Source organism: Carya illinoinensis, chromosome 4, assembly GCF_018687715.1.
Source record: "Carya illinoinensis cultivar Pawnee chromosome 4, C.illinoinensisPawnee_v1, whole genome shotgun sequence".
Taxonomy (NCBI): domain Eukaryota; kingdom Viridiplantae; phylum Streptophyta; class Magnoliopsida; order Fagales; family Juglandaceae; genus Carya; species Carya illinoinensis.
The window spans coordinates 8,557,872-8,618,819 of NC_056755.1; the positions used below are offsets into that span (position 1 = coordinate 8,557,872).

The 60,948-nt window shown below is 36.2% G+C and overlaps 5 protein-coding genes across 7 annotated transcripts; 4 read left to right on the forward strand and 1 right to left on the reverse strand.

Moving 5' to 3' along the window:
* Nucleotides 1-7,293: 7,293 nt before the first annotated feature.
* Nucleotides 7,294-14,030, forward strand: LOC122307263 (beta-galactosidase 6-like). The gene is made up of 18 exons (XM_043120028.1): nucleotides 7,294-7,627; nucleotides 8,720-8,815; nucleotides 8,902-9,014; nucleotides 9,603-9,669; nucleotides 9,934-10,026; nucleotides 10,127-10,270; nucleotides 10,442-10,536; nucleotides 10,923-11,028; nucleotides 11,112-11,196; nucleotides 11,443-11,561; nucleotides 11,694-11,855; nucleotides 12,222-12,406; nucleotides 12,530-12,621; nucleotides 12,734-12,843; nucleotides 12,951-13,058; nucleotides 13,154-13,264; nucleotides 13,469-13,617; nucleotides 13,765-14,030. Exons 1-18 carry the CDS (start codon nucleotides 7,460-7,462, stop codon nucleotides 13,931-13,933), a joined length of 2,172 nt encoding a protein of 723 aa, XP_042975962.1. The 5' UTR covers nucleotides 7,294-7,459; the 3' UTR covers nucleotides 13,934-14,030.
* Nucleotides 14,031-17,159: 3,129 nt separating this feature from the next.
* Nucleotides 17,160-25,793, forward strand: LOC122306700. 2 transcript variants are annotated; one of them, XM_043119176.1, is made up of 10 exons: nucleotides 17,160-17,751; nucleotides 18,262-18,359; nucleotides 18,688-18,733; nucleotides 21,693-21,775; nucleotides 21,882-21,946; nucleotides 22,101-22,162; nucleotides 23,714-23,773; nucleotides 24,446-24,478; nucleotides 25,316-25,381; nucleotides 25,472-25,793. In XM_043119176.1, exons 1-10 carry the CDS (start codon nucleotides 17,296-17,298, stop codon nucleotides 25,517-25,519), a joined length of 1,017 nt encoding a protein of 338 aa, XP_042975110.1. In that variant the 5' UTR covers nucleotides 17,160-17,295; the 3' UTR covers nucleotides 25,520-25,793. The 2 variants fall into 2 exon arrangements, with proteins under 2 accessions (XP_042975110.1, XP_042975111.1); XM_043119177.1 differs by lacking the exons at nucleotides 18,262-18,359; nucleotides 18,688-18,733.
* An 889-nt stretch (nucleotides 25,794-26,682) lies between these two features.
* On the forward strand, nucleotides 26,683-32,369 carry LOC122307266 (probable glucan 1,3-alpha-glucosidase). Its single transcript, XM_043120032.1, has 6 exons — nucleotides 26,683-28,381; nucleotides 29,515-29,788; nucleotides 29,922-30,057; nucleotides 30,969-31,179; nucleotides 31,290-31,496; nucleotides 31,786-32,369. Exons 1-6 carry the CDS (start codon nucleotides 26,795-26,797, stop codon nucleotides 32,152-32,154), a joined length of 2,784 nt encoding a protein of 927 aa, XP_042975966.1. The 5' UTR covers nucleotides 26,683-26,794; the 3' UTR covers nucleotides 32,155-32,369.
* A 5,014-nt stretch (nucleotides 32,370-37,383) lies between these two features.
* On the forward strand, nucleotides 37,384-40,219 carry LOC122307121 (amino acid permease 3-like). The gene is made up of 6 exons (XM_043119778.1): nucleotides 37,384-37,840; nucleotides 37,928-38,161; nucleotides 38,268-38,361; nucleotides 38,522-38,736; nucleotides 38,885-39,024; nucleotides 39,115-40,219. Exons 1-6 carry the CDS (start codon nucleotides 37,732-37,734, stop codon nucleotides 39,748-39,750), a joined length of 1,428 nt encoding a protein of 475 aa, XP_042975712.1. The 5' UTR covers nucleotides 37,384-37,731; the 3' UTR covers nucleotides 39,751-40,219.
* A 978-nt stretch (nucleotides 40,220-41,197) lies between these two features.
* LOC122307120 (auxilin-related protein 2-like) lies at nucleotides 41,198-58,642 on the reverse strand. 2 transcript variants are annotated; one of them, XM_043119776.1, is made up of 8 exons: nucleotides 57,702-58,642; nucleotides 54,612-56,316; nucleotides 54,401-54,533; nucleotides 54,187-54,284; nucleotides 53,936-54,001; nucleotides 46,257-46,346; nucleotides 42,205-42,381; nucleotides 41,198-41,698 (listed from the first exon to the last, which is right to left on the reverse strand). In XM_043119776.1, the coding sequence occupies exons 1-8, from the start codon at nucleotides 58,289-58,291 to the stop codon at nucleotides 41,660-41,662; spliced, it is 2,898 nt and encodes a 965-aa protein (XP_042975710.1). In that variant the 5' UTR covers nucleotides 58,292-58,642; the 3' UTR covers nucleotides 41,198-41,659. The 2 variants fall into 2 exon arrangements, with proteins under 2 accessions (XP_042975710.1, XP_042975709.1); XM_043119775.1 differs by having other exon boundaries at nucleotides 54,187-54,287.
* Nucleotides 58,643-60,948: the final 2,306 nt, after the last annotated feature.

Genomic DNA, 60,948 nt, shown 5'->3' on the forward strand with positions numbered 1-60,948 from the left:
GCCTTCATTTGGGTCACAAGGATCAGATACTCTCACGTTATTCAGGACATCATTAAAGACATCAGTTTTGTCCACTCCCTCCTAAATATATTGAGAAATATATTTTATATATTCTAAATATATAAATTTTTATTAAAAAAATAGATTTTATGTAAAAGAAATAATAAAAAAAAATATTTTTTATTAGTGAAAATTATTTTTTTTTATAAAAAGGCTTATATGAGGTCAGTTTATTTTACTTACAGTTTTTTATAAAGTTTTAAATTAAATTAAAATTTTTATAAAACTTGCATAAACATATTTTTTTTATAATAAAATATCATATCTTAAATATACGGTAGGGTCATTGAAGTTGTTGGGTATGAATATCGCAAGCCATATATTCTAAGCCCAGCCCATGAATATATTTGTAGCCGACGGCAAATATGGAGATAAGAGATGAAAATAAAAGCCCGTCAATTGATAAAACAAAGGATTTTTTTATTTAAATAATTTAAAAAAATTAATATAAAATTTAGATTGTTTAAGTGATGCTTATCTTTAAATATATTTTTTAGTTTAGTTGAGATTTAAAAAGTATTTTAATATGTAATACTTAAATAATCTTTTTTTTTTTTATTAAATAGCTTTTAAAACTATTTAACGATTTTTTAAAGATTTCTACCGTAATCTCAAACAGACCCTTAGACTAAAGGGAAGAACAAGCAGTTAGCAAATGAGAGATACGTAAGTTACGAATAGGACTTCCTTCGAGCTTCCAAGGGCACCATTTTGTTCTCCAACCTTTCCTCTACCCTTCTAAGCATTGTAACAAAGGGCACAAGAGAAGAGTTTGTACCATCATCATTCATGGTGAATTCTCAAAAAATTTATGAATGTAAGCTTTAGTATTGAATCGTGTATATTTCAATGTTTTTATCTTTTTATATCTTTTGCATTCATTTATTATAGAGTCCTACTACGGACACACAGGAATTTCACAAACTGACGTGGTAAATGCCACGTCAGTTTTTTTTAAACTCATTTGGGTGAGTTTTCTTATCTCATCCTTTTCCCGCTTCAGTCCCCCAAATCCAACCCAGTCTGTTGTTTGAGTATCATCTTCCCATTCCTAGTATTTTCCATTCAAAACTGTCATCAACAGTGATACTAGAGTCTTGGAGAGAAAGTTTCGTCTCTATCGAAACTTTCATCTAGAGCCTGATAAAAAATCATGCAAATAAATAAACTTGCTTCTGTTTTCTAGGACATGTGTGTGTGTGTGTGTGTGTGTGTGTGTGTGTGTGTGTGTGTGTGTGAGAGAGAGAGAGAGAGAGAGAGAGAGAGAGAGAGAGAGAGAGAGAGAGAGATAGTTGTTGGAGTAGAGGCATTTGACAGTGACTATCTGGTTGCAATTGAAGATTTGAAGGAACCCAGTCATGCAACCCATTTGTTTCTCAATATGTTTTTGGTCATGCGCCATACGCATCATAATTTTCCTAGGAAACACTACAATATATGTTTCCCAATGCAAACAGTTCCTAAAACTAATCACTACCCAAAGGCTTAAGCCTTTACATTCCCGTCATCATTTACTCTCTGCATTTTTTTACTTTGAGTGAGTGTGTGTATTATTAGACTTTAACTACATACTTCCACTTTTGAGGTCTTTTTAAAGTGAAAACAATTGGGAAAGTATTTGGGGGCATTGTGTAATTTTAGAGAGAGAGAGAGAGAGAGGTTGGGCTACAGGGTTGTGTTGAGGAGTTGGGGAGGGGTAGGTTACTGAATCACTCTCTAGGGATTTAGGGAGTGTGTATTTAACCAAGTTAAGAGGAATGAGTTGTTTTTTTACAATGAAAGTAGGCCATGTTGGATGGGAGGAAGAAGTTGGTGAGAGCTATATTGAATGGGACACATTTTGAGACAAACAAGTTTTCTTGCCTGTTAATGGAGTTTTGTAGTTGTGGAGATTTTCTATATCTCTATTTGGGGCTTTGGAAGGTAAGTGAAAGGAAAGGGGGAGAGAGGTGTATACGGGTGTTTAGGAATAAATCTTACATTTCCTGTGGACAAGTTCTTGGATAAGTTTATAAACAATGAGCAATTCTCTCTTATTGATCCTGTTTTATGAAATGAGTTAAGCCCATGAATTTCATCATGGTATCGAAGCTTTGGTTTGCATTACCCAGAAATCCAATTGATCGAAATATATTTTGACCACACCAGAGGGCTCCTCTCATCAGGACAAACATTTTGCCACAAATGGCATCGAAAAAGGATGCTGGACCAAATGTGTCCTTAGAAGGGCAGAGCATGTATCCAACTCGCCCCACGCACACACATAGGTTCTAGAGGTACAAGACACAAGACGAACACACACTCATGTGCCCTCACGCACCCTATAAGCATCCAGCGTGTTAACATCACGCCCTCACGCACCTTCCACACGCCATAGCTATGGAAGATGAGTGAAGACCACGCGCTCACGCACCCCCACATACCTTAGAGTTAATGTGTGCATGAAAAACATGTGCTCACACTCTTCCCACATGCTCCTACACACCATAGAAGCAACTGGCACATTACTATCACGCTCTCACGTGCCTTCCATATGATCTCACGCACCACCACAAGCACAAGAGTTTTTTAGCCCATTGTTTACATGCGTTATCATCTCGCCCACATGCCCCCAAGCGCCGAGAAGGGTTGAGTGCGTGAACAACACGCTCTCACGCATTCCCATGCACTTAGATGTATTCAATGCATGGTGAACACATGCTCACGCTCACCCCACACGCCCTAGAGATAACGGAGTGTGACTTACACTTGCTCACGCGCCCTAATCCAGTACTTGTAATACACGCGCATCCGTAGGGTTGGAATTTTTGAAATTCCTCTCAAAATCTTAGATCTATTTTGAATTTGATCTAAGCCATTCAGAGTCTAATTTTGACGATTGTTTTAGATCATTTCGAACTCATCCGTAAGGGTGAAATTTTGATATTAAATCTATGAAAATATTGATGGTCCATATAGAAGAATTTTCAAGATAAGAAGATTGGGATTGTGAAGTTTGACGAGCAGACTTCAAGTCATTGGACAATGCTGATTAACCTATTATATCGATAGGTTTTGGGAGTCATACGACTCATTCTGTTTAGATAAGTGGAGCAAAATGTTATTAACAAGGGAATCGTCGTGGATCTCATTGAAGTTTTCTTTGAAAAGCCGATTATGAATAACAAAGTACTGATGAAGAAACTATTTAACTTCAAGATGGCAGAAGGTACGTTTGTTGTCTAATAGTATTTAGCATTGTTGCCAAAAGTTGGGAGGCTATGAAAATGGCTATGAGTAATTCTGTAGAGAAGTCGAAATTGAAGTTTGGTAATGTACAAGATCTTATTATCCCAGCTGAGGAGGTGAGCATAATAGATTCTGATAAGATCTCAGATTTGTTGGCCCTGATCGTTGATAATCAGAGCAGAAGACTGGATTAGTCAGAGTCCAAGAATAAGGATAAGAGTAAGTCAAGATCTGGATAGCAGATGACTTGTTAGGAATTGTGACAAGACATGCCATAAGAAACTACTAAAATCAGGAGAAAATTGAGAATGATACTAAAAATATAGTGACTGAATAAATACATGATGTCATATTTCTTGAATTGCACATTGTTGTTAAAGACTGGAGACAACTTGATGAAAACAATTATTTAGAGGTGTTTTCTAAAAAAGCATGGAAGGTTATGAAGGATTTATTGGTCTTGGCCTGTGGTAAAAGTTAGCCTAATCGCGCGAATTAGATAAGAAAGTAAAAGTGAGTCAGTTTTACATTTACTCATATAAGTCTAAGGAAATCTCTCAAGACCATGATGTGAAGCAAAGGTGTGAGAGATGGGAACATAGTGTCAGATGTTCTAGGAAAGTCTACACCTAAAGTTGATGATCACAGGACTGGAAGATGACCAGACCTCCATGGTGATTACTACCTTGAACTATATCTTACTTAATGGAGGTGGTGAACTACAATACGAAGGAAAAATCTTACAAGAGGGGAGATTATGCAAGTAGAAGTTGGCTGAGACAAAGCTAACTGGACTCCATAAAGGGAGCAAAGACTTCACAAGAGATGAACACATTGGCTGAAAACATAATAGGTTAGCAATAGAATGAGGGGTTAGTCGTCTAGATCAGAGATAGAGACTTCAGCAACAGGTTCTCTAATGTGTGCTAGGGTCAGTGCGAAACCATATATTCCCAGTGCAGTAGGAGTTGTGTGTTTCCCTATAGATATGTTGATTAAGGGCACAATACGTGATAAACTAAAGTTATGCATGACTTTAGTTGGTCTTCTGGCTTGAATACAGGAGCTATGAAATTGTAGAAATGATAGGAATCATGCTAGAAATAGATGCTAGCATGTGGAGAACCAGTTTCCAAATGAGAGATTGACGATTGTTGGATTATGTGTGGAGCCTGATTTGAGAGCTGGAAAGGCACTGGGCATATTGTTCAGTTAACTGTGGCTCGAGCGAAGCTCAGTTCGCTCAATGTGCATGACTATGAACTCGAGCGAAGGAAAACCCTAGAGTGAGAGTTGAGATTGTGTAGGTGGACATAGGAAAATTGTCGAATTACTCATTTCATAAAACCAGTTCGACAAGGACTAGAAAAAATACCGGTCTGCGTGTGAGAAAGGGTGTTGAACAATAAATCTCACATTGCCTGTGCATAAGGTCTTGGATATGTTTATAAGCAATAAATAACATTCTTTTTTTGACCTGGTTTTATGAGAGAAGTTAAGTCCATGAATTTCTTAGAACATTTCAAGCAAAGCACTACTCTCCAAGCTCCTAATCAAAAAATGCACCAACATAGAAGTAACACATCTATATTTCTCTATCTTTAATGTAAGAAAGGGGCACCCATAGGCACCCATAGTGGGCACCCATTTCCCTTCTCATGAGGGGGTTATGAAGTGGCTTAAGAGGCACTTCACTTCATGAGACTTGATGGCTAGCCAAATAGCCAGGGGGTTACATTAGATGGACTATTTACACTAGAGGGGCTATGAAATGGCTGACCATTAATGACCAGCCAGGGGGTTACACTAAAAGGGCTATTTACATAGCCCCTCGCTCATTTGGATACTTGAATTGGATGAACAAGCTCTCTTTCTCAAAATGGGTCTCTCTAGTCTCTACATCTAAGTTGTGGAATATGTAGGTATTGTTCTGGTATATTACCATATAGCATACTCCACTATTGATACGTGAAGATTTTGAATGATCGACGACGCCGAAAAATCCGTAGAACAATTATACTAGATTTAAGATATTTTCGACGAGGTAATATCGTTTCTACTGTGTATTCTGATATAGTTTTTCTAACATTCAGCAAAACATGAAAGTGATTCGTGGCCAGGATATATATTTACGTAAAAGTACAGCTTATAATCAAAGAAATATGGATGCCATGGGCTCCTCTAGTTTGGCGAAAGGAAATGGATGAACGAACGGGACCGATTGAGGTAAACAAAAGAGTAGTGGGCCCTAGCCTTGAGGTCGCTCGCATGCTTGTTGCGGCGGAGGAAAAAAAAGAAAAGTGGGCGCGTTGCGAGGTCGACCTCAAACTTTTGATGAAACTTGGAACCCCAGGCAAGCCAACATGCCGTAGCCTTGCAAAATAATTTTAATTTGGGATGTATATATGTAGCTCGCTGCCTATGGGTGAAGTGAAAAGTGGCGGCTCAAATTACAATTTTAATATTAAAACATTAAATAAAATATGCTTTTTTCTTTTTAAATTTATAATTTTAATTATGAAATATCATGTGACGGCCCGTTAGGTTGAATTTTTACTTTGGATATATGTTTGCACCCACCATTTCCATCCGATTTCGTATAATTTTTTTTTAAATTTTAGTTAGAAATCATATTTTTTATAATTTTTTTATTTAAATTTTATTTATCTTTAAAAAACTTTTTAGATCTCAATCACCATAATTTATCTATTCTATTAAAATAATGTTTATATATTCTTTCTTTATTATTATTTCTACATCTTTAATTATTCCATATAAAAAATATATATATATATATATAAAGTGATTGAGAGGATGAATAATAGCTTTCTAAATATAGGAAACTACTATTCACATCCTAAACATTTATCTTAAAATAGGAAACAAGACGAAGTGCTTGCTCTGTCAAAAAGTTAAGTTGATTTCTTAAAATTTAGAGATTTTGAAAATACAAGGAACTGGATGTGAATGCTCTAAGAGATTTCGTGAGTTTTCTTGTGATTTTATTCATGTTGTATAATTGAAATCTTCATCCAAATAATAAATTAAGAGGTGGATAATTAAATACACTCTTCTTTCTCTCATTCTACTAAAATGTTTTAGTCACAAAAATTTCTATAAAAATAAACTTATAACTTGACGTGAGTTAATGTAATACATTATATTATAAATTTATTTTTATTATAAAATAAATTAAACGTACCATATAAATCTATGTCAGTTTGAGAGTTTGTTTTTATAAAACTTTTTTGTAGTTATAGCATTTCTCTTATAAAATTGTACCCTAGATTAAAATTCAATGGTTAGAATTATGACTCGTCACCTAATTCATTTATCTTAACGATTAGAATTACTCGAAAGACATTTTTATTTTTCCTTTCACAGGGGAGGGGTATATAAATATATCTATATAAATAAATAAATAAATAAATAAATATATATATATATATAAAATCCCATTTTCTACATAAACTGCATACGATCGAGAAGTGACTGAAAAAACAATTGAAACGACACAAAACGACGATGGAAGAACCGCTAATTTTAAATATAATTAGCAGATAGCTGATCATGTTCTGTAATCTTTTTAATTGGAGAGAGAGAAGATGAGAGATTTTGATGATTATATATTTTTTTATTTTTTTAGATATTTTTTAATATATAGCATGTGTTTCTATTTATAGAAAAATGATATTAGAGAAATAATGTAAATACGATCGATACTAATTGATACTCATTGATTTACATAATAAATAAAATATAATACAAAATAAAAAGTAAATCTACTCATTATCTTGTTATTATTTCATGATATGATATTACATAATTAGAAATTATTTATTATATTTTATTTATAAATCTATTATATAATATTATATAATAATAAAAAAATTTATCATAAATAATTTTTTTTTCAAAATAAACCATATTACCGTACATGCTAAAATGGTAAGAATATATATTTTCTTTTCAATATGGTAATAAAATATTCTAAGAAGCCCGAACCCGACTCACCTCATGATGTCCGTTCTCACCTACTCTCCATGTCACTCATTTTTCTCCTCCTAGCTGTTGATCTCCATCCTCACAACATCTTAAAATACCCGCCCAAACCAACCTATAGTACTTGCTCTGCGACAGAGAGAGAGAGAGCTGGGACGTTCGAGTTGAGATGGGGTGGTGGTGGTGGTGTTGGCTATTTGCGGTGGTGATAATGGTAGAAGGTGGCCATTCTGATGATGGAGGAGGAGTCACATACGATGGAAGATCTCTCATTATTGAGGGGCAGAGAAAACTTCTATTTTCTGGTTCGATTCACTATCCTCGTAGCACTCCTGAGGTAAAGTACGGCATTCATCAAGAATCTTTTTTTTTTTTTTTTTTTCTTTTTTGATGATAGGTGATGATCAGCCATTAAAATCTCTTTCAAAAAGAAAGAAACGTGGCTTTAATTAGCCCAGTCGATGTTCATATGCTGCAAGACAGTGATTATATTCCAGTAGTAGTTGTGTTCAATACAATGCCTGAGCTAGCTGATGAAAAAATGGTTGTATTTCTCGATGGTATTGCCAATTAAAATCCCAACTTAATTATTCATTTCCCTGATCTTTACTCATAGTACTGTTCTTCTTTTTGACAAACCAATCTGGTTGGCAACCAGTTTCTCTGAAAAGACAAGAAAAGTCGGCCTGTTTTTTGGCAGGAAAAAAAAATAATAATAAAGTGAAGAAGAAGCTGAACTTCTACTGTCAGTACTGTGCATGCATGAAACATAGCTTACCCGCAAGCAGCAGATCATTTTGTTTGTCTAGTTCATCACGGGTGGCAGGAACTTTGTCCAACCTTTGGCTGTCTTTTTGTTTCCTTGCCACATGTTCATCTTATTCATTTGAAATGCCTTGATATGAGGAGACTCTGCTTTTTCTTTAATTTATGCTGGTTTTGACTAAAAAAGAGCAACACTGTAGGGAATGTGCACTCTGGTGTTAAGTTAAATCTGGCGAATCTATGGAACATTCATGTGACTGCAATTTAATGCTATCCATACTTAAACATATCGAAGTTGCGAATAAATTTGATGCTTCTAATGAAAGATAAAAACTGATCTAATAATTTATGAATGATATCAAGTCAATACGATATGATGAGAAAGTGGATAAAAGTATAGTATACAGTACAATCACAAATGCTATACATACATGAGAAATGTTATGGCGATTAAGATATTCCACATAAATAAATTCATAAACTGAGACGAACTTCTATAATATATTATATTTACTTTACAATAAAAATAGTTTTACAATCAAAACGTATTCTATCAAATCACGTCAATTTGTATTTTATTTTATTTTTATAAAATCTCTTTAAAGCATTTATCTACATATATACATACATATGATGAAAGAAAGGAAAATTGAGTTTGTTGTAGATGTGGCCATCTTTGATAGCCAAAGGCAAGGAAGGAGGACTGGACGTGATTCAAACCTATGTGTTTTGGAACCTTCACGAGCCCCAACCTGGTCAGGTAATTACTTAAAATCTCTCTCTCTCTCTCTCTCTCTCTCTCTCTCTCTCTCGCTGTGATATTTGGGGGCATTTGCTGTTGAACAGTACGAGTTCAGTGGAAGAAATGATTTGGTGCGATTCATGAAGGAAATCCATGCACAAGGGCTATATGCTTGTCTTAGGATCGGTCCTTTCATTGAGAGTGAATGGACTTATGGGTACGTACGTACGTATATTATATGCACCTATATTTATTTATTATTCTCATGAAGTAGATGATATTTAATTAATTAATTATAGCATTTTGAAGATTTTTTATTAGTGTTTTTTTTTTTTAAATTTAAGAAGACGATAATTTAAAGATTTTTTTTTCTTAATTTGCAGTATTGAAGTACGCAAGTGTAGCGTAATCATTTAAAAAAATGAGTAAATACGAGATTTATATAAAAAAATTAAATTTTTAATAATGGATTCCATTTTTTTCAAAGCGATTATGTGATTTTTACACATTTTACGACTATACGTAGCATTACTCCTATTATATATAATGTGAATGTCAGACTTGGCTAATTATTGGCAATATTGGAAAATTATGGGTAACGCTTTACATTTTTGCTTGAAAAATGATCGACAGAGTAGGCTCTTTTTATGAGTCCGGTCACCTAAAAATTAAAATTAATACCAAATTGTATTCTAGTAAGAGGTGATCACAAATTGCCAATTAAGTAAATATTAATATCTTTTAAAAAATAAAAAGAAACATTTGAAATTATTAAAATTGACACTCCACACCTTTTCTGGAACAGGGGATTTCCATTTTGGTTGCATGACATCCCTGGCATTATTTTTCGATCCGACAATGAGCCTTTCAAGGTAACCATCTCTCCCTCTCTCTCTACACGTTGGTCTCTGTTGTATTTCATTTTAAATTTTCATAATTTATATATCAATTTTTTAATAGTTTTCAATTTAAGTGATAGAGTTGTGAATCTGCTCGCAAGAGGTGACATCAGTCAATGTAATTTGGAAGATACAACCCAAAATAAAGAGCAGCATTAGTATGCTATATTACTTGTGCTTGCCAAATTAAAAAAAAAAAAAAATTGACTATTTTTGGGTGATTCCCTATCTGTGTAGTTTTACATGCAAAACTTCACCACAAAAATAGTGGACTTGATGAAGTCAGAAGGTTTATATGCTTCCCAAGGAGGTCCAATAATACTGTCACAGGTACTACATTCATATATATATATGCATACACACAACTTACCTATCTTGTGAGTTTCAACAAACCCTTTAGTTTCTGAGTCAAAAGGTTATGCTGGTATAGATTGAGAATGAATATGGAAACATTGAAGCAGCATTCAAGGAAAAGGGACCCTCTTATGTTCGTTGGGCAGCTAAAATGGCAGTTGGGCTCCAAACTGGTGTGCCATGGATTATGTGCAAGCAAAATGATGCTCCTGATCCTGTTGTTAGTCCTCTTGATACAAAGACTTCTGCTTTTACTACTCTGTCTTACATTGCAGCATTGCAGCCTACATATATATATATATATATATATAATTGCTTTCAATCTAGATTGCATATTCATATACCCTAGACCTTGTTGATCTGCAAGTTAATTTGACAAAAAAAATTGCAGATTAATACATGCAACGGGATGAGATGTGGAGAGACTTTTGGTGGACCCAACTCACCAAATAAGCCGTCATTATGGACAGAGAATTGGACATCTTTGTACGCTTTCATCAAAATCATTACACTAATTGCCTGTTTCATATAATTTGTTTATATACAGATATCTGTATCAATTCTCATATTTCATCCAGTGATTCATACACATAATTATAAAGAATCTCAATCTCTTGCATATGCATGTGTAAGGGGGAGAAAGATCCCCTCATCAAGTTCTGATCCAAACTTAAACGTATCAAGTGAGAGAAATAGACACATAAAGTATGCTCTATATATAATATTTGACGGTTTTCAAACATCTATTCTTTAACACGATATTCTAAACCTAGTTAAATGAGTTATTGAGGGTTGCTAAATTGGTGGTGGTGTAGCTTTCACAATTATTTTACAACTCTACTGATCACTGATGCTTTTCTTCGATTTCGAAGCTATCAGGTATATGGTGAGAAGCCATACATTAGGTCTGCCGAAGACATTGCATTTCATGTTGTACTTTTTATTGCAAAAAATGGAAGCTATATAAATTACTACATGGTATGGTATTTTCAGTACTTATTCTGCATACATTACAGAAACCCTTTTAGCTGTCTTAACCTAATTGCACACTCCATGTGTAGTACCATGGTGGAACAAACTTTGGGAGAACAGGCTCTTCATATGTCATAACTAGTTATTATGATCAAGCTCCTCTTGATGAATATGGTGAGTGTAGTAAATATGTATTATGCTTCCTCTAATTGCTTCAGTTCCAACCTCTAATAATTTTGAAAATTTTTATTTGCAAGCCGGTGTGAAGTGCATATCCTTTACACTGCTGGTAGTATAGCAAGATTCAATTTGCAAGATAATTTCATTGTAAACTTGTTTTACAAATTGAATTTTGTCATATTAGCGGTGTAGAGGGTGTGTCGTTCACACCAGCTTGCGTGTAAAATATCTCATTTTTAGGTCTATTAAGGCAACCCAAGTGGGGACATCTTAAAGAGTTGCATGCTGCTATTAAACTCTGCTCTACAACTTTGCTTCAAGGAGTGAGAACCAATTTCTCTTTAGGTCAAAATCAAGAGGTAATGTCCCAAAGCTTTATTATTCTATCCCACAAATCATTTGCATCATGTGCTGAATGAAAGATGAAATTTAAAAGATTGTGTTGACATTTGATTTTTTTGCTTATTCATGACGTATTTTAACTGAATTAGGCCTACGTCTTCCGAGAAGAGACTGGAGGATGTGTGGCATTTCTCACAAATCATGATGGGCATAATGTTACCGTGCAATTCCAAAATGCATCATTTGAATTGCTTCCAAAGTCCATCAGCATTCTACCAGACTGCAAAAATGTAATTTTCAACACGGCGAAGGTAAGTTATAACTGAAAATGTTCTCTCTAGGTGAATATCATACATCCTTGTAATTCCACAGATCATTTTTTTTTTAATACAAACAATTTACTATTTTCTAAAATTCCAATAATAAGTATAGAGTTTTCCTCCATACTGAATCGAAAGAAATCTCGACCAATCTGTTAGGTATCTTTTCAAAATATTATCCATGCATGTGTTGTAGTACTTAGTCACTATGAGATAGTCACATGACCCATTTAATAAGAAAAAATTCTCTTGCTCCTCTATATGATAAATATATAAGAATATGATTTTTTTTTTTTCTTTTTCCTTTGATTTTGTGCTAGCTATATATAGTTCTTATTCTGTTTTTCTCTTGCAAAGGTGAATACTGAGACTAACAACAGAGTCATACAACCTACCCAATTGTTTGATTCAACTGATAGCTGGGAAGAATTCAAAGATGTCATCCCAAATATTGAAGATACTGCTTCACTAAAATCGAATACATTTCTAGAGCAGATGAATACCACCAAGGATAAATCTGATTATCTTTGGTACACTCTTAGGTAATGACCATATCCCTTTCTCAGTCATGAACTTAATTTCAACACAGATATATATGTACCAATGAGGTCATCTTAATTGCTTTTATGAAAGAAATATTAATGGATTCAGCTTTTGGATTTCAGGTTTGAACACAACTTGTCTTGCACTAAGCCAGTGCTTCATGTTGAATCTTTAGGGCATGTTGCTCATGCTTTCTTGAACAGCATATATATAGGTAGACAACTTCATATATAAACATAGAAAGATCATGTAAAATTTCAAGAAATTCTGAGCATCCATCAAGTAACACTCACTTCTCTCTCTATATATATGATTGTGTTGATCAGGAGCTGCACATGGAAGTCATAATGTGAAGGGATTCATGATGGATATTCCAATTATTTTAAATAATGGGATAAACAATATTTCCATAGTCAGTGTTATGGTCGGGCTACCGGTAATTATTTTGGAATTTCTATTTTATATAATATTAGCATTGATTCCACCCCTTTTACATGTTATTAATAATTAAAATAATAATAATAATATTAATATTGTGTGAAGGATTCGGGAGCATTTCTCGAAAGTAAATTTGCTGGATTAACAAAAGTGGAAATTCAATGCATGGAGGAAGAATTCTATAACCTTACAAACTATGAATGGGGATATCAGGTTATATATCTCCTTTTCTTTTCGAACAATCATTCCAATTAATCCACCATTTTAATTCTCCCGAACGTGACATTTTAATTCCATTCCAAGTACAGGTTGGACTACTTGGAGAGAAGTTACATATATTTAGAGAAGAGAGTTTGGATGATGTTGTTTGGAGTCAAATTAACGAGACCCCAATCAATCACACATTTACTTGGTATAAGGTACGTATAATTTTACGATATTTTCAAATATTCTTCCGCTATAAATGTGGGATTTACATAAAAAATTAATTTTTTAATAACAGACGTTTTTATTTTTTAAAAAGAATAGCGATGCTTACATAACATAGACTGTATCTAACGTTACTTTAAATTTGATAACTAGCTCTCTCTTTAATTATATACTTGTATATAAAATTTTTGAAGGTATTTTTCGATGCACCGATGGGAGATGAGCCAGTGGCCTTAAATCTTAGCACAATGGGGAAAGGTGAAGCTTGGGTCAACGGGGAAAGCATCGGTCGTTATTGGGTCTCTTTCCTTGACCCTAAGAGCAACAGTCCATCACAAACAATGTAAGTATACCCATTAACACTCCTTCATGAATACTTTTGTATTTAAGAATGTTTTTCTCACGCACATACATTTAATAAATATACGTAAATAAAAAATTAAAAAAAAAAACTTCGTGATTACTTATCTATTTTTCTATGATTTTCTAGGTATCATGTTCCTCGATCGTTCCTCAAAACTTCTCAAAACCTTTTAATTTTACTTGAAGAAGGTGGTGGAAATCCTCTTCAAATTTCCTTGAACACCATTTCAATCGTGAATGAAACTGAACATAAAGCTTTCTGTCACGATAATTTTATATCCCAAAATAAAAAGTGATGAGTGCAATGTCATCCGCTCAAGAACAGGACCTTCTCAACATTGTAATGTAATTTTCTCTCATGAAGAGTAATAAAAAAGTAATAAATTTATGTTATTTGGGTATCCGTATTAAGGAAAATTCTATATACCATACTACCATTTCACTTGAATCTCACTAAGTAAGATGTGACACATTACCACCATTGAATAATTATTTATTACATACTTTTTTATCATCAAATGGTGATAGATGCACCACATCATATATAGTGAGATGCATGTGGGATGGTGGTGTGGTGTATAACATTACTCCCGTATTAATAATTGGGATACAATATTTACTTTTGGAGAAAAATTCTATACACGATATTACTATCCTATTTTCATCCCACTATATAAGATGTGGCATATTTATTATCATCAAAAGATGGTGATAAATATGTCACATATTACATAGTGAGATTAAAATAGAATGACTATATGGTGTATAGAATTACTCGTGTATATAGTCTATTTATTTTTCTTCCATTTTAAGTCATGTATATTAGTTCAAGACCTTCCATCGTTTCTGACACGGAAAAACAATTATATGAACTATTATTCCATACTTAAAAATAAATTCAATGGTTTTTGGAGCTAATTTTTTTCATTAAAGGCCACTTGAGAGTTGAGTGTTTGCCCTCCATTGCTTCTATTCCTCTAGAGGCTTTAATGTTTACCTATTTTTCTAGATAAAATCAAGGTATCTGATGAGGCTGTCTAATCCAAGAGCTCTCAATAAAGGTTAAAGTAACAATTAATTTACAACTTATTGAATAAAATAATATCATTAAAAAAATTATATATTTTGAATTTTATTTTGATTGGATGTATTTTAAATTTTAAAAAATATATTTTATTACTATATCACTACTCAATGTTATATTCATCAAAAATACTATATGTAGTTACTTATGCATATTTCTTATGCACTCTACTAATATGATTGGTTACATTATTTTTTTAATATAAAATAATTATTTTTGTCAATTATATCATTAGAGTGCGCAAATATTTGCAAAGTAATCGTTACATTTTTTTCCAAACTAATTATTCAAACTTTCTCAAAAACTTAAACAAAAAACAATTTAATTTTTTTAAATTTGAATACAAAAATAATATTAAAAAAATTATATTTTAATAATATTTTAACTCTATAATATTCTTTATTCAATTTTTTTTCTTATTTTCAAATAAATACTTAACTCAAATCATCTTATAACTATTTACAAATCCTCTTAAAACTATTTACAAAATTATCATTTCATTTTATTTCCGAAGCATACTTGTCTTGCTTCGAATAAGAATATTACGATTTCGATATCATCCCAATGCTTTTCATTTATATTTTTTAAAGTTTCTATGCGAACTATATTAATTAAATTGAAAGAGAATAATATTTATTAAACATTTAATACCATTTTGATAAACTTATCTGAAGAGTTAATATAAGTAACGTATATCCTACTTCACGATCTTGTGCTTCAAATTATATTATTTTTTTATAAGCAATGTTACATACAGTCGTGAAATTACAAACGCCGCGTAATCATTTTGAAAAAGAGTGGGGTCCACGATTAAAAAGTTAATTTTTTTTTTATGTGAGTCCCATATTAATTATTTTTTTCAAAGCGACTGCATGTCGCTTGAACAACCACGACTGAAAATATCATCCCTCTTTTCTTATTCGCATAGCAAAAATTGATTTGGACACATTTTTTATTATTTTATAAAAAGTATTGTTATATACTAATTTTAAATAAATAAATATCGTGCATTTTCTTTAAAGGTGGGGCCACTATGCCGCCCATTAAAAGTTTTTTTTTCTCTTTTTTTCTTTCCATATTTTTTAAATATATTTTTATATTTTTAAAAAATAAAAATATATATTAATATATTTAAAATTATTTCCTTAATCATTAAATATTTTTTTTTTACTGAGTAGTACACTTGAACGGTATATTTAACTGAGCAAAGTAGTTTTTTCCTTTCTTAAAAATGTAAATTTTACTGTAAAAAAAATATAAAAACCCTTTTCTATTTTCATATGACTCACATTTTTATAAAAATGCATGCGAAACTTATCTACCTCAAAAAACGAGCTCGAGTCAAAACTTTTTTTATTTTTAATTAATTATAATTAAGAATTAATAAATTAGATAAATAAAAAAATAAAAAACTTAATATTAAATTTGTACAACTAATAAGTAGAAGGTTTATTGAATTATAAGATTTATAAATAATTAAAATCTAATTAGTTGATATTTATCCAGAATAACAATATGTTATATGCATAGTAAAATTATTAATATATATAGACAAAATGATAGCATATGTCTATTTCTGATAGAGTAAAGTTATAGTTATCGAAAAAAGTCATATGAATGCTGCATTTTTTTTTTTCATTCATTTTCTTATATTCTTAAATATATATATATTTAAAAAAAATTCACAACATTACTTAAAAATTTTTACTTAATCACTAAGTAAAAAAAAATTAAAAAAAAGAATTCGGTAAAAAGAAAAGCTCCCAAATTCGGGAGCTTTAGCATTTCTCTTTCTGATATGATTCACATATATTAGTATATGAAATTATTAAATCTTATCAATTAATTATTTTACAAATTATAAAATATAGATATGAAGTAGATTCAATATATAAACATAAATAATTAGGTTACATATTATATATTTAATTCTAAAATTGTTATATTTATATTATTAGCTAATACATATATATATACATATATATAAGTATATATTTATTAATATATGAATGTATTTTAATTAGATTAAACAAACGAGTTAACTTGGACATAAACGATCTGACCTTAATGAATTTTAACCAAGTCAAATTTTTTGGAATACGTGTGATTTACTGGTCAGGTACATATCTACTTTCATAGGCAAATTTTTTTTTATTTAACTTTTAAATTTAGTTTGATTTAAATTTAACCGGACGAAAATAGAGCTAGTTATACAACAAACTCAATTCATATCCATGCCTACCTATGGTGACTAGGCCAGAATCTAAAATAGAAATTTTTTATTTTAAATATAAAATTTTCATCTCATTATTATAATTTTTTTAAATTTTTATATAAAATATAATAAATAATTTAATTTTTTCTTAAATTTTTTAAATTTTTAAATAATAATAATATTAAAATATAATATTTTAACATTTAATCTTAAAATTTAAAATTTTCATCGAAATTCTCGTGACCAAACAAAACCTTTACACAAAATCAATAAATTCGACCGCCAAACCGCGGCAAAGGCCATACTCAAGACTCCTCGACGGCCAAAGATGTCTTTTGGTTTGCAGCTGGAGACTGACCATGTCCTCCTCAATCTCCACAACCCCATCAGCACCCAGTTCGAACCTCTCACTCTTGTCCTTCAACCTCCACCACCCGCTCCCTCCTTTCGCACCCTCGTTCTCTATCTCCCTCCCAATGCCAAATCCATGCCCTACAGCCACACTCCGTTTCACTCTCTGCCGCGCCGCCCAGCCCCAGACAGGACCTCCCAAGAAACCACCGGCAAGTAAGAGGAAGAAAAAGAGTAAGGGCGGTGGCAGCGGTTCCGAAGCTTTGAATCTCCGCGACGTTGAAGTTGTTCGTGACTTGGATGTTGTTGGTAATGACAACGACGTTGAGGAGTACGTGGGCTCCGATGCGCGCTCGTTGCCGCATCAACCTATGCCGCTGCCGAAACCGCCGGCTGGGTTCGTGGTCGATAATCATGGGAGGGTTGTGAGGGCTTCAGCTGCGGCGAAGCGAATTGCCACCATTGTAAGTTTCGTTTTGCTTTATTTACTGCTGTTTGTGTCATTTGGTTATCGAGTCTGCCCTTCATTTTTGTATTGCACCGATTTTAGTTCTGGTTGGAGCCCCATTTGCTCACTTTTGTGAGTATATTTGTTTGGTATTAGTATAAATGGATGATATTTTAGGCGTCAATGGGAGAATTTTTTTTTTTTTGATATCCGTGGTGTCCGGGCCAGCTTTCACCTCGACTAATCTCACGAGAGCCTGAAATTAATGGCTAGGTATATTTCCAATGGCTCGAGGGGACTCAAACTGAGACCATTGGGGCAATGGGAGAAAAATGAACATAAAAGTGTATATTTTCTCTAATGCAGTAATGCTGGTTATGAATATACTCTACTTTTGTTTTTTTCACTAAAATAAACCGGTTCTAAGTCTTAAATAGAAGCAGTGTTTTCATAATTCAATTGATGGACTTCTGTCTATTGGTATTTGGATCCAGAAATTTGAAAATTGTAAATAACACGTGGACAGGTTGATCCTATGAACAATCTTCCACTAGAGTGCGTTGTACGGAGAGCGTTCAAAAGTTCTAAAGGGGATGAATGCATGCTGCTCTGCCCAGTTGACTCGTAATAAATGTTGCTCCTGTGTATGCAATATGTCCATAATTATATTCTAAGTTATGCTATTTTTTTCTTTGAATTTGAAAAGAGAAATACTTTTTGCAGTCGGCATATGCAGTCGGCGTGCAGTCGGCTGTAAAAAAAAAATTAATACGGGACTTACATGAAAAAAAAATTATTTTTATAATTTTTTATAATTCATGTAGGTCCCCTTGAATATAAAAAATTTTTTTTATAATTTTTATTTATTTATTCCGTACAGCCGACTGCACGCCGACTGTATGTGGTGACTGTATGTAGTAAAGTCCATTTGAAAAATAGATGATTCCTGCAGGCCTGTACAGATATTAAAGAGCACAAATATGGACGGGTGGTCAGCAGTACGTTTATTCTTCCATCTAAGATTTTTGGTTTAGTTCTGATTTATTCAGACTCGATCTGATGTTAGGTATTTCAATGCTCATTTATATATGTCAGTAACGTATTGATTTTTGCAAAGGAAGAATTTGAAGAAATCAGTTCCTAAAAACTCCAACTTAATTGAGGGGCAGTAATTAAATTCAAGTTGATGGGGCGACAAAGGAGTTGACAAGCCCTGGACTAACATGAGCAGGAGTAGAATAAGGATGTATAAATCTGTGAGGGTGAAAAGAAGTGCAAAACTAGATAGTTTTTTTTTTTTCCTCCTAATCACAAAAATAGATAGTTTAAGATTAGGGGTGAGCATCGGCCGGTCCGGACCGGCAAAACCGACCGGACCGGCACTATTTGGACCGGACCGGACCGGACCGAATTGGGTCCGGTCCGGTCCGGTCCCATTTTTAAGGGACCGAAAAGATTCGGTCCGGTCCCGGTCCGGGAGTTTTTCACCCCGGACCGGACCGGACCGGACCGAATAGAAAAAAAAAATATATTATTTATATATATTATTTATATAATAGTATTAGCATATTACTAATATATATAATAGTATACTATATGTATATATATTAAATATATTACAATATAATTACATAAATATTAAAAAAAATGTCATTAAATATTAGCATATTATATAAATATATAGTTATCACTATTACTATTATTACATATAGTTATTAGTTATAGTATAGTTATTATTACATATATTTATTAGTTATAGTATTATTACTAATAGACTAATAGTATTAGCATATTACTAATATATATATAATACTATATGTATATATATTAAATATATTACAATATAATTACATAAATATTAAAAAAAATGTCATTAGATAAAAAAAAAAAAAAAAAAAAAAAAAAAAAAAAAAAAAAAAAAAATCAACCTTGGACCGAATGGACCGACCGGACCGGACCGGACCGAATAGGACCGGACCGGACCGGTCCTGATGGAGTTCGGTCCGGTCCAGGGTTGGAAAACCCTGGACCGAATAGGTCCGGTCCGGTCCACAAAACCTCCCCGGACCGGACCGGACCGGACCGAACTCACCCCTATTTAAGATAGTAAATAATACATGTGACTAACCCTAATTAGTTGATGGGAATTTATTGTCAACTCTAGTTTAATTGGGATTATGGTCTAGTTGATTTATGAAAATTTCAAAATCAGATGAGAATTCATACATGAATTAGATAAAGGGAGATGTACGATGGGGAAATCATTTTTTTTAAGTAGGAAATTTATTGAAACCACATATTTTTTTTTTTTTATAAGTAAAAATATTATATATATCAATAGGAGTAACCAAGTACACTAGACGTATACAAGAAAACACCTAGCCCATACTAAAGAGCCTGTGAAACACTACCCAACACTACCCAATACACACCTCCCCAACCCCAGCCCCTTGTTTCCCATAAAACTAATGCTCGACCCAGAAAACCGACTACGAGAATGTCTTCACAATGCTCTCCCAAGTACATTGGTCATATCCCAAGTACACCGGAAGTATACTAGATAAACACCTAATTACAAGCTAAAGCTGAAAAATAGCACGAAAGTCATTGGGACTAATCCCATCCATTACAATAACTGAAGCTCAAAGCAACAAAGTACGAAAAAAGAAAGCTCTAATCCCATCCGCGTTCCCTACTATGAAAACAACTACCACTCCTCTCATTCCAAGTACACCACATAAGACAAAGAGGAACCATCTTCCAAACAACTGCTATTTGATGATTTCCTTGAATCCCTCTCCAACATACTAAAAGATTCACCACAATCTTGTGCATCACCCAAGCAATGCCTAACTTAGTAAAAACCTCATCCCACAAAGCCTTCGACACATCACAATGAAGAAGAAGGTGATCCGCTGATTCTCCACACCTTTTGCACATAAAGCACCAATCCATTGTAACAATGCCATGTTTCTCAGCTTATCAATAGTAAGGATTTTCCAGTGAGAAGCCAACGACCCGAAGAAAGCCACCTTGAGAGGCACTTTACATCTCGAAATATTTTTCCAAGGGAAAAAATTGGTAGAAAGATGTGACACCAAGACCTTGTACAAAGATCTAACCAAGAATTTCTTATTACGATGCTGATTCCAGATTAATCTATCCTCCCCTCCAGATTTTAAAATTAAAGCATAGAGCAAGCAGTAAAAATCAGTGATGTCCCCCACCTCCGAATCCTGAGCATCTCTAATAAATCTTACTGACCACTAAGTAAAACCAGCAGTGTTGTCCATGTAATCAGCTACGGAAGCGCCTTTATCCAAAGCAATTCTAAAGAGGGAAAGAAAAGCAATCTTCAAGGCCACATCTCCACACCATAAATCATGTCAAAAACTGATCCGGTTACCCCTACCCACTTTAAATCTGAAATTTCTGGAGCACTCCCCCATCTATTACGAATGAATTTCCACACTTCCACTCCATAAGCCCCTCTAACTTCGTTTGACCAACAACCAGCCCGAGTACTCCATATTTGGCATCAGTAACAATCCTCCAAAGAGCATCCCCCTCTTGATGATACCGCCACAACCATTTCCCTAAGAGAGCCCTATTGAAAGTTGTCAGCTTTCTAATCCCCAAACCTCCCATATATAAAGGAGAACGAATCTGCCCCACAAGAAAGCACGGAATTTCTTCTCATCCTCCAATCTGCCCCACAAGAAATCATGGAATATCCTTTCCCCATCCATGTACGATGGGGAAATCATATGAATGTTGCAATAATCTTTACTAATTAAATTTGTCCTCTTTCATTTCTATGCCTTAATGCTCTATCACCTTGATTTTTTTTTCTTGGTGGTAAGAATCAAGGTCTATTAAGCAATCTTGCACTGTCTTATTTTCCTTTTGTAAGCTTCACATTGCACATGCTTATAATCAATATATTCTCTATTTTAGGTCAACGATGAAGAAGTTGAATCACTTCTTCCATATGCTGCTTATGCTCTTGCCAAGATACATATGCATCTTGTCCATAGTGGGTATGATGGTATATATTTTCTTATTTGGAACTTCAATCATAGCAGTTCAGTATGTTTATTTTTAAATTTCTTGGTGCCTTTGGTTCTTTATTTGTGTTTCTATCAGATTCTGTCATACAGCACGTGGGGGGTTTTGCTACTCAGAAGATGACCTTTTTGATTTCCGTGCAGGCAATAGTCGTCTCTTTTAAACTAATTCATTTGTGTAGTTTGTTTTTTTTTTGCCCCCCGCCCATCTGTCTGTGCGAGAGCATATCCTGCAATTTCCAAGTTAAGGTCTTTTTTTGTGGCAATCTTTTACCATAGGGTGCTAATTGTTTTGCAGACAATGGTCAGGATGCAGATGGCTTGCCAACTGAAGGTGTAGAAATCACATGCTTCCATTTGGTAATGTGATAGCCACCTATTCTTTGAACAGTTCTTAATTTTGTGATAACTGAAGACAAACTTGCATTTTTCGCACGTGGAAAATATGCAGTTCCAGAAAACTGACTTGTAAATGTGCATGTAGCTTTTATGGAAAGACCTAATTGTTACCATATCTTATATAATTGTTATCTTCTATAATAAAATATACGTGTTCAGCATAGAATTAATTTATGTTCAGTATTGGAGCTTAGACACGATTGGTGTCTTAACCCACCCTAATTCCTTGAAGTAGCTGCTGCCAGAAAATTCCACCGATCAACATTCTTCAGGTTTCAATACTCTTTGAGCTTGATTTTTGACACCCCTTTATTCAATCTACAAGCGTTGTTTTCTTTTATCCACTGCTCGCAACACTAAAATCAAATGTTTTTAGAACCTGAAGCCATAAACGGTTGGTAGCTCTGAAATCTGTCCTATGTCAGCATTTTGGTGTTGAATGGGAGCAAATTACACCATAGATTGAATGCTACGATTCAATCTGTTTAAAGCGTTTGACAATCTCGTAGAGGGGAATAGTTTTTTATAAATCTCTATGAAAAGCGGGTAGTCCGAAAGCCCTGGAGCATCAGTGTTGACATGTATCGGATATGGCCAGATAAGTTCTGGCAACTTAAAAAATAATTCCAAATTTGAGACATGATTTGAATACAGTCACTACACGAAAGGGTTACTACTACTAAAAGCGGGAAAATAAATCCTTCACCAATCTGTTTTAGGCACTCTGTTTCTCCCCTTCTCATCTCAACCATGTTGCTAGTGCTCACTGAGGATCTCTGTCTCACAGCTGATTGGTAATGGGTGTAAACCCTAGCTGGCCTAGTTAGATTATTGAATAAAAGACTTCACTTTTTTTCTTACTTTTCTTTTTCATTTTTTTGGATGGTGGTTTGTGATGTTGATTGTAGTTTTCTACTCTATATGTGTATGTGATTTGTTCAACCCAAAATTCTGTTTTATTGTTCTTGAAAGTACTTTTTTGCTATTATTGTTTTTAAAGTACTTTTAAATACATTTTTAAATGTCTTGATAATTTTCTCTTGTCCCATAATTAATGGAAGTTTATATAAATGGCATCGATTTTAATGAAATAAACATCCCTCCTAAAATTCCCTTAGATGGCAAAAAAGATGGGAAACATATTCTAATTTGATAGTGCTATGGAAATTTTTGTTCACTGATAAAAAAAATAGTGCTATGGAAATTTAAACTAGACAAAAGTGTGCATTATTTTTTAACTTTCATCTATTTTGGAACAGTCTGGAAAGATAAATACATCATCTATTGGGGGCAGGAAGTATGTTTCAATTAAGTAATTAATTTTCATATCCTACTGTATCGTATCCTAGTTTTGAAGATTTCTCATATTACTGTATTTGTAGCTCGTCGTACGCATGTCCCATCTCAGTATCCTACTCTATTGTATCCTAGTTGTGTGATGTGTGAAGATTATAGTTATGAGCTTAATTTTTTATTCCACTGTCTCTTTAATCTGTACTTCTTTTGTCGCAGGATGGTGCACATTACATGATTTACACTCCATCTGATCCACTCCTTTTTGTTGTAGTAAAGGTATCTTCTAGATTTTAATATTCCTGTTGAAGGGAACAGTGCTGCTGACCTACAAAAGTTGAACCTGCAATTGATTGATCATGATCACATTTTATTCTATATTTTTCCTAGGGGTGCTACCTGCATGGGCGGGGCAGGGTTGATCCCTTCCCCGGCCCCGCCCCCTCCAATGGTACCCATGGCCCATTGGGCCTAAAAACTATTTCTGGGTCTAAAAATGTTTTTTTGGGCCCAAATTATCACATAATTTAAATTGTAAATTAAAAATTTGAAATATAACCATAATTTAAAAACTACTAACATTTTTCAAATTTGAGTTCCACATTACTTAAGTAAGACTATTGTATTGCGTTGGCCTCCTATATAAAGGTTGGCCTAGGAGGCCAAGGCAATGCATAAGTTCCAGCTGGACGCTTTGTGGGGGGGGGGGGGGGGGGGGGGGGGCGGGGAAGGGTTGCCCTCCCCACCATGCGGTGGCAGGGCAGGGTAGTGGGGTGTGGGCTCCCACTGCCCACCCCTAATTTTTTCCATAGGGAAAAAAAGACTTTGGAAATAGACACTCAGATTTTTTTATATTTTGAAAGAGCTATATAGTTGGCTAGCTCAAGACTAGGAGCAGCCGGTGCATGAGTTGGAAACGGAACTAAAACAGGTTGATTTTTCCTTTTGCAGAATCACAATGGAGTGTTACAAATTGCGGATGATGTAAGCAATCTCATAGATTTTTCCTTTTAGCTAGTTATAAGCAATGTCAATCTTTCATAAAGCATAGTTTAAGACTCTCCTCTCCAATTATTCTCTTACCCTATTTGCTGCATAAAAGGTGTGGAGATTATAATAGTTCCCTTATATTCTTCATAATTATGATATTTCTGGTAATACCAGTCTTTTTTCCATTCTCAGTCCTTCATAATATTACTTCTGTGCTGGTCATGTTGGTATGGGGCATCTAGGGACGCCCTGGTTTCCCTTCAAAATTTGTGAAATTTTGAGATCATAATTACTTGAAGATGCTAATTTTAACATAAAATCAGCAAATTGAAGAAGTGGCTACTTTCACAGATGAATCATCGTTAAGAGGTTAGTTATGGCAGGTGACAATTGTCGCTGGCTACTTAAAGGAATGCAACAAGCTAACCATTCTGGTCACACAGACACATGCACATAATTTTCTGTATAGGATTAGGGTATGCTGGCCCAGTAAGACTATAATGGATTAGCTTGTGTCTGGATGTCGTTTTGGACTGAGGCCTTTACTTTGTTTGCCAAAGTGTACACGTAACATTCTTGGCCCCCTGATCCACCACCCAAAAAGGATGTTTTGGATCTTCAGAGTGGTAAGAAATCTCGTTTTGGAGACAAGTTGCAGCACTATGTATGTGTCTATGCGGATGTGTGTTGTGCATCAAAGATTACTTTGTGCTGCTTGGTCCTGGTAAAACTGTTCAGAAAGAATTGCCTGCATGAGGAAGTACATAGTGGGTGAACCTAAACCACACCCTCAACCCCATTCTTACTGAGAAATAATATTCTTTGAAACAGGATCTCCTGGAGGACCCTGCCATTATAAGTTCAATAGACGAGGAGACTGAATTTAATGCGTTGGTGGTACGCACTGCCTCTTGCATAAACTTTGATTGTTTAGGTGATTATATTGGTCTAATTGACTGGATTTGGCTGGTTAATCATTATTTGCAGGAGGAAGAGGCAGCTCTTCTTGAATCATTGAAATTAGGGGAAAAATAACCCAACCCAGATGTATCAACTTATGCCAGAAGTTTTGCCATCTTGCTGGATGGAGGCTGCACAAAGTGTTCAGTTATGTACACTAAAAACTTGGGGGAGGGAGAGATGTAGAAGCACTAATATAATATTATTGTTTCCCCTTTGTGTATATATTACAAATTTATTGAGGAGGTCGTGTCTGCATGGTTGGGTTTGATTTGTGATATTATTTATCTTTTGTTTTGATCAAGTCCTCAAGATGGAGCTATACAATTTAAGTAATTTTTTTGACCAATTATAGACATTTTGAGGATCATGAACATTCCTTGAAAGAGTTTCGGTGTTTTTTTATTTTTATTTTTGGAAGACTTTGTTTTTGTGGGCTATTGCTTTAAATTTGAATGGTCTCAGCTTCCATGATTTCTTCCTTGTAACTGTTTCTAGTTCTTAAAAAGGTGTATGCATTTGTATACCGTTAGTGTATTTGGACCATGTCTATCTTTATATCAATGAAATATCTTATTACTTATCAATTTTTTTTTTTTGACCAATCATTGATACGCTATAGGGTAAATTAAATGGCTTTTAATATTTTCGTTACAACACTATATAGGTTGATATATTTCTGATTACTATCCCAAGAGGCTGATACTGTTCCCAAATCTTTAAATTACTTAGTTTTATCCAATCAAATGGAGGGAATTCAACATACATTCTGCATATTTACTGAAAATTTAATTTTGTTTTAAAAAGTTTACCCCAATGCATATAAATTGACAAAATTGTAGCATTGTCTACTCAGAAATTTACATACTGAGTAGACAATTTACCCCAAGAGGCTGATCCTTAAATTGTTAATTTTTTAATTATAAAATAGATTTAATATATTATAATAAATAATGTCAGTTTATGTATTTTTTTGTATAAAATTTATATGTAAACCTAACGTTTCTCATCATAAAAATAATATATACAAGAACAGAAACAATCTCTTTATAAAATAGTAAATTTCATTGTAAAAAAGTGTGTACACTTTTGCAAAATGTCAAAGGTCATGGGCTGTTACGCTGTTAAGGTTCTTGAAATTTGGTAGGCTCGTAGGTCGTCTGAGCCTTCTTTCGGTCCAGCCCAATTGTGACCAAAACCCTTCCGAAAAGAATACACGGCCCATCCTATTGTTACTCCAGTCTGCTTCCACTGCTCCCATTTTTTCCTCTTATTCTTCTTCCTCTTTCTCCATTTCTAGGGTTCCATTTTTCGCAATTTCTGTATGTACTAATACGTGCCAATTCACCCATGAGACCCCATATGAGAAACCTTAATCTCCTCCTTATTCTTCTCCTCTTGGGTCTTCACCTCTGCTCAGTCCTCTCCTGGAAGAGAGATGAGTTCAGAAACTGCAACCAGACCCCTTTCTGCAAGCGCGCCAGGTCCCGCAAACCAGGATCCTGCTCCCTCGTCGCCCGCCACGCCTCCATCTCCGACGGTGAGCTCACCGCCAAGCTCCTTACCAAGAATCAAGATAATGTGGAAGACCATGACCAAATCCAGCCCTTGGTTCTCACTCTCTCCGTGTACCAGGATGGCATCCTACGTCTCAAGATCGACGAGGACCCCTCCCTCGGTCCACCTAAGAAGCGCTTCGAGGTCCCCGATGTGATCGTCCCCGAATTCTCTAACACGAAGCTCTGGCTCCAGAGGGTCTCGACGGAGACGATCGAAGGCGATGCGGAGCCTTCGTCGATCGTGTACATATCTGACGGATACGAGGCGGTTCTCCGGCACGACCCGTTTGAGGTTTACGTGCGTGAGAAGGGTAACGGTAATCGTGTGATTTCCTTGAACTCCCATGGATTTTTTGATTTCGAGCAATTGAGAACGAAGAGAGAAGGTGAGGAATGGGAAGAGAGATTTCGAAGTCATACCGACTCGAGGCCGTACGGCCCCCAGTCTATTAGCTTCGATGTGTCGTTTTACGGCGCAGATTTTGTGTATGGGATCCCAGAGCATGCTACGAGCCTCGCTTTGAAGCCGACCAGAGGCCCCGGAGTCGAGGATTCCGAACCCTATAGGTTGTTTAACTTAGATGTGTTCGAGTACATTCACGATTCTCCATTTGGGATTTACGGGTCGATTCCATTCATGATTTCGCACGGGAAGCAACGCGGGACTTCCGGGTTTTTCTGGTTGAATGCAGCGGAGATGCAGATTGATGTGATGGGAGCGGGATGGGATGCCGAGTCGGGAATTGCGCTGCCGTCTGAGAAGAATAGGATCGATACGTTTTGGATGAGTGAGGCAGGAATAGTGGATACATTCTTTTTTGTTGGTCCGGGGCCCAAGGATGTTGTGAGACGGTATACGAGTGTGACTGGCATGCCCGCTATGCCACAGCTGTTCGCGACAGCGTATCACCAATGTAGATGGAATTATAGGGATGAGGAGGATGTTGATCATGTGGATTCCAAGTTTGATGAGCACAACATTCCTTACGATGTGTTGTGGCTCGATATCGATCACACGGATGGAAAAAGGTATTTTACTTGGGACAGTACGCTTTTCCCGCATCCAGAGGAGATGCAGAGGAAGTTGGCCACCAAGGGAAGGCATATGGTTACGATTGTGGATCCTCATATTAAGAGGGACGACTCGTATCATGTGCACAAGGAGGCCACGCAGAAGGGGTATTATGTTAAGGATGCCCATGGGAATGATTTTGATGGCTGGTGCTGGCCTGGTTCTTCGTCGTACCTGGATATGTTGAGTCCGGAGATAAGGTCATGGTGGGCTGACAGGTTCTCTCTTGAGAATTATGTTGGTTCAACTCCCTCGCTCTACATCTGGAATGACATGAACGAGCCTTCTGTTTTTAATGGTCCTGAGGTATGTTACTTCCCTTTTTGTGTTCCTACATGTTCCATGCTATTTTTTTTATTCCTGTGTGCATGTTTTTCATTTTTTGTAGTTGAAAGACTGATGAAGTAATGCAATGCAGACATGTGCATGGGTTCCTTGTGTTGTTTTTCATTTTTCTCTTTCTGAAATAACGGAGTTTTTTTTATTCGTAATCAAGATTTTTATTAGAAAACGCTGAAATAATAGAGGTTTTGTTTTTACATATAGTAATAGAAGTTTTTGTGAAATCAAATAATTGTGACCAGTGTATGTAGCACTCATATTGCATTCATGCTAAAACTTATTAAATCTACTTATTTTCTAAGCCAGGTAGCTGTAAGTTTGCACTTCCTATAATGATGTTGGGTGGCTTGTTGAAGAACATAGAAAAATAGGCTGCAATGTCAAATCAATGCCTTTTAGTTATTGGAACTGACCATCAAACTGGTTTGTGATAAAACCAGCTAGAACCGATCAGTCCAGTGAGGTTTCAGTTGGCTAGTTTGGAATTTTTTTTAGCACCCCTATTGAAATCTGAGCATATTTTTCTTCCAAGTTTGAATCCCCCTTCTTCACCTAACTAGGGGCATTTTAGGAAGTCATTATGTTTATTTTGTTTCATTAAATGTGAGCCATTTATAAGCTCAAATCTATTTTGAGGGGAGGGATTTGTAGTTTATCACTTTGTTTATGATAGTTGAATAAAGATTTTCTTTTTGAAACACAAATTGTGTCACTCATTAACAAGTCGGGCCTGTTCCATGCTTTTTTAATTTCATTATTACTGCTTATTAAGAGGAATCTGAAATTAATTCGAGAAATCTGAATTTATGTTGCAATGAGTCTTGAGTGATGCTAGAAGATTTTGAACTTCAATGGTGTTGAATATGGATGACCACCCCCCCCCCCCCCCCCCCCCCCCCCCCAAAAAAAAAAAAAAAAAAAACCGGCGCACGCTGCGCTTACTGATAAAAAAATCACATAATTGTTATTACTTGTCGGGGATGACGTTTAGAAATTAGATGGCTTAAGATAATTATTCTCCCTCTAGAAATTCTGAAAGTAATGCCTTGACTATTTAGTATGACCAGTAACTTAACCAAAAAAAATATTATGACCAGTTGACAATGCCGAGAGATTCTTTACATTTTGGAGGTTTTGAACACCGGGAGCTACATAATGCCTATGGGTACTACTTCCACATGGCAACAGCTGAAGGGCTTGTAAAACGTGGAGAAGGGAAGGATAGGCCTTTTGTTTTGTCAAGAGCATTGTTTGCTGGAAGTCAAAGGTATGGAGCAATTTGGACAGGAGACAATTCAGCAGATTGGGATCATCTAAGGGTTTCAGTCCCAATGGTTTTAACACTCGGTCTTACCGGAATGCCATTCTCTGGTAAAGTGTTATTTATTAGTCTAAAGAAAATAAGCTTTTGCTTTCATGGAACCTCCTTGCCTGTGAGAGCAAGGTGGAGGGTGAAGCTTCTGATTTTTTGTTGACATGTGGTTATGGTTATGTTTTTCTGCAGGTGCGGATGTGGGTGGGTTTTTTGGCAATCCTGAGCCTGAATTATTGGTTCGCTGGTATCAGCTAGGTGCTTATTATCCTTTCTTCAGGGGGCATGCCCATCATGACACGAAAAGACGTGAACCATGGCTTTTTGGGTAGGATGTCCTATGTTGTCGAAGTATACTTCCCTTTTTCTTTTACTTGTCCAAGACACAGGAAGAAAAATATTTTTACTGTTTTTTCTGTTTTCTAGGATGGTTTTCAAGACTTCAAGTTACCCAATATTCCGCCACCCCCAAAAAAAAAGGCTCAAGAAAAGAAGTTAATCCAATATTCCAACCAAATTAGTGTTATTAGCATGTATATTTTATTTGCTGGTAAATGGGGAAAATCAGAAGCATGATCCATCCCACCCAATAGATGCCTTTGCCACTGGTTTGATGGCATTTTATGACATTTTATATGTTGCTATATGTTTGATCATTGATAAGATTTGTTCTGTTATGTAACCCCCTAATAGAAGTCCCAAACCACATGACCTATACTCCAAAAGGACTAGTCAATGATGCAATTGGAGCCTTATTGAAACTTTATAAAGAGTAAGAATTTCTCATTTCCAAGTAATGTGGGATCTCATAGACTACTTACCCTTATCTTTATCATATGGGGTATCACATGTTATGCTTTACTTTATTAGGGAAAATATGATCGTAAATATTATTTAAAGACTGCAGGGAGAAATTTTTCGGGTAAGGTGGATCTTAGCATATAATACCTGGAAAAATAATCCTGCTCAACCGTTGGGTTATGGGTATTATGCAGGCACAAATGCTCAAATTGAGTTGAGCAAGCTTGTGTGAGGTACACCTTGCCCAAGTTTTGTGTTGAATGGAATCCGTCAAAAGACATTTAAAAACCAGATTTTAAATGTTTGCTGTTGCAAACGGTACAAATATCCCAATGTGGGGGTATCTATTTACTTGCCTTGTATGCATCAGTTCCAGTTCCAGCGATCCTAGTGACTGTTATTGATATGGAAAATCCATGGCCTCTTACATCACTGCAGAGAGAGAAATACGGAACTTATCAGAGATGCCATACATGTCCGCTACATGTTGCTGCCTTATTTCTACACATTATTCAGAGAGGCCAACACGAGTGGCGTTCCTGTTGTGCGTCCATTGTGGATGGAGTTCCCTTCTGAGGAAGCTACTTTCAGCAATGATGAAGCTTTTATGGTTGGTAGCAGTATTCTGGTTCAAGGGATTTATACCGAGGTACTGTGGTGACCCCTTGCATCATGTCTTTTAGAAATCTGTCCTCCCATTTGTCACCTCTCTTGTAATTTTTTTGATAAACCAATTTAAACTATTGGATATCTTTGCAGCGCGCAAAGCATGCATCAGTGTATTTGCCTGGGGGACAATCCTGGTTTGATCTGAGAACTGGAACTGCATATAAGGGAGGTTTGACCCACAAGCTGGGGGTCTCGGAAGACAGTGTTCCTGCCTTTCAAAGGGCTGGAACCATCATACCAAGGAAAGACCGGTTTCGGCGAAGCTCCACACAGATGGTGAATGATCCATACACTCTGGTATGTGACGCCCATACAAACCATATAAGCTATTATATAACACTCAAAATCAGAATGAATACGTTCCATGGTTTTGACCTTGCGATGCATAATTGCTTTAATTTATTAACAAGTCTTGACATTAATGGGTTAGGAAGCGTAAGCCAGTTTAAGCATGATTTCTGCTGTTTACTGCAGCTGATATTGCGAACTTCATCATAAACTGCTACCTTCATTAATAGCGGAACTGTTACTGCTCATTTGGCTGGAAAAGAATTCTTATTGCTAATCTCTAGTGTGCCTACCTTAGGTGATAGCTCTTAATAGCTCCCAAGCAGCTGAAGGTAAACTCTATGTCGACGATGGCAAAAGCTTTGAATTTGAGCGGGGGGCATACATTCATCGCCGCTTTGTGTTTTCAGATGGTAAACTGACATCTATGAATCTGGCACCCGTTTCCCCCGGTAAATCCCAGTTTTCTTCAGAAACTGTTGTTGAGAGAATTGTAGTGCTAGGACATGTTCACAGGGCAAAGAGTGCCGTAATTGAGCCAACAAATCGAAAGGTTGACATTGAACTGGGGCCGCTGTGGCTTCAATGGGGACGCGAATCTGCTGCTGTAACCATCCGCAAGCCTGGTGTTCGGATTGCAGATAACTGGACCATAAAAATTTTGTAAGAACCTATAAACTTTGATGACTAGACTGATCGAGTTTTGTTTTTTTGTTTTTTTTTTTGGGGGTTTGGGGGGCGGGCAAATCTCTAGTGTTTCTGGTACGTACGATGATCATTCAATTCATTATCCATGAGATTTCTTTCCATGATCAATTTGAGTGGACGTGGAGAAATCTGGAACTCAAGAACTATATTTAAAGATGCAAAATCTTTTAGTTACCCGACACAGTAAATTTATACGGCAATGTCTGTTGTTACGTCTCGATCTATGATCCTGATGATCAGGAAGGAAGCAGCATTGAAGAATATGAAACAAATTAAAGCCCCCCCTAATTTGGAACAGGCCAGTAATTTGAGACGAACGAGCAGTAGTCCTAATTCAAGATCATTCGTCTATATTAGGGACTCTTATAATATTTTTAATCGCATTAATCATATATATATGCTGATCAGTTGCACATATCGATCATCTTTCTAATGTTTAATTCGCCTCATCATTAATTTCAAGACTTAATTCCTATAGAAATTTATTAATTAAACTCTTGATAAAATCATTAACTTGTAACTAAAAATTCTTAGACAATATTTATTTATATATATATATATATATATATTCAAAGGTTGCAATAAGTTCGACAAGCTTAATTAATTAGTCAAATCTCCCAATAATTAAAAATCTGCACGTACGAGCACTAGTACTATACATACCATATAGCCCATGCATGCACCATATATTGGGCATTCTGTATATTAGAAGTTAGTCGTTGGTATGGTTGTGATGTTTATTGGGTTGTTTTGATGTATTTATAATTGTTCCTCCGCCTGAGTGACGATTGTTTTAATAAATAGACGTGCTGTCCTCTTTCTTTCTTTCTTTTTTAAATGACACCCCGATTTTAACTCCCCATGCAATTTAGTTGGAAAAAATCAGATTAATTAGATGGTGACAATAATAATATTAATGAAGCTGCTAAAAATAAAAATCTTCGATATTATTTATAAATTAATATCGATCTACCATGCAACATCTATTTTTGTGATCAAGTATATGATCAGTTTGTAGAAATTAATCACTAGCTAGCTAAAATGAGAACTTCATGTTAATTCCATTTGCAAAGATGAAGGACACAGATCTATAAATTTCTTAGTTTCACTAAATAATGATCAGGATGGGTTGGGTACGTGTGAGTGAAGAATAAATTAGGACTGCGTCATGATCATATATATAAACTTCCAAAAGCCAATCATGACTATATAAATATATGCAGTACTGATCATAGCTGATATTAGCTCTGAAGCAAACCAGAAGCTGCTGCTGGTACGCACCATATATCGATCGAGACAACTCCAAGCTAGCATTGAGCTGTGGGTCGTGGTATATAATTATATGCCTACTCGAATTAAATGCCTAGCTAGCATCCTCCTCTTCCCACCCACCTTTGCTCACCAATCAGATGCTGCTGCAGACTTCAGATATGTATATATTTATATATATATATAGCTATGGGTAATACACACACACACACGTATATATATATATATATATATGCACATGTTAGCTATCGGTCTTGCAGTAGTACTAGTACTACCACTGCATGCAGCTAGATAGATAAATAGCTGGTCCACGGCCTGATCATTTAGGGAATGGTACTATTGACTTATAAAATAATGACTGGAGCTAATGAACCAGGTCGATCGGGACAAAATGCATATGCCAAGTTGATCTAACCCTAACAATATTCTCTGCATCGATAGGCGGCTGCATGCAATGGATGGACCCGCCACTTAATTTTGTGGTCATTCTCTTATACCTCCACTTTCAATGGTATACATGACCTCCTTCGAGTTAACCTCCATCACTAGAATGACGTCTTCCCACCCTTCCCTGCTTTGTCAACATCAATATAGAATATATATATCTACTACCTACGTACTGCATTAACAAATGAAAGCTGCTGGTGCTGGCCGGAGATCCTACTCCAACTTTTCCATGAAAACATATCATGTACTACTATATATATATATACTACTTGCTAATCCATTTATATTTGAATTAATAATGCATCTATTACCTATATATATATATATATATTTCAAGTTTATGAAATATACTACTTGCTAATCCATTTATATTTGAATTAATAATGCATCTATTAGCTATATATATATATATATATTTCAAGTTTATGAAATATATATATATATAATTATGTGATTTGAATGCTTCTGTTCAATTTTGCGTTGGTTTTACCATATATTTGTATAATCGACATATTCGAGTAGTAGTACTTATACTAAAAACTGTATAACTATAAAGTACTACTGTAATTAAATTGATTGCCTAGTTCATGCCAAGCTCTTTCGAAAGGATAGATAATTAATTATTTTATGCTTCTCAAGCTAGGTACGTGTATATATATATATATATATAATAACTTCACTAAATAGCATATTATTCTTTAATCTATCGATCTAGTATATAAGAATCAAAATGCATGATTTAAAAGTACACCTCAATGTTTATATATGTAGAGCTATTGTTATATTATGTGGTTCATATGGAGTGGATCGAACATGTATACACAAAAAGCAGGTTGATGCCGGAAGTGGAGTGGAGTAGAGTGAGGGGAGCGGAACGGTATAGGGGCATTTTAGAAAATTTCTAACATCTCTGTATGGCTAGGGTTAGTCTAAATACATATAATGTAACCCTATTTTTCCATAGTGATATTTTAGCTGCCACTCGCTCTCGTGGATGTAGGCATACTGTCAAACCACATTAAATTTGTGTATTTTTCTTGTTTTCTCTCTCTTTGATTTTCTGTACTATTCATCGTAATTGTCGCACGTTTTACAACAGCTTTATGTATATATATACTTACATCGATCTGTTTTTTCGATGAAGTAGTAATTGGGTTCCAATTTGAGAGAGAAGAATATTACAATATTAATATTATACCCTTAGTTTTTTTTTCTTTAAAAAGGGAGAGGCGGAGGCGATCAAAGTAGCAACTCTTCCTGGTTGTGATCATAGGAGCCCTTCCCCGTTGCAAAATGTCCGATTTAAGTCATAGCTACTGTTCCAAGGGTGAGCCCGTCACCACAACACCCCTAAAGTATTCCACTAGTCCAAAGCTCATCTCATGGCCCAAAGGTCAGGCTTTACTATTACAAAAAGTAGTTTCAACTTATATCCTAACTCGAATTCCTGACCTTGAAGCCATTAAATACTTGCTCATACCAACTGAGTTACCACCTTAATGGTTAATATGCAAATTAACTACCAAATTAACCACAAGTGGTTGATATACCCTTAATTATATACAAATTAATAAGTAAATTGCATATTAATGTTGTCATGCATACTTACTAATATTTTCTCTTTCTAAGAGGTTGAACCATTATATGCTTGCATGTGCCACTTTTGTATTGCTGGTCATGTTAATTGATTAGCGACTAAACGACATTATATAAACCTGCAAGTTTATTAAATTGATAATAATTGAAAATGAGACTTCAAAAACTTCAAAGATGTGTGTGTGTATTTAGAGAGAGAGAGAGAGACGTACTACCTACAAGTAATGATATATAGGAGCATTAATTGGGTTCTTCAATTAATCGAAACAGCTTGCATCCAAGTTAGATCATCTAATTTGGCCAAAGAATTGGAAAGGATTGATGATCTAAATATATGTCTCCAGTAATATTAATATCTAATTTCCTCAATTTTTGGGCTCCAAGGTACATATAAATATAATGGTCATCATATATACATGTTTCCACATTTTGACTCTTGAAGCAAAGTTACATGATGGTCCCTTCGATTCCAGCTTGAACCAGTAAAACCTATATATATATATATTTATTCTGTTAGTTTGTACATTCTTTGGCATCTGTAGTTTTCTTAATCCATTCATAGCTAGACTAGTCCGAGAGATCCCATAATATTGTAGCTGCAGCTGAGGATTGGACGAGGTTCTGCTTATTCCTAGCTATTAGTAATTAGTACTTTGTGGTTGTTCATACAATATTTTGGTTTCAGATATAAAAATATACTGCATGCATCTTGCATGCATACAGTATATATGTATGTATGTATGTCTTTGAAGGTGAAATTCAAAGTACTGGTTTATGACAATATTGATCTTGATAATTAATAGTACTTAAGTAGGAAGCAATAGTACTTGTGGCTGGCCAATGGGATGGCTGTTTTATTGTCAACGGTATGTAGTATTTGTGTGGTGTGTATTGATCTGTCTGTTGTAATTAGGCAAAGATCCCTTAAGCTTATCATCATAGGACAAATGATAATGTTGAAAAATGATACAATTTGCAGCTTGACAATTAAGATTGATTTGATTTTTATTATACCAGTTTACATGCACATTCGACATGCAAAGTTTAGGTATAACCATCGTAAAATAAGGCTCATGACTCGATGCAACATTAACACAAGCTTCCAAATTAAGGTCACAACTTTTTACACAAAATATATTTTTCATGTAATTTAGGCCACATATATAATAGAAAAAAAAAAACAAAACCCCCCAACTTTTTCTGTACGTGGTATGGTTTCATGGTAAAGATATCAGTAGCTAGCTAGCAATTAAATGATCCGCACACACACACACACACACACACACACATATATATATATAAGATCTTGGCTTAAATCTTTAAAATATCAGGAGCAGCTTGTGGTGCTCTTTGTTTCTTGTTTCCCATCTTTCATTGGACTCGATACATAATATTCCTATATATATATATGCTAGCTAGCAACTTTGGTGACCTTTTGAAATGCATGCGATCGAGGAGTCACGAATTAGACAGTACTTCCCTCGCCAATTAGGCTCATGCATGGCCCTATATAGTATATATCACTACTCCGGATCATATATATATATATATATATATATTAATCACTCCATGTTACAGACGTACATGCATTTCAGCATGCATTTATGGCCACTAGATGATCCTGAAATAACAAAGAAGAGAGAGAGAGAGAGAGAGAGAGAGGGAGAGAGAGTTGACCTAAATATTTTCTTTCATGGGTTTGATGGGGGTGCTTGAAAGATTAATGTACTGGGGTGGGTCTTTGACTCCCGGCCAGTCATATTGGATCTCGGGATCATACAGTATGTGGGTTCCACTTTCTTAATTTACAATTTTTCTTTTTCCACATCATGAAAAGCTGCTATATATATCCTAGTTTCTTCACTCCTTTCCCTCCATTCCTTTCTCACTCAACCCTGTTCTCTTCTTCCAAACTCTCTCTCTCTCTCTCTCTCTCTCTCTCTCTCTCTCTCCTGCATGCCTGGGGTTTGGGTTGGGTAGCGCGAGCATACAAATCATGAACTACAGTGTCTCTCTAATTTGGTTTAGGTTTTGAATGCAAGCGAGACCTACCCGCGCCTTGGCCAACTTCCTAGCTGCTCATCCATATTAAGCTCTCCTTTATTTCAAATTGGAAAGAAAAATTAATCACAGTTAATTAAAAAAAAAAAAAATCCCATTTCCAACGGAGCGCTTCTTTGTTTCTCACGATTATCTTATCTGTTTTGTATCTATTCAATCAAACATGGGGGAGAACCACCAACCCGAAGTTTTTGACGTCTCCATAGACGTTCTTCCTCAAAGTGGCTCCAAATGCTTTGACAATGACGACGATGGCCGTCTCAAACGAACAGGTAAATCTTCCCTAGCGGCCTGCTTCAGAGTTCTTAATTTCTGTGTCTTTAAAATCTAAAAATCTTTTTTTATGTATTCGTGACCAGGGACTGTTTGGACTGCAAGTGCTCACATAATAACAGCAGTGATTGGATCTGGGGTGCTATCCTTAGCCTGGGCCATAGCTCAGCTAGGTTGGATTGCTGGCCCTGCTGTCATGTTCTTGTTCTCCTTCTTCAGTTACTACACTTCATCATTGCTCGCAGATTGTTACCGTGCCGGTGACCCTGTCTCCGGCAAGAGAAACTGTACTTACATGGACGCAGTCCGGTCCATTCTTGGTATAAAGTCGAGAACCTCAATAGTATTTCAATCATATATATATAGTTAGTACTGGTCTTCATGATCAGGATCTTTCAATATAGAAGTAGTATTAATCTTTCTCAGGTGGAGCTAAGGTCAAGGCATGTGGGCTTATTCAGTATCTGAATATTTTTGGAATTGCCATTGGATACACTATAGCAGCATCTATAAGCATGATGTGAGTCAAATATATATATATATATATGTTATCCTAGCAGCAGTTTTTTCTTTTTTGTTTATCTATTTATATTATATCATCATTATAGTCTAATTACTTGGAAATCAATGTTCGATTATACTAATGATTTTGTTTGATGTTAATTGACGTGCATGCACAGGGCGATCAAGCGGTCTAATTGCTTTCATGAGACTGGAGGAGACAACCCATGTCACATGTCGAGCAATCCATACATGATATTGTTTGGAGTAACAGAAATCGTGTTTTCTCAAATCCCGGACTTCGATCAAATATGGTGGCTATCAATTGTTGCCTCTGTCATGTCTTTTACTTACTCTTTAATTGGTCTAGGACTTGGAATTGCCAAAGTTGCAGGTTGAGATCTTCGCTTTCATGAGTAGCAATATTGATCTACTATCCGTATTTTGTATAAATTCAATGATCCATACATACATATATATATATATATATATTTATCAAACCAACTCTTAATATAAACTTCTTCTTTACTTATAATGAGCAGATACAGGAACTTTAAGGGGCCATCTTACCGGAATAAGCATTAATACCGTGACTCAAACCCAAAAGCTCTGGAGGAGTTTTCAGGCTCTAGGCAACATAGCCTTTGCTTACTCATTTTCTGTCATCCTTATTGAAATTCAGGTATTTATAATATACTTTTTTCGTTTAAATAGGAATTAAAAAAAAAAAAAAAAGGTTTGAAACCTATATTTTAATCTATCCTTTACACAGGACACAATCAAATCCCCACCATCAGAAGCAAGGACAATGAAGAAGGCAACCGTACTTAGCGTTGGAGTAACGACCCTATTTTACATGCTATGCGGCTGCATGGGATATGCAGCTTTCGGTGACCTTGCACCTGGAAATCTCCTCACTGGTTTTGGTTTCTACAATCCATTTTGGCTTCTTGATATTGCGAATGCTGCCATAGTAATCCATCTGGTGGGAGCATATCAAGTTTTTTGCCAACCTCTCTTTGCCTTCATTGAGAAAAGAGCTCAACAAAAATGGCCTGAAAGTGAATTCATCACCAAGGAAATTGCAATCCCCGTCCCTGGTTTTCATCCATATAACCTAAACCCCTTTCGTTTGGTTTGGAGGACCATTTTCGTGATCTCGACCACCATTATAGCAATGTTGCTTCCCTTCTTCAATGATGTTGTGGGAATTCTTGGGGCACTTGGGTTTTGGCCTTTAACAGTGTATTTTCCGGTGGAGATGTATATTGCACAGAAGAAGATACCAAAGTGGAGCAATAGATGGATATGTCTCCAAATGTTGAGTATCGCTTGCCTTACAATATCGATTGCCGCGGCTGCCGGTTCAATTGCCGGCGTCATGCTTGACCTAAAGGGCAAGTCCTAGCTACAGGCCGCCATACTAAAACAACTCAACCTGCATATATATATATATATATATATGCTTCTGATGATCATTTTCTGGCAGTCTTTTGGATCAATATCTCATCAATATTGAATAAAAAGGGCAAAAAAAGATGGATCATATATTTCATCAGTTCCATCTTATGAAGGAAGCTGATGATGTTAATGTTAGTGTTCATGCATGCATGGGTGTGGTTAAAAGTACTACAAGTTTTATCAAGTTGTTTTAATTCATCATGTCAGTCTTTGAAAGGGGAGTTGATGATCTATCTTCTTGAGAGATACCCCCTCTAAACGAGAAGTAGTACCAGTACTGGAGAAGTCTGGAGTATAGTACTTGGCTACTTGAATTCAGTTATATGTAGCAGTAGCAGTACTGCATGCAGCCGATTGAGTTTTTTAATGTGAAATATAGCTGCCATATTATTAATTGATCAAAGAAATTATTATCATTCAAATGGTTAGAATGTAAACAAGTAGTACTGTTGTGATCGATCACCAATGTTTAATACAGCAGCTATATATATATAACATATATCCACCACGAAGTGCTATGTGATTTTTTATTAAATAAAAATAAAAATAAACTCAAAAATATATTCAAATTAAAAAGGTGTCCAAATTTGAAATTTTAAGTTCCCTCTATCCCTTTTATATTTGTGTTTTTATTTATTTTTTAATAAATCACGTGACATTATATGATGCCACCACGTCAAGAGAGTCATCTGAACACGCGATAAGTTCAAGATAACAAAAATAACATTATATATTATTCATATAGATATATAGCTATATATGTAGGTACACGTACAAGTGCTAGCTCTAGCGCATACTTAATTTATATATACTCCACGTAGATGAATAACTTAGCAAACGTTAAGATTATAAATTTAATTGGATTTCTAACTTATAACTGGTAATATCTCATAATTTCCTACCTAATTTGATATTTCAAGTTACATTAATGATCATCAAAATCACCAAAGTTAGTGATCAACTTTGGAGCACTCGTCCAAAAATACTTGGTAGGAATTATATATCAAAAATTCTATAGAACTGTATATCTATAGAACTGATTATATATAGTTCTGATACAAAAAAGAATCGCTTATCGATGATCCCCATCCAGATTCCAAAAGGCTAATTATATATAAGTAGTACAATTCTATATAATAATATTAATCTAACAAATTGATTTTTGCTCCTTTTTTTTATTTTTTATTTTTTTTTATTTTTTATAAAAAAAGAAGTAAAAAGTCGTGGATGCAAAATATACATCCACCGAGAGTGGCCACCGAATGTGTATTTTTTTTTTTTTTTCCTATTTACCTGTGTAATTATTTTTTCTTGTCAAATTAAGCTAAATTAATTTAGTGATGCATTACAAAAACACGAGAAAATTTCAAGCAAGGCAGCATTCACAAAAGCAATACACACAGAAGATCATTATCATGATCAAATTCTCAACTCAATAATAGCACACTGGCTTGTTCGATCTTCATGTTACATATCAATGAATCGTACTATATCACAGAGGTAAACAAAAAATCATAATAATAATAATAATAACTAACAAAAAAATAATATATAGAATGGCCTTTTGACAGAATGAGATTGGCAGATATTGGTATTGTGCATCAACTTGGCCAATTCTGAACTTCATACACAACCACCTGGAGGAACCCATGACACCCGGAGGAGCATCAAGTATGGCAGTATAAAAACCACTCAGGCATCTCAGTTGCTAACCAAGCCTCCTTCAGTTTCAGTCGATCAAAATTCAGTAACTCTAGAGAGAGAAGTCCCAGAATAGATGTCAGTCTCCCTTCCCGGTAAGTAAATGGTGCAGTCACTCACCGAGTTAATGTCAATTGAAAATCCCACACAAAAAATTAAAAAAGCTCCTCTGAATTGAATTTATTCCAAGCTTCCTGTGACAATATTATCAAATTTTTTCGTGAAAACCAAGCCCAACAAAATGAAACGAAGGGTACTATTAACTTATCCAACAATAATCAATGGAACCAAAATTGAAGTGCTTCCACTCAGCAAATGCGCCTTCGGAGTTTGGAGTCAACTTAAGGACACCAATTGAATATCTATGCGAATTACATAATGGAAGTTTCATTAAGGATGGTGAATGAAAGCAAAACATTCATGGAAAGGACATATGCATCATTGCTACATAAGTAGCAGCTCCAAATACCCTGTGGTTGTTTAGTTTCTTCCAGTCATAATGCACATAATGAACTCAATGTTTGACCAGTTTACTAGCAAAAGATATGTACACAAACACTGAAAAGCCAAGGATTCCCAAATCTCTATATAAATGTACGGACCATGGTCAGTCCCTGTGGTTTTCTTCCCTTTGTGTACCCAGGAAGACTGATTAGAAAATGGGCATTAAAACTAACCAGATGGATTCCATGTTAAGTACCTTCAGGAGATCAAACACTTTCTCCGCAACATATTTTTGTTGAAGAGTGGCGCCCTTTTGTTGCACCTTATCAGGGTGGATGGACAAGGTTGCCTTTCTATAGACCTTTTTAACTGCAGGCGCTGTGATCATATCAGTCAAAGAAACGGGCTGCCAACCACATTCTGGCCAGAGCACCTGATCAATCCAGAGAAGAGAATCCAGTCAATATAAATACAAGGTCAACAATTACAAAACAATAGGACAAGCAAAAAAGTGTTCGTGGAGATGGTTTGTTTAGAATATGATTTCATTTGCCCAGAAAAGAGGAGATTTCATTCGCTCTGCAACCACCAAGCTTCCCATAATTCCAGTCAATTAAATCCACAAATAGTTCCAGCAAGCTCTCTCTCTCTCTCTCTCTTCTCTGTATTTGCTGGTAATGATGTCTAATCGTCCTGCGGTTTATCATCTTCTTTAGTCTGGTTGTATTCTGAAGAGATCTCAATAAGGTGCTGGCCAAACGTTTGAGCAGGGTGATGGAGAGGATTATTTCAAAATCGGAAAATGCCTTTGTGAGGGGAAGACAGATTTTAGAGACTGTTTTAATTGCTAATGAATGCTTGGAGAGTAGAATTAAAATGGAGAGAGTTGGTATTATAATCAAATTGGACATGGAAAAGGCTTATGACCATGTGTGCTGGGAATCCCTTGATTATATGCTGAGGAGATATGGTTTTGGAGACAAATGGTGTTCGTGGATAAAGCATTGTGTGTCAACTTCGAGATTTTCAATTTGGGTAAATGGAGCACTGGTTGGATTCTTTAGTAGCTTACGTGGTTTGAGGCAAGGTGATCCCATCTCCCCCTTTCTTTTTGTTATGATCATGGATACCTTGAGTAGAATGATTGAGAAGGCGGTGGATGGTAATTTTCTGTCCAGATTTGTGGTGGGTGATGAGGTCCAGAGTAGTTTAAGCGTTTCACACTTATTGTTTGCTGATGATACATTGATTTTTAGTGAGCCCAATTCTGACAATCTTTGTGCTTTAAGAGCACTTTTGCTGTGTTTTGAAGCCATATCGGGGTTAAGAGTTAATTTATCGAAATCTGAAGTTGTTCCTGTGGGTTCTGTTCAGAATATTTCAGACTTGGCAAATATTCTGGAGTGCAGAATTTCTTCTCTCCCTATGAGGTACCTTGGACTTCCTTTGGGGGCCTCTTATAAATCTGTCAATATTTGGGATGGGGTGATTGAGAAAATTGAAAGGAGGTTAGCTGGTTGGCAAATGATCTACTTGTCTAAAGGGGGAAGATTAACTCTGATAAATTGATTTTTTTTCTTCTCCTTTAAACTTTGTCTAAAGGGTAGAAAGAAGAATTAAAAGTTTATTTCGGAATTTTTTATGGGGTGGTAAAGGAGAAGAAAAAAAATTCCATTTGGTTAGTTGGAAGAAGGTTTGTCAACCGATTGATTGTGGTGGGTTGGGAATAAAAAACTTGAGATTGTTTAATAGAGCATTACTTGGGAAATGGCTTTGGAGATGGGAAGAGGATACTTTTCTGGCATGACTTGTGGTGTGGGGATTCTACACTTAAGTTGGATTTTCCCTCTTCTTTTTAGAATTGCAAGAATGCAGCTGTGGGATATTCTTTCTTTTGCATTGACAATAATATTCAGTGGAATATTAACTCTTTTAGGGATGTTAATGACTGGGAAGTGGATGATGTTAAGGCTTTTCTGGAAAGATTTTACAGTCCAAAGTTGATGCTAGGTAAGGAGGACAGCATGCTGTGGGTTCCTGCAGGAAATTCTAAGTTCTCAATTTCCTCTTTTTACAGCATATTAACCAGTCACAGGAGCTGTGAATTCCCCTGGAAAAACATATGGAAAGTGAAAGTTCCTTCCAAGGTTGCTTTTTTCTGTTGGGTGGTATCCCTGGGCAAAGTGTTGACAACTGAAAATCTTAGAAAGAGAGGTATGTACATTGATTATTGGTGTGTCATGTGCAAAAAGGATGGGGAATCTGTTTTTTTTTTTTAACAAGTGAGGATGGGGAATCTGTTAATCATCTCTTTCTTCATTGTGAAGTGGCCAGGTTCTTGTGGAATGAGGTTTTGAATCGGATTGGTCTACTTTGGGTAATGCCCAAGGAAGAGGTGGATTTATTGGTAGGGTGGAAGGGATTCAAGGGTAGAAAGAATGCTGTTGATATTTGGAAGATGATTTCTTCTGGTCTCATGAGGCGTCTATGGCTTGAAAGGAATGGAAGATGCTTAGAAAACAAATAATGTTCATTGGGAGACCTTACGGATTTTTTCTTTAGTACTTTGAGTTTATGGGCTAAAACTTTTGTAATGGATGATAATTTCCAGAGTTTGGTTTAGATTTCTTTTTGTTTTTAGAAAGTAGTAGGTATCTCGTTTGTAACGTACTTGGGCTAATGCCTATTCTTGGGAATAAAATCTTTTATTACTTATAAGAAAAAAATAGGACAAGCAATACTAACCTTTTTTCTTATGATACAAGCGATACTAATTTACAACATGTAGGAAATATAAAACTCAAACTCACTGAAAGAAATCCAGTTCATCAAATCAGTAACAAGTTTAGAACAATTAGTAATTATGACACTACTGAATTATAACATACCTCCTATCTGTCTTTTATCATTAATACTACCGTTTACTTATCCAAAAAAATAACATACTCCTAAAACCCATCCATCAGAATAGCAAAAACTTAAGAGACAACAATAACTACCCCGTGAGTGTAGGTTCTGGTTTAGCCTGACAATCTTCTCTCCATCCTCTTGCTCTTACCCTCAAAATTCTAAACCAAAATAGCTTATGGTAAGCCACAAAAACTGTTTGAAGCAAGCTGACCTTACAAAATTATGTATGAGCAATCTCCTATATATCTTGAACCACCGCAACCAATACCAACTCATACTTTCCTAAAACGATTTTTTAAACCAAAAGAACTTCCAAGAAAAACAAAATGCTCTAATATCTAAGTTGCTCTGGATATGACCCAACTAAAAATAATGGCAATGTCCACAAATATAACATTGGATCTGCATTTGGATGACTACTGATAATAGTCCCTGCTGTTTTATTTTCCTAGATTTTATGAATTCTTATTTTTCCTTCTCCCTAATCAGGTGTTCTCTCCAGTATACTTCCTAACTTAAAAAAAAAAAAAAGAACTGCCAAAGGAAACAGAAACATGACCATACACTAAGACTGAATCATCCTAAGAAAAATTTCCATCTCCATTTCAATATCAGCCCATTGATCCCCCAAGTTTTGATGAATGCCATCAGCAGGTCACTACAAGTAATATAGGACAAATAAGCTTTAAAATCAACTGTTTTATTTCTCCAAACCATCTTAAACAGAAAATACAGGGGAGAGAACATTCAACAGTCAAACCCCTAAACTCAACATAAGTAGTCTAGATCACAAATTCTGGTTGTATCAAAACACCTAAAATAATATAAGTAGCAGCAAGTTGATCATGATTAAACATGGCCATTTAGATGGTCCTAAACCTAGTGGTTAATGGTTATTGAAACCAAGACCTCACCCTCCATCCTGTTCCTATAAAGGAGGGGCGTGGTGTTTGAACACCTCATTGGCTACAACTTAGCAAAGAGAGTTCTTTTTATAAGCCTATTTTATTTTCTTATAAAGCAATAATTCTTTATTAAAAAGTGCCAAGTACACAAGAAGTATACAAAAGAGATGCATATCTAGAAGAGGATAAAGATGCAACAAATTCATGAAGATTTAGCCCGTTAAGTTTAATTAAAGCACAAAGGTAGCACAAATATATTAAAACGACTGAAATAAAAAACATTTGAAGGAATGCAGACCAATATTTTTAAAGAAAGAACTGAGCACAGAGATTTTAAAAAGGTAAAACAGTGTGGCGCCTATATGTTACAAACTCAAGCATATGCACATGTATAATGTACAAAGAGGCTACAGGCTAAAAGACTTGTAGGAATCAAATGATGTTATATGAGAAACGTATAAGAATAAGTGAACTGTAGAACACAAAAACATACAAATTGCAAAGTCGAGAGCAAAGCACGCAAATTGCCCTCTTTCCCTGCAGCCCAACGCTTGATCTCAACATCCAGGGTTTCAGCAATCCTCTGAAATCAGTGCATAACAGGATTACACAATGAATATTTACAGCAGTAATTTCATGCGAGTTTCAGTGTATCAAAGCATCTAAGACACACAAAGGAATGAAGTAATATGAACGAAAATATGAAGTATATGAAATACAATGAATGAAGGCAACAAAATACAGCAACTGTATAACAATTTTTTTAAAATTAGATAAACATCCCATCAATTGAAAACAACAACAATGGGACAGAGTAGGGATATTAAACAGGAAGGTTAGCTGGGATAGATGGGTCGTAAATGGGTTGGATACATGAATATATATATTTTTTTTTGATAAGTAAACGATAGTATTAATAATAATAGGCATAGCCCAAGTACACAAGAAGGTATACAAGCGGTAAAACCTATCTAGGTGGCTATAGTAGTCACCAGAAACTCGTGTACATTTAGGCCATTAAAGTCTATGGCTAGAGGGATACATGAATATCCATTTACCCATTTAATTGATAGACTAATACTAACACCCCGACCAATTTATTCAGTGTGGGCACCCAGCCATTGACACATTTTATATAAAAGAGTGTAGTCAATTTTATTATTTTCCGGGAAGTGAGCCCCATGAGCCCTATGTGCGTGGTGTCGCATACAATTGACGGCCCCGTTGGCCATGTCCTCGCCACAGAAAGAGTCAACGGCATCCGGCGACTCTTCTGGGAGTACTCCCAGCATCGAGATCTTCCCCAGTGACAAGATGTCAAGATCTATCTCTCGTCGGGCCTTTTGTGGAGAGAAAGTTGGTAAATCACAGATCTGCACCAACAAAGCTTACTGTCTCACTGGGAGTTCAGACCTGCAGTTATCTCTCTCGTTGTCAAAGCTCTCCACACTCAGACAGAGAACATAGTGATACACAGATCTGCGCCGACAAAGCTTCCTGCATCGCTGGGAGTTCAGACCTGCAGTGCTCTATCTCTATCCTCGTTGAAGCTCTCTTTTGCGGTAACGAAGAGGAATAGAGCTTAGGAAGCCTTTGCATTTGAAATAGAAGGTCTGATTGAGATGGGTCAGTTTGTGCGCTTTTGGGTGGAATTAAAGGCTTTTGAGCTTTCACCAGAAACGTGGAGGTCCTCAATAAAAATTGTGGAGAAATGCAGCAGGGTTTGGAGGTCTTATGGGTTGTAGTGGTATAGGGTGGCTGGTGGCTATGGTGGAAGCAATGTTACAGGTGGAGGGAAACTTGGAATTCACAAAACACCTGCGCAAAGGTAACAGAGCCTTCATGGCTCAACGAGGCTCCAACATACGTGGTAGATATCTAACTGTTACCAAATATGGTGGAGGAGGCAGGCGAAGTGATCTAGTCGTTCCAAAAGGGTATGAAGGGCTAGGTTGGAGAAATTTTGTGTCAAGTTACGCAGAGTCGCTACTCTGTTTTTCTCCATTCCGGATGATGGGTCACAGAGGGAAAGCCAAGAGAAGACATCCGGTCATCAAAACATTAATTTTGAGTTGAAACAAACAAACCCAAGCAGAACGTGGTGGCGGGCGATCGTATGTGGCAGCTCTGAAGACGGGTCACGCTTGGGTTACTCAATTTGATTCCAGGGGCAAGAAGGGGAACTGTGAAAGTGGCCAGGAGACTATGCAGACCACGCAAGGTCAAAACCAGCAAAAGGAATCTGACTATGGCAATATGGCTGAAAGAGAGATGCACATTACATTAAAGGAGATGAAAACCAGCTTGTCGAGTTGGAGGCAGCGGTTGCTTTTTTATCTATGAAAATAGACTTGCTTTCAGTTGGAGGTAACAGGGCTGTAACTTGTAAGGCCCAATAAGAGGGAGTCCAAGATAGGCCCGAATCTGTTAAAATCAGATAAAGGAAAACAGAAAGTCAGGTTCGGCCCAGTCCCTATAACCAGATCCAGACGAGTGTGGCAGGTCAAAAGGTAAATCGGATCATTTGAAGTAGGTTCTACATCGGGTATTAGTGTAAAGACAGCTGAAATGGACTACCCTCCACCACAGGTGACACAGAAAAGGCCGATGGTCGGTGTTACACCCCTGGTCAGCATCCTCCCCAAAGAAACGATGACACCCACACCAGAGCTGAAGGAAAATAGTGTAATGTCGAGCCTGAGGGAGATGTAGTGTCTACCAAAGTGGCACAGAAAGGATCGCCCGGGGTGCCACATCTCCAATTCTCGCCAACGAAACTATGACACCCATGCTGGAGGTGAAGGAACTTTATGGATTTGCCACCAACCCAAAACCTCCAATGGTGACCATGGCCTCACCACTCATGACGGAGAGAACCAATTTGTCGATATCTCTTCAGGCATCTTGTGACAGCAACATGGGTGATGTTGAGGAGGTATGACATTTGAATGCAAAGGATGGTGTGGAGGAAATTTTGGGCTTGTCGTTGGTGCCTTGCGAGGAGAAATGTTTAGAGCCTAGTGTACAATTGGGAGCTGAGTCTAAGGGAGATGTTGTCCCCTTGTTATCTCTTCCTCCATTAGCTGGTTTATCATCGGATAGGGTTTTGCAAAAGATTAACGAAATACAATAGTGTGTAGGTATTACATGTGGAGGATTTGATGGCCAATTCATAGCACTACTCACTGCCATTGAGGCAAATCACTTATTTGAAACAAAATCAGTATTTAAGAGAGCCGGGAGTTAAAGCATCTTACTTAGGGCAATCAACTACGACGCTAAGGGAGGTAGTTCAAGTCAAGGGAGGACTAGAGGGAGGGCAGGAGCAGTTGTGTTATGAAACCTTCCTCCATCCTCGTAGAAAGGGGTGGAGTATTAGTTTTAGGTGTAGTATGTATGATGGTCCTATTTAGCTTCTAAGGGACTTCCGGGTGTAGTCTTAAGGCCTCGTTTGGTTATACAGTTCAGATGAGATAAGATGAGATGTTTGTTGAAAATTGAATAAAATATTATTATAATATAATTTTTTAATATTAGTTTTGTTTTGAGATTTGAAAATGTTGAATTGTTTATTATATTTTGTGTGGGAATTTGTAAAAGTTGTAATGATTATATGAAATGAGATGAGATGAGATGGTTTGGTTTTATGTAACTAAACCAGCCCTTAGTTTTGTGGAAACAAGGGGTTGGGGTAGTTACAGTGATTTGCTTTGCCATGGTGAGGCACGTTTTGTCCCAATTGGGCTTGGTGTATATTGGATGGACTTATGGTTCATTAGGGGTTCTCTATTATGGGCTAGGTGTTATCTCTTGTATACACACAGCATACTTGATTATGCCTATTGATATTAATAAATTTTCACTTATAAAAAAGAAAATTATTTTTCCGGTTTGGTCAAAGTTAAGAAAAGAAATATATTATTTAATTTATATGATAAACTCCTTACAATAGCCTGGGCTTTAGTTTTCACACCATCTCTTTGAGACTCGCACACAAAAAAAAAAAAAGAATGAACTCAAAAGCTTTTCTGAGGGACAATTGGGTAAATAACTCTGTTTGTATTACCATTTAGGCTTTCACTGTTTTGTTATTTTCACAATGGAGAAGCACAAGTGTAAGCTATGATTCATGAGATTTTCAAAAAGCAGAAGAGAGTCATTTTTTATGGAGTAAGAGAGATCCCAAACACACGCACTTGCTTTGTGGAGAGTTGCAATAGACTCCAAGTATTGGAGCAATAGGAGAGGAGGAAGGGGGGGAGATGTTCTAATTAAGTTAGGGGTGTGCATTAGGTTGTGGAAACATTAGAAATAGATGGGAGATATTGCAGAGGTCAGGGAAGGCTGTAGAGTCTGTTTTTGTCATGATACTTGGTGTGGAAATAGGGCCCTCAAGATCACATTCCATACACCCTATCGGATTGAGCACGATGAAGAGGCTTTGGTGGCAGCAGCTCTAGTAGCTCATTTCAGTGGAATTTTTGTTTTCTTAGACCGGGTCAGGATTGGGAACTACGTGCCATTTCAGAAATTTTCAGCTTTTTGTACACTATGAACACGGGTAATGTTCCTGTGTACTTGGACTTTGCCTTCTATTATGAATAAAACTTCTTGATTACCTATAAAAAAAATTAACATGGGTAATGTTGAGGCAAATAGGCTGATCTGGATTCATGCTGGGAGTTGGAGACTCATGGTTCGGTCCTTGTACAAGGTTCGGACAGTTCAGAACCACAACCCTTTTCCTTGGAAGTGCATTTAGAAATATAAGGCGCCCCCAATGGTAGTTTCTTTGGCTGGACTGCTTCCCTTGAGAAAATCCTTAGAATTGATAATCTGAGGAGACGTGGGTTTTTTGTTAGTGACTGGTGTGGATCATTTATTATTACATTGTGAGGTGGCCAGAAACTTGTGGGATGACATCTTTATTAGGACCAGATTGGCATGAGTAACACGCAAAAGGGTGATGGATCTTTTGGCGTGTTGGAGAGGTCTTCAAAATAACCCCCCTAATTGCCGTTGTGTGAAAAATGATCCCTCTATGTCTTATGGGGTGCCTTTGGATGGAGAGAAACAGTTGGTGCTTTAAAGATCAAGGAAAGTTCCTTGGATGAGCTCAAGAGATTCTTCCTCAACACTTCATTTTCATGGGCTACTGTCATTAATTTCAACGGGGCTTGTTTTCATGATTTTCTTATATCCATTTCTAGTCTTACCTCGTAACTAGGTGTTCTCACAGTATACCTCCTATGTACTTGGGCTATACCTCTCTCATTTTAATAAACTTTTATTTTCCCTATGAAAAAATAATGTTGAATTGAGGTCCTTGGTGGACGCAGGATCAAATAGTTTGAAAACCCAACTCAGGATGCACTTTAACGATCCTAATTTATTTCCCCTAAAATTCCTTCAAGTACCAAACAAAGTATAGATTCATGCTGATGTGTCCTGTAGCTTTAGGTTTTCAAGAAATAAAATAGTCGACACTTCTTGAAAGAAAGAAAAGTTAAATTTTCAAAAGTTTCCATCTCACTCTCACAGCCTAGACTTTACTCTCTCCTGTATTTTTCTATTTGGTTCCCGAGAAAGCTTAGGACTAGGAGAACAATGTTCTTTATCTTTTTCTAATAATCACATACTCAACTTATACAAATGTTTTTTGATCAGTAAGTTAATATGTAAGATTAAGTTAAGAAGTAAAGCGTGTAGAACTGATATAGATGGGCAGAGTGACTATAAATGAGTATTCTTCATGCCTACAATCTAGGGCGTGTAAATGAATACAGGTTAGTGTGCCATCCAAGCCTAGCGGACCTAGGAAGAATTATTTGGTTCAGTTCTTGCTTTATAAAATAAAAATCACACACACAAAAAAATATACATGCATCCATATACGTGAGGAAGTAATACCTCTATGAATGTAGTCATGACCTTTTTCTTTTTGAATGGGGAAGAGGGATTAGAACACTGTTATACTTAGTACTAGTCGTAAACCACATGATGCGCAGGCTGGAATAACTAAATTGCTAGTACTGTTTAGTCAAGCACCTGAGTTGGAAACTGAAAGGTTTTTTTATAACTAAAAATATTTATTCAACAAATGTAATAGGCAAAGCCCATGTACACAGGGATATACAAAAGAAACACCTAAATACATTCAACTACTAAATCAGCAAGGACAGAAACTCATGGACTGCCCCACCATTCAAAGGGGAGGAAATGTTTTCAGATAATTGAAAGGTTTTTTCAATTATCTGAAAAGAAGAGGAAATGTTCTTTTTCAATAAGAGTAGAGGAAAGGTTGAGAAACCGAACAGTTTATATCACAAGAGAGGAAAGGTTTTTTCCAAGAAGAGGATGGAAAAGTTGAGAAACTAAAAGGTTTATGATAGAAAAGAATAAATCAATAATAAGCTTTATGAAAATGGTTGATGATGTGGCTCATTCTTTTGTGATGGCATTGCTTCAGCTTTTATATAGGTAATAGATGTATCACTGGTCAAAGGGTATGACCAACCTCCAATTCTATAATAATGGCAAGCATAGCTTCCATCCTAGGAGGCAAGATATCTCATTTGCCGATGAAATATCTTGGCCTCCCCTTTTTTTTTATAGGTAAAAGTTAAATTTTATTGAAATAAAGACATTAACGAAGTACACCGGAAGTATACAAGAAGCATGCCTAATTACATCTAGGTACTAGTGAGAGATACAAGCAAGCCATATCTCTCCCCTTGGGTGCCCCATTCAAATCAAAATCAATTTGGGATGATGTGATTTGAGAAAATAGAGCAGAAACTGGTGAGATGGAGAAGATTGTACCTATCCAAAGTGGTAGGGTCACTTTGATTAAAAGTATCCTATCCAACTTGCCGAATTATTTTCTATCATTATTCCCACTACCGACCAAGGTGGCTCAACGCATGGAGAAACTTTAGTATATTCCCCTATACCAGAAGGAGGCCTAGGTATCAAGCATTTGCAGGTTTTTAACAAGGCCTTGTTGGGCAAATGGTTGTGGAGATATCATCAAGAATGGGGGACCTTGTGGAGAAATATCATATATTCGAAATATGGTGAGGAATGGGGAGGTCGGTGTTCAAAAGAGGTAAGTGGGCCACATGGGGTGGGGCTTTGGAAGCACATAAGAATAGGATAGGATACATACTTTGGAAATACCCACTTGGAGGTGGGGGACGGATCCAAAATCAAATTTTGGAATGACGTATAGTGTGGCGACAGGGCACTAAAAGAATTTTTTTTTTTTTTTTTTTTTATAAGGGCACTATAAGAAAGTAACCCAAGAAAGGGAAGTTCATCGTCCACTTCTTCTATCAAGTTATGAATTCACATACAGGGCTATGCCTATCCTTTTATCAATGAAATATCATATTACTTATCAAAAAAAAAAAATGAATTCACATACAACAAACCCTTTCCCCTAGAATGGTATTTGGAAGACAAAGGGACCCTTAAAGAACTCTTTTTTGTATGGACAGCCCTCTTTGGGAAAGATACTCACACATGATAATTTCAGGAAACGCCGATCCATTGTCATGGAGTGGTGTTGCATGTGTAAAAAGAATGGGAAGCCGGTCGATCATTTATTACTTCATTGTGCGATTGCCACAGCCCTATGGAATGATTTCTTCACTCGGGCGGGACTAACTTGGGTGATGCCGAGACGGGTGATCAATCTCCTAGCTTCTTGGATAGGCTTTAGGGTAACTCTCATATTGCATCAATATGGAAGATGGTTCCAATTTGTTTATGGTGTCGCATTTGGAGGGAAAGAAATGACATAAGCTTTGAGGGTTGAGAGCGATCAAGAGCTTAAGAAATTGTTTTTCAATACTTTACTTCATTGGTCGGTTGTAATTGATTTCAACGGAATGAGTTCTCATGAATTTCTTGTATAACTGAAATAGCACACTCAGGCAATGCTCTTGTATATGTCCCGTATACGCTTATGCCTATTTGCTTAATAAAATTTGTTTATCGATCAAAAAATAATAATGCCAACATGACCTAAATAAAATTTTGTCCACAAACCTATAAAAAAACCTTAGTCACAACCTCGGTTGATGACCAACCCACTCAGTCACTTGGGAAAAGAGGCAAGTATAAACATATGATAAATTATGACATTTTAAGGAAACTACAAAAACTTACATGTCTCTCGGCTTGGTCCCTCTGAGTTTGAAGGTCTCTCTGATTCTTCTCAGCCAATGCTTTTGCCTAACATGAAAAGTCAACAAAAATTCAAAGAAACTGAACTAATGATCAACTCGCCATAGAGGAATATGTAGATTAACTTCATTCTTCAAAAATTCAAAGTGAATAGATTAGTTTATATATATAAGAAAAAATTTTGATCCTCATAATTAGGCAAAGCAAATAGAGTTTCAGGATAGACCACATACCGCACGCTCCTGGGTCCTCTGGTGGCGTTCCAGCCTAGCTCTTCGTCTGTCTTCACTTTCCCCTTCAACTTCTTGGAACTCTCCAGATGATGGAGCAGCAGCTTTTCGGCAAAAAATTTATATATATAATTATGATAATACAATCGGGAGTCCAAATAAGAGACAATGAACCACAAATATTCCCGTGTTAGTACTAAATGTGCATACAGCCTACCTCCGAAAATTGAAGAAAGGTCATCAAAATTTGTTGTCGGATTCACTTTCCTGATATTTGAGGAAGTTGAAGCAGATTTCCTTGTCACTTCAGGCTCTTGCCTGTTCTGAGATTGACTATCAAAAACCGGGTCCTGAAATATAAAATCATGGAATTAACAACTTAAAATTGCAAAACTGAGTAATTTTAGGTTTCAACCTTGGGTCCTCACCGAAGAGTTAGCCCTAGGCCTTGCTGCAACGCTAGCTTGAGAACCCATGCTAAAGAAGGATTCAAGATCATTTTCATTCTTTTGTTGGTTCATCCTTGCAGCCGCTGCAGCCCTTTCTCGAGCCTCTGCAGCAGCCCTTTCCACAGCAGCTCGTTCTGCTCTTAGTCGTGCTTCGGCCTCAGCCCTTGCTACAGCAGCTCTGTCCCTGGCTTCTGCTGCAGCCTTTTCAGCTCTTTCCTTCGCCCCTGCTGCTGCCCTTTCGCGAGCTTCAGTTTGGGCTCTCTGGACAGCAGCCCTTTCAGCACGTTCTCGAGCTTCAGCAGTTGCCTTCTCCACAGCAGTTTTTTCAGCTCTTAGACGAGCTTCAGCAGCTGCTCTTTCACGTGCTTCCCTAGTGGCCCTTTCCACAGCTTGTCTGGCCTTTTCCCTTTCCCTCTCAATCTCCCTTGCTCTCTCCCTTTCCTTCTCAAGTCTCCTTTGTTCTTTCTCCTTCTCCTCCCTTTCCCTCTCAATTTCCCTAGCTCTCTCCCTCTCTTTTTCAAGTCTTTTTTGTTCCTTCTCTTCCTCTTCCCTTTCCCACTGCAACCGTTCACGGTCTAACCTTTCTTGTTTTTCTCTTAGTGCTCTCTCATCTTGCACAGTTCTCTCGTCTTTTTCCAGCTGCACAGCATCTCTAGTTCTAGCAGATTTTGTACTCTCTCTCCCCCTAACTTCCCTTGCATGCCTGAATTTAGCCTCAGCTCTATCCATAGCCTCTTTCATGGCAGCAGCAGCAGAGTTCATCCCCAATTCCTCAGAAAGACCATTTGCATGTTCCTCAACATTATCTTGACTCCTATCCATCGGAAAGTCTTCAAGGTCATTGAATGGAGATGCAACTGATTCTCTTGTTTCAGTAGGAGCTGACTTGGGGCCTTGATAGTACTGAGCAGAATTTGGGAAAGAATTATACTCATTCATCTTCTTTCTTGAATTTGTGTAAGCAGGGGAACCTGATCGTCCCTTTGAATTTGTAACCTGTACTGGTCTTGGAGGAGGGGGTCTTGAAGGTGGTGGAGCACTTGTTGGTTGTGTGAAGAGAGGAATCTCTGATACGGTCAACCATACATCATCAGATGATTCCAATTTCTCTTCAGATCTAGGAGACGTATCCACTTGAGCATTTGCCTCATTATAACTAGAATTTCCATAGGAATGGGGAGAAGCTGTTTGACCAAAAGAGTTATGAGCATCCATTGAAAATGTTGGCATCTCAAACAAGTTCTGATGAGACTCCTGATCACTTTCAACAGGCAGCTTCTTCTGTGAGTGGCTTTCAGAACTCCTAGCGGAAGTTTTCACAATTGGGTCTTTACTGGTGGAAGTTCTATTCCAACTTGTGCTCATATCCGTCCTCACAGGGCTCTTGTCCTTGACCCTACTCTTCCTCTCCAATGAAAATGCTGGTACAGCTTTCCCAAGGCCATTAAAGGGATCCATATCATCGAATACTCCCCCATTAGTAGCAGATAAACCCTCACTTTTCATGCTTCGTGCATTGCTAAACCTACTGAATTCTTCCAATGGATTGGCCATATGCTCAGGAGATGAAACAGCAGGATGGGAAGTTGATTCTGATACATTAAAGGGGTTTCCCGTCACATTGGAGGAAGATCTAGCTGCACTCACTGATGGTTCTGAGGACCGACTGGCCTGTGAAGTTGGCCTGTAAAAAAACATACTGCTGATACATATACCAACTGACAAATCGGACTAAAATATAGAGGAATGTTGGCATAGTCCCACAAAGCAACAGTTACTAAACAAACCAATGGAGTAAAAATTATCACATAATACTGGTGATTCAATGAATTTTTATTTTTTGTCTGTATAAATACATAATAATGCCTCTTGGGAAAAATACCAATTAATGTAACTGTATTTGTTCCATTCTAGATAATCTTTGCTTTTTAACATTTAATATTTTTGGGACTACATTCCCAAAAATCCCAAAAAATATTAAATGTTAAAATTAATACAATTTTGATTACTTATCAAAAAAATATATATTTTTGGGATTACAGAAATGGGGCACGAACTAGCATGTTAATGCCAAAGTAAAGGTCAGTCCATATCTAAATTCATATCATAACTTATGAAAAACACAAAGTCAACTCATATAGAACATATTACCAATGTAATGACATGTACAAGAGACATAAAAGACTTTTAGAGGCTCTTCAGTGACTCTTTTGTGCCAAAGAACAAACTCATTCACGTCTAAGGTCACTATACAGGCACGTATATTGTACCTAATAGTTCTATCCTGATACTTCCTTTGCAAGGCCTTTATAGTTCCTTTATCCTTATAACCAAAAGTAGTTTTCACAAATTCATTGTCAAATCTTTTACTTATCAAAAAAAAAAACAAATTCATTGTCAACATGGAATAAACACACAACCAACCAATAGCCACAAAATGGCACAAACAAACCGGCTGCACAGCCTAGTTTTGCACATAAACGCATTCATATCTTGACATTCTTTATAAACTCAATTATTGCGTCATCTAGACTTAATGATATAGATGGAGAGACACAATCCTTCTTCAGCTTACCAATAGAAAACAAGCACAGCGGCTGGACACTTTAGTCAATGAACTTATTCTTTTGAGCACACTCCCAGATTGTTTCCCTTAGATCATGTAGCCACTTCATTTTTTTTCTTTTTCTTTTTTTTCTTTCTTTTTTTTTTATGTCGGGAACCTCTACAAGGCCCTGCAGAGTAAACCCTGGTCCCGTGCACCGCACCTCATGTAGTCACTTCATGATTGCCGGTTCGTTAGTTCCTCTTTATTTACTTCAATTTCAATAGAACAAAGCCACTATGTCATCTCTTAGTCTTACTGCTTAAATATGTTTTTTCAAAGCTTTCCCACGCACAAAATTAAATCCAACATTGACGCGCATAAATACCCAAATCATGTCACTTAATCTAATTTCACTCCACCAGAAAAAGCTAAATGGTTGTGGATCCAACTAAAAAATTCAAGCTCGTCTAACTTAATTAGGCAACAAACTCGGCTACTAACGAGTCAATGACAAACCTTACCTTTCACTAGGGGCACTAGTACCACCAAACCCGGGTATCAAATCATCGAAACCCGCCGGCATACCCTTCACCTCTTTCTCCGATCCCCTTACGCCCGAACCCTTTGACTCACGCTCCAACTTCCCAAATCCCGCCAGAAGATCATCAAGCGCATCTCTCCCCTTGGGCGACGACGCCGAAACCGACGCAAAAACATCTTCATACTTCGCCCTCGACGAAGAGGTCTTCAGCCCCGGCACGCCATCGAAAATGTCGTCGTCGTACACCGGCTTATCGTAGACCGGCCGAGCCGAAGACTTGGGGGCACCGAAATTGAGAGACGTCGTGGTTGCCGTGCTCTCAGATTTGGTGGAGAACCGCGCGGAGCCGAAGAGATCGCCGAATTCGGAGCCAAAGTCATGGGGTCTATGTTGTGGGCCGGTGGAGGTAAACAGGTAATCGCGATCGTCAAAAGAATTGGAGGAGGGACGAGTGCGCGACGATCTAAGATTAGAGGAAGAGGAGGAGGATTTGGAGGCGGACATCGGGGCGGCTTTGCCCTGGGGCTTGAAGCCCAAATCGGTGGGTATGAGGTTCTCGAAGTCGTTCATATCGGGAGGGGAAAATCCGCAGGAGGAGAAGGGAAACAAGATCAGAGGTTGAAGATTGGAGGGGAAATTAAGGATCTGATATGGTGGGGAGAGGAATGAAGGTCTAGAGGAGGAGGAGAACGAGGGAGGAAGGAAGATGGTGGAGACTCTCTCTCTATATCCAAAGTCTCAAGCTCTCCAACTCCTTCCGATTTTTGAAATAGTCTATTTCTTTTACTTTCTCTCTCTTTTTTTGTTTGGAAGTTTCTTCTTTTGCTTTCTCCCTCCGGCCATTCGCGGTAATGGAAATGTCACAGTGTGCTCGACCGTGGAAGCCGGCAGGGTCATGACGCGTCCAATCCTTGGGTTCAACTGATATTTTATGACAATGAAATGAGACCAAACGAAACTCCTTTTTCTCATTTACCGACAACCATAAAGTTCCACATCAATTCACCATTTCATATAATTTCTCTATGTCCTAAAATAAGAGAGAGTTACAAGTATTACAATTTTTCTACTATATTTTTTATTTATTCGTCAAATTATTTTATTATCATAAATGACACGACTCAAATCTTACATATCTATTTAAGATTGGCTTTGATATTATTTATAATGATAGATCGAGTTACATGTAGATTTATCTTCTAAAAAGATTACTTTATCTTATATTTAAAAAATTAATACAGTCAATTATCTTAATAAAGTGTATAAATAATACATAAAAGTACCTATACATAAAATTTTTATTTAAATTATAATTAGAATCCTTAAAAATTATTTTTATTTGCTGCCTTCATCCTTATTATTCTTAACACTATGTAATGCACTATTTTTCTCTATCTCTATCTCTCTCTTTTTTTCCCTTTTTTTTCTTTAATCATTTTTTAAATATCTTTAACCATGAAAAAAAATAAAAAATATAAATTTATTAATAGTCACTTTCTTAACTATTAAAAAAAATAAAAATAAAAATATATAAGGAAGCATATTTAATGAGCATATTTAACGGTCATTATCATTTTCTTTTCTAAAAAAGCATTCCTTAAGATTGCCTATTTAGATGGTACATATTTTTAATGAATCGCTTTTTTGTTTCCTTTTTCTTCTTATACCCTAATGTCATATTTGCAATTGCAATCACATGGTCCCCATTATCATGAGTGCGCTAAAAGAGTAATAATTTTTTTACCCTTAGCTTGATAATCCAATAGTGCACTGAATGAGATCTTGAACCAAATCATTAGTTACAACTCACTCATCCATTATCTTATTTATACCCAAAGGTCATTGGCTTCGCTTGAGCATTATTGTTTGTTGAGTAATGTTATTATACTCCATAATTTATACTTGTCACTTTATCCTCTTAACCCGGCAGCACAAGATAGTGACACGTGGTTTATCAAAAAAATTTAAAATACAAACATTAAAAGCATAAAGAAAATCTAGGATTTTAGTCTTCCTCTTCTTTTGCTTTCCGACACCGTTTTGTTTTTTGAATTTTTTTAATAAGTCACGAGACACTACATTTTGGTGCCACATCAAATAAGCAAAGTGAGTTGTATAAATTATGAGGCATAGTGACATTACTCTTGTTTATATAGATATTTGAGACAACATTAAATACTTAAATGTCTCAATATATGATGTAGCACTACACCATATCCTCACCAATACTTGTTTAAAACATATATAATTTTCCAAACAAAAGTTTTGATCTTATTGGGTAGTTAAGAAACAACTAAGTAAGATCTCAAACTTTTGGGAAACCCGAAAGCACAGCAGCAACACATACTTCAAAACACCCTTTTCAGTTTTCTCCTTATTCTATTCAATCTATTTTAAGAAGACTTGGATTTGAATTAGGACTCTGGCTAAATAGCAGCTTTGCCTTTCTTTTGCCAATACCCAGAGACTTTTGCAAAGCATCATTGGATGCTTTTCCATAGCCATAAAAATAAGAGTTTTGCTACATACAAACACAATTGTGCATTAATCTGTGTACCAATAACTGATTTATTCATACTTAAAATTTAAATTAACACTATTTTTAATAAAATCTACTTTTTGACCAATCATATCACATTGATACACAGATTAGTGCACAATTGTGCTTGCAACTATATTTTTCCTAAAAACAAAACACAACTACAGCATTCAACAAAAATTGTTATTGAGTAGGGTTAGATGCATTCACTTCGCACATGTAATACTCCCTTCCTTAGAGTTAGGAGTGTCATGTAATTTCCATAAAATATAATCCAGCAAGAGATCTAATATTAAATTAAATCAGACTAAATAATTAATTAATGCATGGATCTAAATCCAACTGCGCCATCTAAGTCTGGCCCGCCAGCTCGTACTAATCATCTTCACCTAAGTAGTTGAAAGCATGAAATAAAATGAGTTAAAGACTTCGTAAAAAATCCATCACAGCGTAAACATAATAAATATAGAATTTGTCATAAAACATTTCATGCTAAAATACTTAAAATCATGTTCATTTATAGGTATGCTCATGTCATGCATGACTTAAATTAAATTATCATACTTATCATACTAGCCAACACATTTAATCATGTGTGTGAGGTTATACACCGGCCCTACATAGTACATCCTGTGATATCTCGTTTTTAAGTGTATTTTCACTGAATAAGTATTTTAATTTAATTAAT

Coding starts and splice junctions, on each gene's coding strand:
- LOC122307263 (XM_043120028.1), top strand. CDS start 7,460: ATGGGGTGGTGGTGGTGGTGTTGGCTATTTGCGGTGGTGATAATGGTA. Junction 7,628..8,719: donor ATCCTCGTAGCACTCCTGAG/GTAAAGTACGGC, acceptor AGTTTGTTGTAG/ATGTGGCCATCTTTGATAGC. Junction 13,618..13,764: donor AACAGTCCATCACAAACAAT/GTAAGTATACCC, acceptor ATGATTTTCTAG/GTATCATGTTCCTCGATCGT.
- LOC122307120 (XM_043119775.1), bottom strand. CDS start 58,291: ATGAACGACTTCGAGAACCTCATACCCACCGATTTGGGCTTCAAGCCC. Junction 56,317..57,701: donor ACTAGTGCCCCTAGTGAAAG/GTAAGGTTTGTC, acceptor GTTTTTTTACAG/GCCAACTTCACAGGCCAGTC. Junction 41,699..42,204: donor AAGTGTTTGATCTCCTGAAG/GTACTTAACATG, acceptor ATATTGTCACAG/GAAGCTTGGAATAAATTCAA.
- LOC122307121 (XM_043119778.1), top strand. CDS start 37,732: ATGGGGGAGAACCACCAACCCGAAGTTTTTGACGTCTCCATAGACGTT. Junction 37,841..37,927: donor TGGCCGTCTCAAACGAACAG/GTAAATCTTCCC, acceptor ATTCGTGACCAG/GGACTGTTTGGACTGCAAGT. Junction 38,162..38,267: donor CGCAGTCCGGTCCATTCTTG/GTATAAAGTCGA, acceptor AATCTTTCTCAG/GTGGAGCTAAGGTCAAGGCA.
- LOC122307266 (XM_043120032.1), top strand. CDS start 26,795: ATGAGACCCCATATGAGAAACCTTAATCTCCTCCTTATTCTTCTCCTC. Junction 29,789..29,921: donor TACCGGAATGCCATTCTCTG/GTAAAGTGTTAT, acceptor GTTTTTCTGCAG/GTGCGGATGTGGGTGGGTTT. Junction 31,497..31,785: donor TGAATGATCCATACACTCTG/GTATGTGACGCC, acceptor TGCCTACCTTAG/GTGATAGCTCTTAATAGCTC.
- LOC122306700 (XM_043119176.1), top strand. CDS start 17,296: ATGTCCTCCTCAATCTCCACAACCCCATCAGCACCCAGTTCGAACCTC. Junction 21,947..22,100: donor CCTTTTTGATTTCCGTGCAG/GCAATAGTCGTC, acceptor ATTGTTTTGCAG/ACAATGGTCAGGATGCAGAT. Junction 22,163..23,713: donor AAATCACATGCTTCCATTTG/GTAATGTGATAG, acceptor CTTTTGTCGCAG/GATGGTGCACATTACATGAT.